Source organism: Lethenteron reissneri, unplaced genomic scaffold, assembly GCF_015708825.2.
Source record: "Lethenteron reissneri isolate LAM-NWPU_2019-01 unplaced genomic scaffold, ASM1570882v1 scaffold_1626, whole genome shotgun sequence".
NCBI lineage: Eukaryota > Metazoa > Chordata > Hyperoartia > Petromyzontiformes > Petromyzontidae > Lethenteron > Lethenteron reissneri.
Window position 1 is genome coordinate 1,331 of NW_026891362.1, and position 72,089 is coordinate 73,419.

General features: G+C 51.2%; 1 protein-coding gene and 1 non-coding gene across 2 annotated transcripts; both read right to left on the minus strand.

Moving 5' to 3' along the window:
* Positions 1-1,039: 1,039 nt before the first annotated feature.
* On the minus strand, positions 1,040-25,894 carry LOC133362804 (neurofascin-like; the record flags this gene model as incomplete). Its single annotated transcript, XM_061581746.1, has 9 exons — positions 25,860-25,894; positions 23,540-23,766; positions 21,352-21,474; positions 19,463-19,652; positions 14,494-14,678; positions 14,008-14,142; positions 13,310-13,453; positions 12,473-12,753; positions 1,040-1,168 (listed from the first exon to the last, which is right to left on the minus strand). Coding segments are annotated over exons 1-9 (1,449 nt in total), but the record flags the coding sequence as incomplete, so codon positions are not given.
* A 7,131-nt stretch (positions 25,895-33,025) lies between these two features.
* On the minus strand, positions 33,026-33,097 carry TRNAQ-CUG (transfer RNA glutamine (anticodon CUG)). Its single transcript has one exon. It is a non-coding gene; the product is annotated as a tRNA-Gln (tRNA).
* Positions 33,098-72,089: the final 38,992 nt, after the last annotated feature.

The window sequence follows — 72,089 nt, forward strand, 5'->3', positions numbered from 1 at the left end:
TCGGTCACGTTTGCGCGTGTCCTGATTGTGCCCGGCGAAAGCCGCCTAAACCCATATGTGCCGCCGATAAAGTCTATTCAGGTGTCTCGAGTTAATGAATTGGTAGCGTTGGATATTTTGGGACCCTTCCCGCCATCCGCTAAAGGTAATAAATACTTGCTGGTTGGGGTGGAGTACCTCTCCCGCTGGCTGATGGCCTGGCCCTTGCCCGACCAGTCAGCGGCGTCCATTACAGACGCCTTCCTATTTGGGTATGTTATGGACAAGGGGGCGCCTGAGAGGCTCCTCACAGACCAAGGCCGGAATTTTTCTTCTAAATTGTTGGGGGAAGTGTGTGCGGCTCTTGGAACTAAAAAGATACGGACATCTCCCTACCACCCACAAATGGATGGTATGGTCGAACGGCTAAATCGGACTTTGTCCGCCATGTTGTGTCACACAGTGAGTGAAAAACAATCAGATTGGGATTTGCATATCCCTGGGGTACTTTCGGCATACCAGATGACGCCGCATGCGGCTACAGGATATTCGCCGTTTTTCCTTATGTACGGTCACGAAAACGTGCTGCCTATGGATGTGCAGTTGGGAACTGGAGTGAGGGGACCTGCTAAGCCTCTTCCTGATTACATTCAGGACACCGTTCGCCGCGTCACTGAGCGCGGGAAGGGGCCCGCGTGGCTACGGCCAAAGCCCAGGCCCGGAACGAACGGTGCGCTCGACGCTCTAAGGGGGACTGCCCCTGGAAGGTGGGGACATGGCCTGGCTCCATTGCCCACAGGTGCGGCCAGGTACCTCTCCTAAATTACATAAACCATGGCAAGGGCCGGTTCGCCTCATCGAGGTTCCCAACCCACAGTCTGCGCGTGTTCGGTTTGGATCTCGGCGTTGGTTCGTTCACACGTCGCGCTTGAAGCCATATGTTGCCCCTCTATGGCGTCATCTCCTGATGTTGCCTTGCCGGGGTCTGTTGCTGCCGACTCACCCTTGCCTGTGTCCGTTGATCTTGCAAGAGCGCCTGTCGTGCCTGTTACAGACAGACCGGCCGTGACACTGCAGGGGACGAGGGGCTCTGCTCGGGGGGTGCCTGCCAGGACTGCGGGAACTCCGAGCCCTGCAGCCCTTCCGACCCCGATGCGAGCACAATCGCGGGACACCTCCGAGGCTGAGCCTTCGGGATACGGGACCGGGACGTTGGCGGGCCTCCAATGGCGACAGGAGGACTTCCTCCTGTCGCTCCTAAAACCCCGTCACGTTCCCGCTCTGCGGGAGGGCCGCCGACCATCCGGGACGGGCCGGCGACCCGCACACGTTCAAAATCCCTTACATTTCGTTGATTGTTAGTGTTGTGTTCTTGTTCTTACTGTTATATTTAGTGTATGCTTCGTGTCCTTTAGTGTGTCTCGGTCGTGTTCGCTCGCATTACTTGTTGGAGTTGTTGTTCAGCCGAGGTCGGCTGGATTTTTCTCTACGGGGGAGGGTGGTGTAATGCGGCATAAACGACCTTCCGGATGTGACGTCACGGGGGGAGGAGTTACGTCACGTGGGGGAGAGGGTTCAGGTCTTAAAGGGGAGAAACCAGAAGAGAAGGGAGGTTGTTGGAGACTGGAGTAGAGTAAGGCCACGCAAGGCGGAGGTTGGTGGGGTGGCGAGATCGCCACACACACACAGAGTAAGGATCGGCACCGTCGGCCAGCGGTGACCGACCCCGAGAAGCGGGGAGCAGCGGTGAGGCTGCAGCAGCAGCGGGACTGCTACGGAACAGGGGAGCAGCGGTGGGGCTGCAGTGAGGGCGGCCGGGGAGACCGCACAAGGAGATCAGCAGCGGGGCTGCTACGGAACAGAGAAAGGCTACGGGAGCGACGGCAGCCTCGGGTTGCCAAGCGGAGGGTCTCTGAAAGAGAGCCATGTGGTAAAAGTATACGAACCCGAATAAAGGACATCAAGACAGATACAGTGGTCGAGTCCTTTATTACACAACTATTACATTCTCACGACGTTTCGATTGCAACACAAGCAATCGTCATCAGGTGTGAAAACCACGGCAAGAAAATTAGAAAAAAGTGGCGTTTTTTCTTAACGTCAGCACCACGGACAGCAACTGGTGGTTGTTCAGACGGACGAATCCATCTAGTCACGTTCACGCTAACGGTGCCTTTCAGACCGCACTCCGTTACACTCATAATCAGTTAGTCACGTTCACGCTGACGGTGACTTTCAGACCGCCAGTCGCTGTCCGCGGTGCTGACGTTAAGAAAAAAAAACGCCACTTTTTTCCAATTTTCTTGCCGTGGTTTTCACACCTGATGACGATTGCTTGTGTTGCAATCGAAACGTCGTGAGAATGTAATAGTTGTATTTTGATTATTTAATTATTTCCCTTCTACGTGACTTTTCCGAAAGAACCAAGAATATGAATCCCTGCAGTCACGAAATCTTAAATCGAAAAACTATACTGACACACGACACTCGATACTACGGAATAGGGAGAGAGAGAAATGGATGGACTGGCCCAGCCACCTCTCTGCATCTGGGCGGTGGAGTGCCACTCACGTGGCCACGGTCGCCTTCCGTGTTTCTCGCGGTGGCGTGGGGGAGGTGGGGGGTTCATCCCTGCAGCGTGGTGTGGTGGGGGGGGGGGTGGTGGGGGTGGGGTGGGGGGTGGTGGAGGGTGGTGGGGGGGGGGGGGTGGGGGGTGGGGTGGGGTGGGGTGGGGGGGTGGGGGGGGGGGTGGGGGGTGGGGTGGGGGGGGGGGGGGGTGGGGGGGGGGGGGGGGGGGGGGGGGGGGTGGGGGGGGGTGGGGGGGGTGGGGGGTGTGGGGGTGGTGGGGGGGGGGGGGGGGGGTGGGGGGTGGGGGTGGGGGGTATGGTGGGTGGGGGGGGTGGTGGGGGAGGGGGGTGGGGGGGGGGGGGGGGGGGGGGGGTGGGGGGGTGGGGGGGTGGAGGTGTGGGGGGGGGTGGGGGTGGGGGGGGGTGGTGGGGGGGGGTGGTGGGGTGGTGGTGGGGGGTGGGGGGAGGGTGGGGGGTGGGGGTGGTGGGGGGGGTGGGGGGGGTGGGGGGGGGTGGGGGGTGGGTGGTGGGGGGGGGGTGGGGGGGTGGGGTGGGGGGGGGGTGGTGGGGGGGGGGGGGGGGGGTAGGCCACAGCGGCGGCTCGTCACACAGACAACCCCGCCGACATCCGCCCGACGTCGCCCGGCGCCCACGAGTGCGGCGCGGGGAGGCGAACGTGGCGACTCACGTGGGCCACCGGGGCTTGCGCCGTCGGCGGTAGAAGAGCGTGCCGCCAGGGCGAGGGACACAGCGAGGATCGCGGCCGGGACAACCCAGCTTGCCCATTCCGCGCCGCCGCCGGCTTCTCTGCGTGGCGCAACGATCCCCGTGTGACGTTAGCGTGCTGCTGTAGCACGACGACAACAACAACCACGACAACCACCGCGACAACAACCACCGCGACAACCAACAGCGCCAGCTAGGTGCACTTTGAGGCTCGTGCTGCTTGCGCCCAGGCGTTCGGATTGAGGGAGTGAGATGAGGGCAGGCAAAGACAAAGTTTGCCCGTAAAGCCCCTAGCAAGACTGTTGGGGCCAAGTGCTGTGAGCGAGTGTCGGCAACTATGAAGGACGGGAATGTGCCTCCAACTCCTCCTCTGAGCTGAGCAGCAATCACCAGATCATCAGCATACATAACGTGGTTGAGCAATAGGGAGCCGTTGCTTGACCGCAACCGGGCAACGATCATCCTCCCATTGTATAAAAATTCCTCCGGTAGAGCTATTGAAGTCTTCACAAACTACGTGGCCGAATTAGATGTTAAATGATGTGGGAGCCAAGAGGATATCCCTGTCGCACCCCAAGTTGTACAGGGAATGGCTCTGACTCCCGGCCATGTAGTTTTACCGGGCCCGCTCACCATCATGAAGGTCCTTAATGAGCGTGAGCAGAGGGTCAGAGACTCCGAAAGCACGAAGAACAACCCAGAGCCCAGGCCTACTGATGGTATTATAGGCCTTGACCAGGTCAATAAAGCAGAGATGTAGGTCTTGTTGGAATTCCCTACACCTCTGCTGTAACAGACGGACAGAAAATATGGCATCTGTGCAGGACCGCCCTTTCCGAAACCGCATTGGGGTTCCGCAAGCCTCTCCTCAGTGTGCCTAGCAGGCGATGTTGAATAATCCTTGCCAGGACCTTTCCCGGTACACTGAGGAGTGAGATACCCCTGTAGTTGTTACAGTCTGTGCGGTCCCCCTTCTTAAAGAGGGGACCACCAGGGCATCTTTCCAATCCTGCGGAACCCGTCCAGTGGTCCAGACTGTTGTTATGATGTCATGTTGGGCAGTCTGTGCACAAACGCCACCCTCCCTCAGCATTTTGCTTGGGAGATCATCTCTTCCCGGTGCCTTTCCTGTCTCAGGCTCTGGATCGCCTTCAGTACTTCCTCAACAGATGGTACCTCAGCCAACCACTCACAGGGGGTGACTTCTTATTCCAATATTTGAGGCACCGCAGCCTAAACAGGGTCATCCCCACTTTTGCCACTTTGTTTTCCAGGCTGAGGGATTTTCCCTCCCCCAGAACCTCACAGAAATGCTTAGCAAATCAGCAAACCTGTCCTGGGAATCAGAGATTGGATCACCGTTCTTTCCCCTAATGGTGTGGCGCTGCAGGTTTCATTTTTTTAATGGAATTAAAGAGCGATTTGTGATCGCGGGCCATTGTAGCAGACTACATCTCTTCAGAAACCCGTAACCATCCATCCTTGCAGCGCCTCACGGCTCTCCAAACCTCCGAGCGAAGGCTGCTGTAAGCCTCCTCATTTCTCCGACATGTGATTGCTGTAGCCAATGAAAATAGGCTGTCGCTTTTTCTCAGCCAGCCTGAACACCTTCTCTGTCAGCCAGAGTCTTTGGGGGACCGTGTACCAAAAGCAGCCATTGCAGCTGCATGAGCACAGTCCTAAACCTCGCCCATTTCCCCTCGACATCAGGAGTCAGGGACATTGCCAACCACAGCCGCAAGCGATGATTAAATTCTCGCTTGCAACTTTCATCAGCGAGCTGAGACCATGTCACTATGGGTTTGAATGGGGTCCTGGGTGGTGGGTGTATACCCACCACCAGAGTGTAAGAATGGCAGGCACATCGTACAGATGACAAGTCGATGGTCAGTGGGCAGATTAGCTCCACGGTAGGTTCTGGTGTCAAGGACATGGGCCCGCATCGACTGTTCCGTCACTATGTAGTCCAGCAGATGTTCTTGCTTGGACCAGGCATGCATCCAAGTCCATGGGCTGCACAAAAATCGAGCAGCCCCCTTGCCGTTGTTATTGAGCTGATTTGGCCCATGCCTTTCAATCACTCCAGACCAGGTGCCAGCATCATGACCAACTCGGGCACTGAAGTCACCCAACAGGATGACTCTATCCCGAGGGGCCATTTTAGCTAGCACCTGTGGCAGGAGGTCATATAAGGCATCTGACTCATGGGCCTTGCCTGCTTCCCTCCATGGATGTTCGTCTTCGGTGGGGGCATAAGTAACCACGACCACCAATTCTCGCCTCTGGTTGATGGGAAGGCGAGCCCAAAGTAGCCTGTGCTTACAGCTTCCCACAACTCACCGCCACACTCACACGCCCCCTTCATTATTTTGTTCAGAAGAAGAGCCATTCCCTGTTGTTTGGCAGCCTCCTGCCCCAAGTAGAGGACTTTCCACCCCTCATGGTGGCAGGAGCCAGAGCCGGTCGACCAGACCTCCTGAATACCACAAAGATCCAGACGGTACCGGTCCAGCTCCCTACAGAGAAGTGGTAGCCTCTCCTCTGCAATGAGCGTTCGAACATTCCACGTGGCCACAGGCAGTGGTTTTTTGTTGTTTCTGGATGAGCCCTGAGGGTAGGATTCAGTCTCCTGGCTCCGCCAAATGGGGTTTGGCCAGGAGACGTCCTAGACGCCTGCCCCCCCCCCCCCGGGGCCTCCGGCACAAGCTTAATAAAAAATTTCACTCGCAGTTTAGTGGTAGATAGTTGAAGGTGGGGGGGTTACCAGCCACTCGCACCCGTCCAGAGTCCCCATTTGGCCGCTGTGCTGGTTACCAACGCCATGAAGGGAAGGCAATCTAAAATTGCCCCTCCCCCCACGGCACTGCCCACCACAGCGTTGCCGTCCGAGGAGGTAGGGGGTTGTTTTTGTTGGACTAGGGACACACACACGCACACACACACACGCACCAACATTCAGAGATGCAAACAAACTTGTTCATGTGTCCAGTTGCCTGTTCGGACCAAAAATAGTGAGTTCAACCGGCGTCTACATTTGCAAAACGTGAAGAACCAGTGGCATCTACATCTGCAGAAACGTGAAGAACCAGTGGCATCTACATCTACAGAACGTGAAGAACCAGTGGCATCTACATCTACAGAACGTGATGAATCAGTGGCATCTACATCTACAGAAGGTGAAGAATCAGTGGCATCTACATCTACAGAACGTGAAGAATCAGTGGCATCTACATCTACAGAACGTGAAGAACCAGTGGCATCTACATCTACAGAACGTGAAGAATCGGTGGCATCTACATCTACAGAACGTGAAGAACCAGTGGCATCTACATCTGCAGAACGTGAAGAACCAGTGGCATCTACATCTACAGAACGTGAAGAACTGGTGACATCTACATCTGTAGAACGTGAAGAACGAGAGGCATCTACAGAATGTGAAGAACTGGTGACATCTACATCTGTAGAACGTGAAGAACGAGAGGCATCTACAGAACGTGAAGAACTGGTGACATCTACATCTGTAGAACGTGAAGAACGAGAGGCATCTACAGAACGTGAAGAATCAGTGGCATCTACATCTACAGAACGTGAAGAACTGGTGGCATCTACATCTGCAGAACGTGAAGAACCAGTGGCATCTACACCTGTAGAACGTGAAGAATCAGTGGCATCTACAGAACGTGAAGAACCGGTGACATCTACATCTACAGAACGTGAAGAATCAGAGACACATACATCTGCAGAATGTGAAGAACCAGTGGCATCTACATCTGCAGAACGTGAAGAACCAGTGGCATCTACATCTGCAGAACATTAAGAACCAGTGGCATCTACATCTACAGAACGTGAAGAACTGGTGACATCTACATCTACCGAACGTGAAGAACCAGTGGCATCTACATCTCCAGAACGTGAAGAACCAGTGGCATCTACATCTGCAGAACGTGAAGAACCAGTGGCATCTACATCTGCAGAACGTGAAGAACGAGAGGCATCTACATCTCCAGAACGTGAAGAACCAGTGGCATCTACATCTGCAGAACGTGAAGAACTGGTGACATCTACATCTGCAGAACGTGAAAAACCAGTGGCATCTACATCTGCAGAACGTGAAGAACCAGTGGCATCTACATCTACAGAACGTGAAGAACCAGTGGCATCTACAGAACGTGAAGAACCAGTGGCATCTACATCTGTAGAACGTGAAGAACGAGAGGCATCTACATCTGCAGAACGTGAAGAACGAGAGGCATCTACATCTGCAGAACGTGAAGAACCAGTGGCATCTACATCTGCAGAACGTGAAGAACGAGAGGCATCTACATCTGCAGAACGTGAAGAACGAGAGGCATCTACATCTGCAGAACGTGAAGAACGAGAGGCATCTACATCTGCAGAACGTGAAGAACGAGAGGCATCTACATCTGCAGAACGTGAAGAACGAGAGGCATCTACATCTGCAGAACGTGAAGAACAAGAGGCATCTACATCTGCAGAACGTGAAGAACGAGAGGCATCTACATCAAAAGAACGTGAAGAACCAGTGGCATCTACATCTACAGAACGTGAAGAACTGGTGGCATCTACATCTGCAGAACGTGAAGAACCAGTGGTATCTACGTCTGCAGAACGTGAAGAACCAGTGACATCTACATCTACAGAACATTAAGAACCAGTGGCATCTACATCTGCAGAACGTGAAGAACCAGTGACATCTACATCTACAGAACATTAAGAACCAGTGGCATCTACGTCTGCAGAACGTGAAGAAGCAGTGACATCTACATCTACAGAACATTAAGAACCAGTGGCATCTACATCTACAGAACGTGAAGAACGAGAGGCATCTACATCTACAGAACGTGAAGAACCGGTGACATCTACATCTACAGAACGTGAAGAATCAGAGACACATACATCTGCAGAATGTGAAGAACCAGTGGCATCTACATCTGCAGAACGTGAAGAACCAGTGGCATCTACATCTGCAGAACATTAAGAACCAGTGGCATCTACATCTACAGAACGTGAAGAACTGGTGACATCTACATCTACAGAACGTGAAGAACCAGTGGCATCTACATCTCCAGAACGTGAAGAACCAGTGGCATCTACATCTGCAGAACGTGAAGAACCAGTGGCATCTACATCTGCAGAACGTGAAGAACGAGAGGCATCTACATCTCCAGAACGTGAAGAACCAGTGGCATCTACATCTACAGAACGTGAAGAACCAGTGGCATCTACATCTGCAGAACGTGAAGAACTGGTGACATCTACATCTGCAGAACGTGAAGAACCAGTGGCATCTACATCTGCAGAACGTGAAGAACCAGTGGCATCTACATCTGCAGAACGTGAAGAACGAGAGGCATCTACATCTGCAGAACGTGAAGAACGAGAGGCATCTACATCTGCAGAACGTGAAGAACGAGAGGCATCTACATCTGCAGAACGTGAAGAACGAGAGGCATCTACATCTGCAGAACGTGAAGAACGAGAGGCATCTACATCTGCAGAACGTGAAGAACGAGAGGCATCTACATCTGCAGAACGTGAAGAACGAGAGGCATCTACATCAAAAGAACGTGAAGAACCAGTGGCATCTACATCTACAGAACGTGAAGAACTGGTGGCATCTACATCTGCAGAACGTGAAGAACCAGTGGTATCTACGTCTGCAGAACGTGAAGAACCAGTGACATCTACATCTACAGAACATTAAGAACCAGTGGCATCTACATCTGCAGAACGTGAAGAACCAGTGACATCTACATCTACAGAACATTAAGAACCAGTGGCATCTACGTCTGCAGAACGTGAAGAAGCAGTGACATCTACATCTACAGAACATTAAGAACCAGTGGCATCTACATCTACAGAACGTGAAGAACGAGAGGCATCTACATCTACAGAACGTGAAGAACTGGTGACATCTACATCTACAGAACGTGAAGAACTGGTGGCATCTACATCTGCAGAACGTGAAGAACCAGTGGCATCTACACCTGTAGAACGTGAAGAATCAGTGGCATCTACATCTACAGAACGTGAAGAACCGGTGACATCTACATCTACAGAACGTGAAGAATCAGAGACACATACATCTGCAGAATGTGAAGAACCAGTGGCATCTACATCTGCAGAACGTGAAGAACCAGTGGCATCTACATCTGCAGAACATTAAGAACCAGTGGCATCTACATCTACAGAACGTGAAGAACTGGTGACATCTACATCTACAGAACGTGAAGAACCAGTGGCATCTACATCTCCAGAACGTGAAGAACCAGTGGCATCTACATCTGCAGAACGTGAAGAACCAGTGGCATCTACATCTGCAGAACGTGAAGAACGAGAGGCATCTACATCTCCAGAACGTGAAGAACCAGTGGCATCTACATCTGCAGAACGTGAAGAACTGGTGACATCTACATCTGCAGAACGTGAAGAACTGGTGACATCTACATCTGCAGAACGTGAAGAACCAGTGGCATCTACATCTGCAGAACGTGAAGAACCAGTGGCATCTACATCTACAGAACGTGAAGAACCAGTGGCATCTACATCTACAGAACGTGAAGAACCAGTGGCATCTACATCTGCAGAACGTGAAGAACGAGAGGCATCTACATCTGCAGAACGTGAAGAACCAGTGGCATCTACATCTGCAGAACGTGAAGAACGAGAGGCATCTACATCTGCAGAACGTGAAGAACGAGAGGCATCTACATCTGCAGAACGTGAAGAACGAGAGGCATCTACATCTGCAGAACGTGAAGAACGAGAGGCATCTACATCTGCAGAACGTGAAGAACGAGAGGCATCTACATCTGCAGAACGTGAAGAACGAGAGGCATCTACATCTGCAGAACGTGAAGAACGAGAGGCATCTACATCAAAAGAACGTGAAGAACCAGTGGCATCTACATCTACAGAACGTGAAGAACTGGTGGCATCTACATCTGCAGAACGTGAAGAACCAGTGGCATCTACGTCTGCAGAACGTGAAGAACCAGTGACATCTACATCTACAGAACATTAAGAACCAGTGGCATCTACATCTGCAGAACGTGAAGAACCAGTGACATCTACATCTACAGAACATTAAGAACCAGTGGCATCTACGTCTGCAGAACGTGAAGAACTAGTGACATCTACAGAACATTAAGAACCAGTGGCATCTACATCTACAGAACGTGAAGAACGAGAGGCATCTACATCTACAGAACGTGAAGAACCAGTGGCATCTACATCTACAGAACATGAAGAACCAGTGGCATCTACATCTGCAGAACGTGAAGAACCAGTGGCATCTACATCTGCAGAACGTGAAGAACGAGAGGCAGAGGAAAGTACAGCAGCCGGGGACGTTATAGGTCGCCCATGCCACAACCAATGACCTTTGATCTCCATAAAAGAACTGGCCCAGATATATTTTACTGCAGTGCTGACCCCGTGGGATTGGTTTGTCTTTCATAATTAGCGGCCACGATCCATCTACTGATAAATGAACCCCCCGCCGGAGACTCCACAAGCCATCGCCATCTTTTGCACAATGATTCATCTGCCTCTATTTCAGCTGTTGGGTAAATAAAAACATTGTGGACTTTTCCCACGAATTTTTACTTCCAATTGTGTAGGAAATCCATGCAAACCTCAGGGAGAGAGACACGCAAACTACAAACACACAGCCATCGTCGGGATTCAACCCACAAACTCCTGTGTAACAGTTTAACACGTAGGCTTTCGCGACCAATGTTATTCATAATCAACGTTTTTGGGTTTAGATCGCGTTATTTATAAATGTGTCATAACCCTCCACCACCCGACACGGCCAATAAGTAAAAAAGTGTCACGTTGACAAAAGACAAATAGTTCACTGCTTTAGCCCACCGGTGTGTTGAAGCCACAACATTTACAATTTGAGTACGACGTTTTCTGTGGTAATTTTGTTCAACATCTACAACCAGACTGCTTAGAGACCTGGGAATTAAGGGCCAGAGCCAGCGTTCGGCAATCAGAGCTGTATCGGAGGCGGCAGAAGGCAGCAGTCAGTGGCTCTGGATGAAGAGGAAAGACCCCAGCTGGGCCCCAAAGTGAGAGGGCCAGGAGGTATGCAGTCAACAATGCTTGACTCAGGGAGGAGGACGCCCCTGCCATGCATAGTCCCATGGGATGTTGGCTATCAACAACAAGGCAACTCCTATGACTAATTGGGAATGGGACGCAAGCGTAGGATTGATCACCCTGTCGCTGGCCGCCTTTGGGGAGGGTGTATAGTATGAAAGGCCGAAACACCCTAGGACCCAAAGGTTCACTACTGACGATGCGCTCCCCAAATTTCACCAGGCTCACTGTTCATGAACTCTTGGAAGTGCTTGCACAAAGGATAATAACATCTCATCCTGTGTTCTTTGGAATCATAATTGCATCCAGCATCATCGGGCAATTCGCCAGAATGTGTAACAGGCGAGGCAGTTCACATTTCGGCGTCACTGCGGTCACGGCAGAAGGGGGGAGAGGGACTCACCAGCGTTGGCACTTCCGACGCCGGCTGGCGGCGTGCGTGGTGATGGTGTGCTCATGCCGTCGTAGCGGTGACGCGTACTTGTGGTGGTGGTATCGGTGGCGTTGCTGGCGGTGTTTGCGGCGACGGTTATAGTGGTGGTGGCGGCAGTGGTGGTGGCAGTGGTGGCGGCATTGGTGGCGGCAGTGGTGGTGGCAGCAGTGGTGGTGGTGGCATTGGTGGTGGTGGTGGTGGCGGCGGTGGTGGTGGCGGCAGTGGTGGTGGTGGTGGCGGCAGTGGCAGCGGTGGTGGTGGCATTGGTGGTGGTGGCAGCGGCGGTGGTGGTGGTGTTGGCGGCGGCATTGGTGGTGGTGGCAGTGGTGGTGGTGGCGGCAGTGGTGGTGGTGGTGTCGGCGGTGATGGTGGCGGCGGTGGTGGTGGTGTGGGCGGTGGTGGTGTCGGCGGTGGTGGCGGTGGTGGTGGCATTGGTGGCGGCAGTGGTGGTGGCGGCAGTGGTGATGGTTTCGGCAGTGGTGGTGGTGTCGGCGGTGGTGGTGGCGGCAGTGGTTGTGGTGTGGGCAGTGGTGGTGGCGGCAGTGGTGGCAGCATTGGTGGTGGCGGCAGTGGTGGTGGTGTGAGCAGTGGTGGTGTGAGCAGTGGTGGTGGCGGCAGTGGTGGTGGTGGTTTCGGCAGTGGTGGTTTCGGCAGTGGTGGTGGTGTCGGTGGTGGTGGTGGCGGCAGTGGTTGTGGTGTGGGCGGTGGTGGTGGCGGCAGTGGTGGCGGCATTGGTGGTGGCAGTGGTGGTGGTGTGGGCGGTGGTGGTGGCGGCATTGGTGGCGGCAGTGGTGGTGGTGGTGGCGCCCCAGAGGCCACTGCTGCTGCCGTCCGGCGTGGTGCTGGGCCACGCCAGCTCACCGCGTGGCACCGCTCCCGGCTCCGAGCTGCTGCCAGCGACTGTGGGGAGCGGTTTACCTAAGGGGGGGGGGGGGGAAGATAGCGAGTGAGGAGACAGAGCCGAATGACAAGGGAATGCCCTTTTAGCCCCCCTCTATCTGGCCAAACAAAATCTGTTGAGGCAAGCGGTGGCTGGGCACGCGGTGGCTGGGCACGCGGTGGCTGGGCACGCGGTGGCTGGGCATGCGGTGGCTGGGTATGCGGTGACTGGGCACGCGGTGGCTGGGCATGCGGTGAATGGGCACGTGGTGGCTGGGCACGCGGTGGCTGGGCATGCGGTGGCTGGGCATGCGGGCTACATGACCCAGCCAACACAGCCTGCAGGAGGAGCTCCCTGATGGGACTTTGTCCAGTTCTTTCAAGTATTTGTGAGCTCTTCACACAATCCGGCTTGGTGAAACCCGGATGGATCATCGGCAAGACTGCCTCAAGGTTTCTAACTGGCAAAGATGTTCCATTAACGGAATGGACGTTTCGCAAGCGAGAGAAGGGAGGGCACGAACGTGGTCAAGAAGACCGCTGCTGGATTGGAGGGGGCCGGCCTGGCCCCCCCTCCCGCCCCCCCCCCGCTCACCCAGCACTTGAACGATGACGTTGGCTAGGATGGTGCCGTGCCGGTTGGAGCTTTCACACTGGTACATGGCGGTGTATCCCTTGTGCAGCCCCCTGAGCGTCAGGAAGTCGCCGTCCACGCTTCGCCAGGGCACAGCGGGGGCCTCTGCTCCACCGCACAACGACACGACACTCGGCACGGTTTGGTGCGGCCTTGGCACGATTCGGAAGAATGGCAAAGTTAGTTACGACTCGGCATTATTTGGCATCGTGAATTTTTCACAATTTGGCTTAACACCATTGGAACCTCATTTGCCAGTAGAAAAATATGATAATTGTTTTTTACCCTTCTATCTGGCAACAAAACTGACACCTTTTTACAAGGAGTCATGTTTGCATTGACCACAATACCTGCAGTCGTAATGCAAACAAAAAACATAACTCTGATAATGTATGCACTGTCCTTGAAGTTGATTGGTCCACACCCAAGACAGCTTTCCTTAGAGCCTAGTCTCACATGGGTTGTGCGCCTTTTGGCGTCATCTGGTCAAACTTGGCATTATTTGGCATCGTGAATTTTTCACAATTTGGCTTAATTCGGTATGCTCTGTGATTGGTTGACTGAGCTGCGAGCATGGCCCTGTGATTGGCTGTGAGCGAGCGAGCCAAGTCAGCGAGCGGGAGGTCGGCCGCTCCCCGTTCACAGCCCCGGCGTCTCACCGTCGATCGGGACGCCGTTGATGAACCATCGGGCGACCGGTTTAGGGATTCCGTTGGCGAGGCACGCGAGCTTCACGGAGTCCCACGGGGCGTAGACATGCTTCACTCGCCCCGGAGCGATCCAGTAAGGCTTGGCTGTCGCGGCCGAGAAAACAAGGAGGGGAGGAGGGTGGTGGTGGTGGAGGAAATTTGCCACACGTGGAAACACCAAGACAAAAATGCCCCACGCAGCCTGTAACAGTAGGGACAGGTTCTGTTAGCGAGTAGCAGCACCTCTGGTGGCACACGAGGGGGTGGGTGGCCAGCACCACGCCCGGCCGCCTTTGTCTCTCCAGCAGCGAAGTTTACCGCTACACACACTGCACCGGGGTACTCGTTTGAGGCCGAGCCAACCTAGGGGAGGCCTCAGGAGCGGTTGAGATAATCGCCGCCAGGACCCGCTAACCGCCGTTCCACCGCTCCTCCCTCCGTCGCCCCGAGAGGCACCTTCCACGGTGACGGTGACGGTGTGCAGAGCTTGGCCCTCGCTGTTGCCGGCACGGCACTGGTAGACACCGGCGTCGCTCAACGATGCGTGCCGAATCACCAGCATCCGGTTGAAGTCGCCGAAGGTGACGTGGTCTTGTGGGAGCTCCCCGCTCACCTTGACCCAGCTCACCCGCGGTGTGGGGCTACGCGCACGCACGTGTATTGTTCAGTAGCGTCGTGTATCAGGCCTCGGCAAGGTAAGGTAATTGTACCATTTTTACCGGGTAAAAGGGTAAAGGTGTCGGCATGCCAAGGGGTAAGGGTAAAGGGTAGGGTAAAAAGTAGGCTCGTTGCTTTTTACCTTGTACCTTACCTGCTAAAGGGTAAAAGGTAAGGGTAGAGTGATTGTATTGTGGTAAGGTAAAAGGTAGGGTAAAGGTAGGCTCGTTGTTTTTACACTTTCACCTTGTACCTTGCCGAGGCCTATCGTGTATAGTATCTGGTGTATAGTGGAGTGACTTAAAGCGTTCGTGACTGCAGGAATTCACATTCTTTGGCTCTTTCGGGAAAGCCCCGTAGATAGACAATAATACAAATATCACGACGTTTCGATCGCAACACGAGCAATCGTCATCAGAGCCGCTGAGGGAGGTTCATCAACGGCTGCATCAGCAGCTCTCCCGCAATTTTGTTTCACTTGATGACGATTGCTCGTGTTGCGATTGAAACGTCGTAATATTTTTTATAATTTTTCTCTCTACGTGGTTTTACCGGAAGACCCAAAGAATATAGTGTAGTGTATAGTGTAGTGTATAGTAGTGTATAGTAGTATAGTGTAGTGTATAGTGTAGTGTATAGTGTAGTGTAGTGTATAGTGTAGTGTATAGTGTTGTGTATAGTAGTATAGTGTATAGTAGTGTAGTGTATAGTGTAGTGTATAGTGTAGTGCATAGTAGTGTAGTGTATAGTGTAGTGTATAGTGTAGTGTATAGTGTAGTGTATAGTGTAGTGTATAGTGTATAGTGCATGTACTTACAGCCCTTGTACGATGCACACCAGCAGCAGTGCGTCTCCCCGAAGCACCAGCTTGCTGCTCGTGTCACCCGCAGGCTCCACGATCAGCGGACGACTCGCGGTACTCTTTGGGTCTTTCGGTAAAGTCACGTAGGTGAAGAATAAAAAAAATAAAATTAAATCACGACGTTTCGATTGCAACACAAGCAATCATCATCAGGTGTGACAACCACAGCGAGAATATTTTTACTGAAGTTGGAGACATGCCGGAGTTAAGGGGTCCATGTAAGTCAGAGAGGACGGTGGGGGGGGGAGGGAATAAGGGCGGGGGGGGGGCAAAGCAGCGACACAATTTCAGCCAAAACATGATAGCGCTCAAAACAAAAGCCGCACTGCTAAACGCTGAGGATGCAATTAACTCGGTAAAAATTAACCCGTAAAAACAAAGTTTTTCACTATAAATCCTTTATATGCGTGGCGGCTAGAGTCCTCTCGTCCTCTGGCTTGAGATGGCTGCCACCTATGGGTCAGATGATTGTCTGCCACCATTAAGCAATTGGTAATTAAATATATTAAAAAATACCCTAAACAGTGTAAAATTTTGGGAAAATTTTTTCACGAAAATTAATTGTCACGCACAACGAGTCTGTGTGCAAAATGTCAGCTCGATTGGATCACGGGAAGTGGGTTAAAAAACGACCGAAAGATTTGCACGGTCCTAAGCAAGCAATCAAGCAAGCAAGCAAGTGAACTTAATATAAAGGATTTAAAATAGACTAGGACCCGGTAAATAAGATGGAACTATGAACAGTTACATTTTATCTGGTTAATAACATCTTTCCAATGATTGCTCAATTTGTATCCATCCTCTCGCTTGAAGTTATGCTTATGTTTATATATCTGGATGGCTTCATGAACAAATCTTTGATGGTAGCCAGACGGCTTGCAGAGCACTTTGTCTTGGAGAAAACAATATCATGAGAGCCCACAGCGTTGTAGCAATGGTCAGCTACGGCGGAAGAATTAGTTCTGCCGTGTTTCAGATCTGCCTTGTGCTCGCGGATACGGTCAGAGACATGACGTTTCATTTCCCCAATGTGACAATCACCACAGATGCAACTTAGTTTGTAGACTTCAGGGTATTGCAAGTCAGAAATGATATCCTTCACAGATGGGAATAGATCCCGGATTTTGTGTACTGTATTGAATCGGACCTGGATCTTGTGTTTGTTTAAGATTTTGGAAACGTTTCTAGTAACGCCTGCTATGTATGGTAACGTGATGGTTTTGATCGGCGTCTCAGGGGTTGTTTCTCCATGGTTGGAGAAACAGCTTTGCAGATAGTGCGGTCCGAGTACCCATTCATCTTGAGGGCCTGGTGGTCGTGTTCCAATTCACTGGCGAGGTGGTGTTGGTCAGAAATGCAGTGGGCCCTATGGTGTAGGGTTTTGAGGAGGGAATTCTTCCGTGCCAGATGGTGGCGGGATTCAGGCTTCAGATAGGAATCTGTGTGGGTGGCTTTCCTGTAGACAGAATGTCCCAAAGAGCCATCTTCGATGGACGAGGTGTGTATATGCGTGCGGATCCATGTATGTGTATGAGCGTGTCTGTGCGTGAATGGGTAGATAGGTAGCATAATGGTCAGCGCTACGCTGCACTACGCTGAGCCCCATTTGTCGGAAAGACAGACCTGTTCATTCAGACGCTGTCTCCCCGACAGACCTGTTCTTCACCTGAGGACGGCTGCTTGCGTTGTGGCCGAAACGTCGTGAGAATTATTTTATAATGTTTTATTTTATTATTTTATTATTTCCCTTCTACGTGACTTTACCGAAAAGAACCAAGAAGATTCCCCTCATGGCGTTACTAGACACCACGGTGGCCCAAACGGACCTCCGAACGGGTACGAGGAGGGCTGGTAACCCCTCTACCTTCAATTAATTACCACAAAACTGTGGGAAAATATCTAGCGAAGCTTGTGCCGGAGGCCTCAGGGGGACAGGTGTCTATGACGTCTCCTGGCTGAGCCCATTTGGCAGAACCAGGAGACTCAATCTTCACCTCGGGGTTCCTCCAGAATTCTCACTGCGGAGGAGAGGCTGCCACTCCTCTGGCGGGAGCTGGATTGGTACCGCCTGGATCTGCGGTATTCAGAAGGTCCGATGGACTGGCTCTGGCTCCTGCCACCACGAGGGGTGGACAGTCCTCTACTCAGGGCAGGAGACTGTCAAACAACAGGGAGTGGATCTTCTTCTGAACAAAAGAATGAAGGGGGCGTGGGAGCGTTGCAGTTAGCTGTGGGAAGCTGTAATCCCCAGGCTACTTGGAGCTCGCAATCCCATCAACCGGAGGCGAGGAGTGGTGGTCGTGGTTACTTACGCCCCCACCAAAGATGAACATCCGTGGAGGGATGCAGGCAAGGCCGATGAGTCAGATGCCTTTTATGACATCCTGTCACAGATGCTAGCTGTTGGGTGATTTGAGTGGATCATGATTCTGGCACCTGGTCTGGAGTGATTGGAAGGCATGGGCCAGATCAACTCAATAACAATGGTACCACAGCGCTTGTGCCAGACTATGTGCACGTTGAAGCCATGTGAAGTGTCGAACGACCGCTGGCAGGTGGTCACTGGGCAGACCCAGCAGGTGCCACGGTCGACTGACTGAGATGACTGGTCAATGCACCACCTGTGCCAACTTGCTGTGCTTTCACCATCCGGCGCTTCGCTCGTTGTGAGCGTCGCTCCTCCGCCCTCCGTTGTTGCTGGAGGGCGACTGCCTCCTTCACGAACCTTCTCCAGAGGCCAATCTTGACACCGCTGGTACCAGTCATTGGCAAGTCCACTCAGCTCCGCATCCTCCTGTACCACATAACTTCACCTCTTCTCTAGCCCGTGCTGCACCCGTCTAGCCCCATCTATCCGGCTGAACAAAATCCGTTCAGGCATGCGGTGGCTGGGCATACAGGCTACATGACCCAGCCAATGCAGCTTTGCCTGCCAGAGCTCATCAATGGGACTTGGTCCAGATCATTTCAGGATTTGTGAGCTCCTCACGCAATCCAGTCTGGTTATCCCAGGATGGATCAAAGGCAGGCCAGCCTAAATGTTTCTAACCGGCAAAGATGTTTCATTTAGGGGGGAGGGGGTCCACGTGTTGTAAGGATAGAGAAGGGAGGGCATGACTGTGGCCGAGAAGACCTGAAGCTTTGTGTGGAGCGACAGACAAGGAAGCTTCCATACAGCTAATTCCACCCAACTGATTCGGAGTGAGACCTCTGCTGTCAAACCGAAGTCAGTCATGAGCACACTTACCAGGTATGGGAAAGTCTCCACTCTCTCCACAAACAGAAAGATCCCCCGTATAGCCTTAACAGATTGTTGGGGCAAGTGCTGTTAGCGCACACTTATGAAGGCCGCACGGCACACGAGGGGGTGGGTAGCTAACGCCCAGCTGCCTTTGTCCCCCTAGTGGCGATGTTTACACATCGCACCAGGTACTCATTTGAGGCCGAGTCGACCTGGGGGAGGCCCAGGACCGGTTCAGATAATCTTGACCGGTGTTGGCTGTGAGTGGGAATTTAACTTTATCGCGCTCCCCACAACCACACACACACACGCACGCACACACACACACACATACACACACGCATACACACACACATACACACACATACACACACATACACACATACACACACACACATACATACACACACACACACATACACGCACACACACATACACACACACCACACACACACATACACACACACGCACACACACACACGTACACACACACACACATACACACAAACATACCACACACATACACACCACACATACACACACATATCCACACACACACACATACACACATACGCACACACACACACACATACACACACACACACATACACACATACACACACATACACACACATACATACACACACATACACACACACACACGCCGATCGCCGCGGTGCCGCCACTCACTGGGTTGAACCGTCAGTGTGAGCGGCTGCTTCTGGATGGTCCCCGCGTGCGGGAAGTGAGCGTAGCACACGTAGTCGTCCCCGTCACTCAGCAGCACGTTGGCGAAGAACAAGTCTCCGTCCAGGCCCTGGGATACTCGCCCATCCAGCGGTACTCTCTCCATGGCTGCAGCGCCAGCGGCACCCCGGGGGACAGGGAGACAGGGGGACAGGGGAGGGGATCAAGGGGATCAGAATATTTATTTAGGACTGTGGAAGGAGGAATTCGATGCAGCTCTTTGTCAAAGATGTAAACCACTAAAGCGCTTCATCATCTTCTTGGTTCTTTCGGTAAAGTCCACCACGTAGAAGGGAAGTAATAAAATAATAAAAATAAAACACAATAAAATACAATTCTCACGACGTTTCGGCCACAACGCAAGCAGCCGTCCTCAGGTGAAGACCAGGTCTGTCGAGGCGACAGCGTCTGAATGAAACACCACCATGCTAGGAGCGTATATTTAAGCTGGGTTGGAAGGGGGGGAAAGGGCGCCTTGACAAAAGAATATGCATATCAAGAGGCATTTAGCATATTTATGGGAAATGCAGGTATGTGAATAGTAGTACTTATGCCCGTGCATTATGCAGGATTAGCAGCATCAAAGAGAGGGGATATGGGAACTGCAGGAATGTGATTAGTACTACTTATGCCCGTGCATTATGCAGGATTAGCAGCATCAAAGGGAGGGGATATGGGAAATGCAGTTATGTGATTAGTACTACTTATGCCCGTGCATTATGCAGGATTAGCAGCATCAAAGAGAGGGGATATGGGAACTGCAGGAATGTGATTAGTACTACTTATGCCCGTGCATTATGCAGGATTAGCAGCATCAAAGGGAGGGGATATGGGAAATGCAGTTATGTGATTAGTACTACTTATGCCCGTGCATTGTGCAGGATTAGCAGCATCAAAGGGAGGGGATATGGGAAATGCAGGTATGTGATTAGTACTACTTATGCCCGTGCGTTATGCAGGATTAGCAGCATCAAAGGGAGGGGATATGGGAAATGCAGGTATGTGAATAGTACTACTTATGCCCGTGCGTTATGCAGGATTAGCAGCATCAAAGGGAGGGGATATGGGAAATGCAGGAATGTGATTAGTACTACTTATGCCCGTGCATTGTGCAGGATTAGCAGCATCAAAGGGAGGGGATAATGGGAAATGCAGGAATGTGATTAGTACTACTTGTGCCCGTGCATTGTGCAAGATTAGCAGCATCAAAGGGAGGGGATAATGGGAAATGCAGGTACGTGATTAGTACTACTTGTGCCTTCATCATCATCCGCCATGCAAATCATGGAAGCAGCGGCAGATGTGGAGGATGCCTGCAAAAGTGGTGCAAATGTGGTCACCCAGAAGAGACAGCGTACAATGGACAACGCCGCACTGCTTCCGGTCCACAAATAGGACGGAGACATCGCGGCAATGATGCACTCCGCTTCGCTTGCCTGGCTTGCCCACCTCATTGTGAAATTGTAGTCATTGTCTCTGCATCTACATCAGCAGTTGTACAAAAGAAGACCTCCTGCATACCAGGCGAGGTAGTCAACATCTGCTAGCCACCGTGATGATGATGAGAGAGAGACACGCAAACTACAAATATACAGCAGCAGGCGTCGTCTGGGTCGGGATCGAACCCACAACTTCCTGTGTATAAGGCGAGGTAGTCAACATCTCACAGCCACCGTGATGATGATGAGAGAGAGACACGCAAACTACAAATATACAGCAGCAGGCGTCGTCTGGGTCGGGATCGAACCCACAACTTCCTGTGCATCAGGCGAGGTAGTCAACATCTCACAGCCACCGTGGTACTCACAGCCGTCCATCCAGAAGACGATGGGAGGAGGAAAGCCTTGGGGAGGGCGGCAGCGCAGCACGGCCGGCAAGCCCTCGGTGGCCATGACGGGTTCCAGCTGTTCACGGGGCCACAGGGGAGCACCTGCAGGACACAGACAAAACCACCCATGTAGCCTTACACCTCGATTGGAAGTTTCCGTGACTGCAGGGATCCATACTCTTTGGTTCTTTCGGTAGAGTCACGTCGGTATATAATTAATAAAATCACGACGTTTCGGGCGCAACACACAAGCGTCCGTCACCAGGTGGGCAAAAGGGCTGCCGTGACAAGAGGCTATATAGGTGCTGAGTAGTTCCGACGGACGTACTCGGAGACGGAGGTAAGTTAGGGGCATCCGCCAGGGTTTATTAAAGCTGTTACAATATTACACAGCAGGGTACACAACTCCCAGGGGCGAGGGGGGTCCTACTCTGAGTCCGGGTCCCTGCCGGCTCGCTCCGGTCTCTCTCTCGTGTCGCATCGTGGGACTCTACCGACTCCACCGAGCGGAGAGAGAAGCACCTCTACGGCTACCACCGGCTTCTCCCCAGACTCACTATTCGATCCCTCTCACTATCCCTGGTTCCCTCTTCACCCTGCTCACTCTACCCGTTCCCACAGTGACCCCGCTTACGTCACGGGGTATCGCTTAAGTACCCCGGGAGACGTGACGTCATCGCACTGAACGGCACACCTGACGTCACGTCCCCATTTTACTCCTCTACATAGGTAAGAGACGGGAGAGGAGCCAAGGAGGAGAGACAGGGAGGGGTGGGGGGTAGGGGGAGTGGAGTGCCGCTAGAGGGATTAAGAAACGAGCAAGGAAATGCCGGGGGGGGGGGGGGGGGGAGGGAAGTGGGCGGGGCTGGGAGTGGGAAGCTGAAGAAACTGGAGATGCGGATATGAAGGCAACACCATGAAGCAGTGAAGGTTTGACCTGGTTAATAACATCCTTCCAATGATTGCTCAATTTGTATCCATTTTCCCGGTTGAAGTTATGTCTATGTTTAGATATCTGCATGGCTTCATGAACAAACCTTTGATCGTAGCCCGAAGGTTTTCAGAGTACCTTGGTCTCGGAAAAAACAATATCATGAGAGCCCACAGCGTTATAGCAATGGTCAGCCACGGCGGAGGAATTAGTTCTGCCGTGTTTCAGATCTGCCTTGTGCTCGCGAACACGGTCCGACACATGCCGTTTCATTTCCCAATGCAACAGCCACCACAGGTGCAACTTAGTTTGCAGACTCCAGGATAATGCATGTCAGGAATGACATCCTTCACCGATGGGATTAGATCACGGATGTTGTGTACTGTACTGAATCGGACCTGGATCTTGTGTTTGTTTAAGATCTTGGAAATATTTTTGGTAACGCCTGCTATGTATGGTAACGTGATGGTTTTGATCGGCATCTCAAGGGGTTGTTTCTCCATGGTTGGAGAAACAGCTTTGCGAATAATGCAGTCCGAGTACCCATTCATCTTGAGGGCCTGGTGGTCGTGTTCCAGCAGCCCTTTTGCCCACTTCACCAATTGTTTCTTGCTGTGGTTGTCCCACCTGGTGACGGTCGCTTGTGTTGGGCCCGAAACGTCGTGATTTATTTTATTTTATACCTACCTGACTTTACCGAAAGACCGTTGGGGTAAGTGCTGTCAGTGAGTAGTAGCACCTGTGAAGACAAAGATCCCCCCTTGTGTAGCCACCCCCTCCACTGCGTCACCGGGTGATCAGCACCACGCCCGGCCGCCTCTGTCTCCCCGGTGGCAAAGTTTACCGCACATCGCACCGGGGACTCGCTTGAGGCCGACTCAACCTTGGGGAGCCCCAGGGCCGGTTCAGTAACAGCAGTTGATTGCTGTACAATTACTACAGCCGGCAGAACGACCGCGCACTGTGTGTGTGGCGTAGCGCTTAGCGTTCTGTGTGTGTGAGTGGTGGCACAGTGGTTAGCGTTCTGTGTGTGTGTGAGTGGTGGCACAGTGGTTAGCGCTGTGTGTGTGGCACAGCAGTTAGCGTTCTGTGTGTGTGTGAGTGGTGGCACAGTGGTTAGCGCTGTGTGTGTGGCACAGTAGTTAGCGTTCTGTGTGTGTGAGTGGTGGCACAGTGGTTAGCGTTCTGTGTGGTAGTCCACGGTCCAAGAGTGGCGTCCCCCCCCCACCCACTTACGCGCCAGCCGCACGGTGATGTTTGGGGTTAGCGTTGTGCCGTCCTGGTTCTCCGCTGAGCAGCGGTAGACGCCCTCGTAGGCCTCTGCGGCTTCGCTGTCGGACTCCGCGGACGCCGCCACCACCGCCGCCATGTCCACGGTGAAGGTGCCCGAGCCATCTCCACGCCGCTTCACGTTAGGGTCGCCGTTCGGGTCAAAGCGCCGGCCGTCCTTACTCCACCGAAACCTCAAGCACAAGCGGGAGGGGGGGAGAGAGGGAGGGATGTGAGAGATGGAAGGAGGAGAGGGAGGGAGGGGTGGGGAGGAGAGGAGAGGGTGTTGTATATACAGTGAGGGGAAAACAGTATTTGATCCCCTGCTGATTTTGTACGTTTGCCACACTGACAAAGAAATGATCAGTCTATAATTTTAGTGGTAGGTTTATTTGAACAGTAAGAGACAGAATAACGACAACAAATCCAGAAAAACGCATGTCAAAAATGTTATAAATTGATGTGCATTTTAATGAGGGAAATAAGATTTTTTTTATTGTTTATTTTCGTTTCTCTTAATACAACGGTTAAAAGTTCAAAACTGAGCGACGTAGATTAAGTCGACATCATAGTCTGCCAACACACTCACCCAGATTAAAAACTACACTGCAGTCACATTGGTGGCCTTGATTGATTAATTACCTCACATTGTTTCTTGTTGTATCTTGCTATCTACGTGACTTTACCAAAAACCAAGGAATATGAATTCTAGCAGTCAAGAAAGCTGAAGTGAAATTTTAGTTAGATCTCTCGCCTCAGGACATCAAAATATAACTCGAGTAAAACAGCACAAATCCCTGGATGCTAAATCACAAATCTTGGATAAACACAAACCAAATAATAATTATGAATCTTAACTTTGGAGCTATCGTGTGTTGACCGACTCTCTGTGTCGTTTTACATAACATTTCGATACTTTGCTAGGTTATTTAATTTTAGTGTGTCTCTTTCTCCCCCTAAGCCTGCTCACTCCTTTTTGTTATACTCATTGACATGTAAATTTCGTCTCTAACCCCCTCCCTCTCGCTGCCTCCGCCCCCCTCTGTCTATTTAAGGCCACCCCACAGAGACGATCACCCCTCTCTGTACCTGTGTTGCCCGCTCTGTGTATCTTGGTGATATCTGTCTGCTTATATGTCTGTCTATAATTTTTTCTGGTTAGATTTTATGTCGCTATTTCATTATACCTGATGATGATTGCTTGTGTTGCAATCGAAACGTCGTATGCTATTATTTAATTTATTATTTTTTCTTTATACGTGACTTTACCGAAAGAACCAAAGAATAATAATTATGAAGTATTCGACCAAGAGTCAACCACAAGGATAAACAAGGCGGAACAGGTCCATCACCCATAACCAAGATAAAATGTATCCCATAGAGAGAGAGAGAGCCTCTGTGAACACTGCTGCAGACATACCTTGAGTCACTTACAGAATCAGAACTACACAAGCGGTACGGTATCAAGCCATGAGAGGTCAAATAATCTTCTTGGTTCTTTCGGTAAAGTCACGTAGAAGGAAAATAATAAAATAATAATAAAACATAATAAAATAATAAACATGAAACATAATAAAATAATAAAAATAAAACATAATAAAATAATAAATATTAAACATAATAAAATAATAATAAAACATAATAAAATAATAAACATAAAACATAATAAAATAATACAAATAAAACATAATAACATTTCGATGTAAAGCTTTCGTGACTGCAGGGATTCATCTTCTTGGTTCTTTCGGTAAAGTCACGTAGAAGGGAAATAATAAAATAATAAAAAATAATAAAAATAAAACATAATAAAATAATTCTCACGACGTTTCGGCCACAACGCATAAGTACATAAATTTGCATACTTTCGGTTAATTCGACATTTTAACATTTTCATTTAATTTTTATTATTTTTTCTTCGAGATTTGAAGCTTTCGTGACTGCAAGGATTCATACTCTTAGTTTTTTCGGTAAAGTCACGTAGGTAAAAAAAAGTGAAATTAAAATTAATAAAAATAAAAGAATAAAAATCACGGTCACAGCAAATTATCTGTATCAAGATATATCTGTATCACTTGATACAGATATATTTTGCTGTGACCGTTTCACCTGAAGACGGAAGCTTGTGTTGCCTCCGAAACGTCGTGATTCTTGTTCCTTTATTTTTATTAATTTTATTTCATTTTTTACCTACGTGACTTTACCGAAAAAACTAAGAGTATTTTATTATTTTATACAAATTTCAAAACCCGACATATACAACAACAAGGGAGGTGGGGAGGTAGCGTACTTGGGCGTTGGGTTGCCATGAGCCTCACACTCCATGACGATCTCGCCCTGCGGGTCCACTACGTAATCCTCCGGCGAATACCGGGTGATGAACGGAGGGCGAGTACCTGCCAGAGATTGATGGGTTAACAAAGCTGTGGCTGCAGCAGTGGCAATAGCAGATTCACACCAACACAGCCAATTCGCGCGGCTTAACGATTTTCAATCAACATGCTAATCTCTCACTAACATGCCAATTTGCACCTGGCAGCCCTTTGATTGGTGGAATACCAACCGCTGTCGGGTTTGCTGCCCACCACTTGCATTGCCATTGGCTGCTGATATTTGGGCGAAGCCCATTTGAAACCCTTACAAAGAGTTTGCCTTGGAAGCTAACCCTCCTTATCCTGAAGACGACCGCTTGTGTTGCGATAGAAACGTCGTAAAATTTCGATTTAAAGCTTTCGTGACTGCAGGAATTCAGCTTCTTGGTTCTTTCGGTAAAGTCACGTAGAAGGGAAATAATAAAATAATAAAAATAAAACAATTAAATAATTCTCACGACGTTTCGGCCACAACACAAGCAGCCGTCCTCAGGTGTAGAACAGGTCTGTCGAGAAGACATTCAGACTCTGTCTTCTCGACAGACCTGTTCTACACCTGAGGACGGCTGCTTGCGTTGTGGAAACGTCGTGAGAATTATTTTATTATGTTTTATGTTTATTATTTTATTATTTCCATTCTACGTGACTTTACCGAAAGAACCAAGAAGATGAAACGTCGTAGTTTAAGTTTTTTGCTATTTTCTTTGAACCTATCTACGCGACTTTACCGAAAACCCCAAAGAATATGAATTCCTGCAGTCACGAAAGCTTCAAGTCAAGATTTAGTTGATAGTCTTTAGTGGACGATTTGGTGGGTGTAGCGTTGAGAGGGGGCATCGTCTCAAGGGGGGTAGCGGTGCAGTTTGCTACTCACGGTCACGGGGCAGGGCGTCGAGGTGGTCACCCAGCACAGCCAACAACAACGACGCCAGAAGAAGGGCGGTGATGAGGAAGGCCTCCATCAGCGGGGGGGGGGGGGGACAGATGGTCAGACTGGGGGCTTCCTTCACTTGGCTAGGAGGAGGGCGTAGAAGGGAGGGAGCAGAGTAGGAGGGGGAGCAGGAGGAATTAGAAGCATTTAAACTGCAAGAGGATGAATCCGAAGCGCTATAAAGCTCTTTTTCACACATGTCCAGCTGGGACACTGGGTCAGAACATGACAACAAACACAATACAAAAACACGGTGTGAGTGCAGAGTACAGTAAGAGTAAACAAATCACTTTACAAATATTTACATATATATTAAAGGCAAAGTTGTGAATATTATGTGTCTGTTCAAAATGTTTAGCGTATTTCCCGACATGCAACGAACTGGAAATTTGCCATGTGGGTACTTTACTTTCCAGACTGTACACCATGCACACATTATTAAAAATACACTTTTGGGGGGGGGGGGGGAGCTCAATAATGCAGAGATTTTTTTGCACAGCAAGTGAACTGTGACGTCACATCTGTCACGTGACCCACGCGTGTGCAGTGTAGTGGTCAGCGCTACGCCGCGCTACGAACCCGGCGACCCGAGTTCGATTCCCGCTCACGGCCACCAGCGATGACGATTATTTAAACCGGTCCTGGGCCTCCCCTAGGTCGACTCAGCCTCAAACGAGTAACTGGTGCGGTGTGTGAACATTGCCACTGGGGAGACAAAGGCGGCCGGGCGTGGTGAATCCAAGTCCCGGGCAAAGCCGGGGGAAGTCCAGCTAGTATACTAATAAATCTAGCCAATGTTTGATGTTGCAGTATAGACAAAACACGGCACTCTAAACGCATTCTTCTAAATGCTGAGGGAAAAACCGGAGGACCCGGAGTAAATTCCATGTGACCACGGGGAGTGAGGCACGTCAACTCCAGATATACAGCAGGTAGTGTCAGTCGGTATCAAACCCACCACCTCCAGTACACCAGGTGACAACCGTGCCAGGTTACACATTCCTGCTGCGGAGGGAGCTGGTAGGAACGTTGGGTTGCTCGCTCAATGGCCTGCAGGGTCAATGGCCAGGGCAATGTGGTGTATTCCGCAAATGTGCCCGACTGTGAGGGCGGGCACAAGCCGGCGTGAGTAGGTTAAACGTTGAGTTTTATAAGGGCACCACGGGGTGACCAGCCCGTCCCCACCCAGCCCCACCCAGCCCCTCCCCACCCAGCCCCACCCTTCCCCACCCAGCCCCACCCCTACCACCCCCCACCCACCCCCTCCCCACCCAGCCCCACCCCTCCTACCCAGCCCCTCCCCACCCCCCACCCAGCCCCTCCCCACCCAGCCTCACCCCTCCCACCCCCCACCCAGCCCCTCCCCACCCAACCCCTCCCTGCACGACGGACGGACACAACAATCCCCTGTGGGCTGGTGGAACCAGTGGGTTCCTACCAGTCAAAGACCTCCTTTGCAAGGGACACTTGGATGCACGCTCATTATTGATGGTCACGTGCTCCTGCGTAGAGCAGCAGAATGTTTACATTTCACATCGGCTGCATTTCATCCAGTGGCACCGATTTTTGAAACCAGATCAATAATACGTATAACCCGTAAAAACAAATTTTTTCACTATAAATCCTTTATATGCGTGGCGGCTAGAGTCCTCTCATCCTCTGGCTTGAGATGGCTGCCACCTATGGGTCAGATGATTGTCTGCCAGTATTAAGGAATTGGTAATTAAATATTTAATTTGTTTTCCCTAAAAAGTGTAAAATTTTGGAAAAAAAATTTCACGAACATTAATTGTCTCGCACAACGAGTATGTGTGCAAAATGTCAGCTCGATTGGATCACGGGAAGTGGGTTAAAAAACGACCGAAAGATTTGCATGGTCGTAAGCAAGCAAGCACGCAAGCAAGCGAACTTAATATAAAGGATTTAAAACCCAACATTGATTATCCCCAGCAAACAGGGCAACGCTGCATCAGCCACAGCTCCAGGTTTCTCCCATCACTTAAAGAGCCCCCGAGTGAGAACACCCTCCAGGATAGAGAGAGACCAACACAGCAGCACTTGCACGTCTGCGCGAGTGCTGTGTGGTGTGAAACAATTGTCACGGGAGGAAATATCAAGTTACATTTCGATTTAAAGCTTTCGTGACTGCAGGGATTCATCTTCTTGGTTTTTTCGGTAAAGTCACGTAGAAGGGAAGTAATAAAATAATACAAATAAAACATAATAAAATAATTCTCACGACGTTTCGGCTACAACGCAAGCAGCCGTCTTCAGGTGAAGAATGAGACACTGCCAAGCTAGGAGCTTTAACAAAAGAATGTGCACATCAAGAGGGATTTAGCTTGCTAAACCCCTCTTGATGTGCACAACACAAGAATGTGCATATCAAGAGGGGTTTAGCTTGCTAAACCCCTCTTGTGCACAACACAAGAATGTGCATATCAAGAGGGATTTAGCTTGCTAAACCCCTCTTGATGTGCACAACACAAGAATGTTTAGCAAGCTAAATCCCTCTTGATGTGCACAACACAAGAATGTGCACATCAAGAGGGGTTTAGCTTGCTAAACCCCTCTTGATGTGCACAACACAAGAATGTGCATATCAAGAGGGGTTTAGCTTGCTAAACCCCTCTTGATGTGCACAACACAAGAATGTGCACATCAAGAGGGGTTTAGCTTGCTAAACCCCTCTTGATGTGCACAACACAAGAATGTGCATATCAAGAGGGGTTTAGCTTGCTAAACCCCTCTTGATGTGCACAACACAAGAATGTGCATATCAAGAGGGGTTTAGCTTGCTAAACCCCTCTTGATGTGCACAACACAAGAATGTGCACACCAAGAGGGGTTTAGCTTGCTAAACCCCTCTTGATGTGCACAACACAAGAATGTGCACATCAAGAGGGATTTAGCTTGCTAAACCCCTCTTGATGTGCACAACACAAGAATGTTTAGCAAGCTAAATCCCTCTTGATGTGCACAACACAAGAATGTGCACATCAAGAGGGGTTTAGCTTGCTAAACCCCTCTTGATGTGCACAACACAAGAATGTGCATATCAAGAGGGGTTTAGCTTGCTAAACCCCTCTTGATGTGCACAACACAAGAATGTGCACACCAAGAGGGGTTTAGCTTGCTAAACCCCTCTTGATGTGCACAACACAAGAATGTGCACATCAAGAGGGATTTAGCTTGCTAAACCCCTCTTAAGGCTCTCTTCTTCTTCCACCTCCAACCCAGCTTATATACAAGCTCCAAGCTTGGCAGTGTCTCATTCTTCACCTGAAGACGGCTGCTTGCGTTGTGGCCGAAACGTCGTGCGAATTATTTTATTGTTTTATTTTTATTATTTTATTACTACCTTCTACATGACTTTACCGAAAAAACAAGAAGAAAAATATCAAGTTGACAAGGCCTCAACACGTCACTCACCGGCGCAACGCTGCGTAGATGTCTGGGGGGGGGTCTTGAGCTCTTTTCTGTGTCCTCATGTGGTGGGGGTGGGGGTGGTGGAAATCCAACGTTTCGTGCCTCTACCACAGGCAGGCGAACGCGTGCGGCTGTGATCGCGTGGAGCCTTGGCAGAGCGCTTTTAGAAAACGTAGCGCGGATAGGAGAACACGTGAGCGCGAATCACAATCTGTAGAATTGATAAGCACCGCCCATTGACAGCACTGCCCATGGAGTGACGTAGGTAGACACGTGCTACAGGCAGCAGGAACAATGTCCCACACTGCTGCCCACCAGGGATCACGTGTCTGTCTGACTGGCTGTCGTGCATAAATAAATATATAATACACACAGCTCTTTGATTGGTGGAGACCTACTGCCGGGTACGGAGAGGGGAGGGGCCTAAGGGAGGGGGGGTCAGGGGAGGGGTCTAGGGGAGGGGCCGATAGTGAAGGGGGCTGGCTACCTGGCTACCTCAAGTCACGTGATCTTGTACACAGCAGGTAGGAACAGCAGTTCCACACCGCTGCCCACCAGGGATTATTTGTCTGTCTGTCGTGCATGGCCCCTCCCAAACACGTACGCTCTCGGATTGGTTGAAGTGCGTCACGTGACCACGAGCCAGCAGCCAACCAGAGGTGCGCCCCTCCCGGATTGGTTGAGCCAAGTTCCTACCTGCCCACTCCGAAGGAACGTGTCTTCGGTAAAGTCACGTGGGTAGAAGTAAAACAAAATCAATCACGGCGTGTCGACAGCAACACAAGCCTCGTGCTGCTGGCAGCAGACATCGCGGCAATCGCGATTTTCACCTGAACACGATCGCTTGTGTTGCTATCGAAACGTCGTGATAATGTTTCTTTATTTCTACCTACGTGACTTTACCGAAAGAACCAAAGAGTATAGATTCCTGCAGTCACAAAAGCTTCAAATCAAGAATGTTTCAGCTTCTAAGGCAGCCTGAATAGTGAGTCAACATTGAGTCCTGTCCCCCCAAAATCACTCCGCATGACAATTACTAAATCTGCAATCACTGATCTGAATGTCAACATCGTGCTGAATTACTAGATGCCACAGTTACACCTGCCCATGTCCCCTCTGCCGTTTGGCTCGATTTGCCTTCACCTTTTCTCAGTTTTCACTCGTGTCATGAAACTAGTTCATAAGGTGGTTCCTGGTGTAATGGTTAGCACTCAGGAATCTGAATACTGCAATTTGATCAAATCTTAAATTTAATAAAATCTTAAATTGATAGGTTTTTCATGAAAATCATGAGATTTGCGTTTTGATTTTGACTCAACATGATTCAGTTTCTAAGACATCCTGCTTGCTCAGTGAAAAGTGAGAGAAATTAGCTCCATTGTTATGTTCCAGGATGACACCTGCCCATATCCCTCGTGTCGTGTGTCGCAACTCTCTTTCCTGTCCCACTCGTGTCGTCGTGTTTACGAGGTGCTTCCGTTGTGTTATGGTTCGCCCTCAGGGCTCTGAATCCTGCAATTTGAGTTCCAGTCTCAGCGGGTTCATCCAAAACGTTGGCATACGTTTGCAAAACGTACAATGTTTTAATCTTGAGTTGAAGCTTTCGTGACTGCAGTATGGATTCCAATGTTTCGTTCCATCATTATGAAAATCACGAGTTTTCAGTTTTGTTTATTTTAACTTGTGATGGAAAGAGTCTTTATTATAATGGCTATTGGAAACGTGTCATAACGTGTGTTTGACCGGGGAATGGTACAGCTCAGATTCTTTAGTTTATCACGATGAGAGGAACGTTTGGGTGACTGGAACAAGCCACATGGAGGAGTCAATGAGGTCTTTCCTTAAAGAAGAATCCTTTTGATATTTGGGCCTCCCAGACAAGCACGAGTATTTACATTGAATGCAGTCACAATAATAATATTACTGTCTAAACTCTAAACCAACTAACTGCTTACATTTCTAACCGTGGCCTTTTCATTAAAATAATATTTCCCTTTTATCAAAGATCCTCTTTCAGAAGGGTACTGCTTTGGGATGTTTGAAAAATGGTAAGAAACCAGTGTATAGAGAAAACCCATGCAATACGAGGAGGGAAATACCCAAAGTTCAGCTAAATTTAGATTCAATTAATTTCTGTACTAACATCTCCATAGCACCTTCGCTTGTGCATTCAATGGATCATTACTGGACACATGCAAATACACCATGACACATGCAGCTACGTGACTTCACACGCAACTTCACCACTATACATGCAAACGCATCATTTCACATGCAGATGCGTACCCAGGAGGTGACTTGGCCTCATAACTACATTCGAGAGGACAAAGAGCTGAACATTTGATTTCGATCCAGTCAGCTTATGCAATTGAATTTTTGATTTTCTTTTTTACTAAAACTTAAAATAAGTTTCTTTGTCGGTAAAAAAAAACTTAATTCTAGATTTGAAGCTTTCGTGACTGCAAGGATTCATGCTTATAGGTTTTTCGGTAAAGTCACGTAGGTAAAAAATAAAAAAATAAAATAATAAAATAAAATAAAAAATAAATCACATTTATTTTATTTCTATTATTATTTACATTAATTCTTTTTTTTACCTACGTGACTTTACCGAAAAACCTAAGAGTATAACAAAAACTTAACTTGGAGCTTTCGTGACTGCAGGAATTACTCTTTGGTTCTTTCGGTCAAGTCACGTATAAAGAGAAAAAAATAATCATTTGTAGGTCCCACCGAGAATTGAACTCGGATCGCAGGATTCAGAGTCCTGAGTGCTAAACATTACACCACGGAACCCCCACGTAGAGCTGCCTCATTGCACAACCTCTTGGCAGCAGCTGCTGAGCCCACATTTAGAAAAGTGTTTTCTGAGAACCGAGCCATCTGCACTTGCTCCTGACACCGCATATCCTTTCTGTACTGCCATCTCCTGGCCAGTTTCACAAACATAATTCATTTTAATATCAAACACGTGAAGAGGGGCATTACTTTTCCATGAATTCATTTGAAAACGTTAACTCAAAATTTTTGTTATTTTATTGAGTTTTATTTTGAGTTATTTTTATGGAACTCTCCATTTAAAACGCTACTAAAAATGTTTACACCTGGCACAATCACAGGGGCTACCAACAGAAAGCGCACATGACATGAGTGCACACTCATCAAGAAATCAACGCACTCACCATTGGCTCCATCCCTAGGGTGCTATTCAGAAAAATATTCAATTAGTCCAACGTGAGATGATTTTCTCTTTGCAACCCTTGAATCTTGAGTTCAAGTTTCAGCGTGACCTCTTGGTTTTATATTTTACGCTATGTTCAAAAAAAGGTTGGATTTTTAATTTAAATCTAGTTAAGTCTTGCTGGATCGTGATAAAGTGTCACTCTTTTCGTCTTGATAATTGGTTTTTTACCCTTTTATCTGGCAACAAAACTGACACCTTTTTTACGAGGAGTCATGTTTGCATAGACCACAATACCTGCAGTCATAATGCAAACAAAAAACACAACTCTGATAATGTATGTGCACTGTCCTTGAAGTTGATTGGTCCACACCCGAGACAGCTTTCCTTAGAGCCTAGTCTCACATGTGGGTTGCACCAGATGACGCCAAAAGGCGTCTTCTCGAATTAGTTCAACGCAGTAAGCCCCCTTTTGACGTGCTAATATATTCCTGACCAGGAGATGGCAGTAGAGCAATGGGTTACATCTAAATGTGTTGAGCTTTTGAGTCTTACTCCCTCCGATCTTGGGTTTTCTCCAGGCTCTCTGGTGTCCTCTCACTTGCCAAACAACAACAACAACACGATTGGTCACAACATTCATTTGCTAGGGGGGGGGGGGGGTCTTAGTTCAAACTTTGGTGGTGCCTGAGAATAGTAATGTTTCACAGCTGGAGTTCGACATTGCTCTGTAAAGTTTCATCAATAACCGCAATTACTTTTTCTGATTAGAACCTTTGGCGGATTAATTACTAGCATTGGTTCGTCCTCAAGCACTCGTCAAAGAATCAGGATGTAAACGTTTGCTACACTTAGGCTGAGCAACTTCTGCCAAAAGTTTGTGGTGTCAGTGGTGTCGTGGTTAGCACTCAGGGCTTTGATTCCTGTACCCTGGTAGCTGAAATTGCAATGAAACCGGCGGTAATTTATTTTATTAACATAATGTAGCTCGAGACACTGCCGAACAGAGATCGCATTGCATGGCGATGCGCTGTGATGGTCCTGTGATGTAATGGTTTGCACTCAAGACTAAATCATGCGATCTGAGTTCAACCCCCGGCTAACTTCGACTGAGTTTTGCAACTCTTCATTTCACAGTTTCTTCATCAATAAAATCGTGAGTTAAGATTTTAACGGTGTAGAATTCTAGAAGCATCCAGCAGCATCCCACTACACCGAGGCGGCGGCCGTAGAACCGCGAATCCCGACGTCGTTCTGTTCGCCAAAAGCCGCGTTGTGTTCGATTCGCGTCGTCAAAAAAGTGTGTTCCCTAATACGCGAATCGCCGCGTTGTATCCGATTCGCGGTGTGAACACACGCGCCATAGGAGGACAGACTTCTCCATTTACCAGCAATGACCCCCCCCCCCCCCGGTTTAATGAGCGTCCTGGTCGCCCCCTCTAAGTGTAGCAGTGCGGAATGCGCACGGTGACATATTGCCGACGTGGTGGTTGTGGTGAAGTTGGTGGTGGTGGTGTTGTTCAGAAACTCACTCAGACACACACACACACAGAGACACACACACACAGAGACACACACACACAGACACACGTACACAGATACACATACACAGATACACACACACAGAGAGACACACAGAGACACACAGACATACACACAGATACACACACAGACACACACACAGATACACACACAGATACACACACAGACACACACACAGATACACACGCAGATACACACACACACAGACATACACAGACACATACACAGATACACACACAGACATACACAGATACACACACAGATAAACACACAGACACACACACAGATACACACAGATACACACACAGACATACACAGACACACACACAGATACACACACACACAGATACACACACAGACACACACACAGATACACACACAGACACACAAATACACACACAGACACACACACAGATACACACACAGACACATACACAGATACACACACAGATACACACACACACACAGAGACACATACACACACAGAGACACACACAGATACACACACAGACACACACACAGATACACACACAGACACACACACAGATACACACACAGATATACACACACACACAGACATACACAGACACACACACAGATACACACACAGACATACACACAGATACACACACAGACACACACACAGATACACACACAGACATACACACAGATACACACACACAGATACACACACAGACACACACACAGATACACACACAGACATACACACAGATACACACACAGACACACACACAGATACACACACAGACATACACACAGATACACACACACAGATACACACACAGACACACACACAGATACACACACAGACACACACACAGACACACACAGATACACACAGACATACACAGACACATACACAGATACACACACAGACACACACACAGATACACACACAGACACACACACAGATACACACACACACAGACACACACACAGACACACACACAGATACACACACAGACACACACACAGACACACGGATACATACACAGACCTTCTGCAGTGATTGGAGCTCTCTGATTGGTCAAAGCCAACGCCTTACAGCCAATCAGGTTAGGTCCTTCTTACCCACGTGATGCGGGATTTGTTTTCCCGCTAATTTTATTTGGCTCCTCCTTCTCGCCCCTCCCCGCTCCGCCTTTGAGCCAATCAGATTAGGTTCCCCCTACCCACGTGACGCCCCTCCCCGCTCCGCCTCGGAGCCAATCAGATTAGGTTCCCCCTACCCACGTGACGCCCCTCCCCGCTCCGCCTCGGAGCCAATCAGATTAGGTTCCCCCTACCCACGTGACGCCCCTCCCCGCTCCGCCTCGGAGCCAATCAGATTAGGTTCCCCCTACCCACGTGACGCCCCTCCCCGCTCCGCCTCGGAGCCAATCAGATTAGGTTCCCCCTACCCACGTGACGCCCCTCCCCGCTCCACCTCGGAGCCAATCAGATTAGGTTCCCCCTACCCACGTGACGCCCCTCCCCGCTCCACCTCGGAGCCAATCAGATTTGTTTCCCGCCTACCCACGTGGTGCCAGCCGCCATCTTGAGAGTGGTGAGGGCGATTTTTGATGTTTTTGTTTCAATTTCGGTGTCGAAATTAACGATGATGACGACCCCCCAGAGGCACGAGATCGCCTCTCGTGAGGGAAAACACGAGGTAAGCAATGTCCTCCAATGTCCAGCCCGTGATTTGCAGATGGTTTACAGCTGCAGTGTTGAGTCTATGGTGTAATGCTGAGTCTATGGTGCAGTGTTGAGTCTATGGGTAGTGTTGAGTCTATGTGCAGTGTTGAGTCTATGGGCAGTGCTGAGTATATGGTGCAGTGTTGAGTCTATGTGCAGTGTTGAGTCTATGGGGCAGTGTTGAGTCTATGGTGCAGTGTTGAGTCTATGGGGGCAGTGTTGAGTCTATGTGCAGTGTTGAGTCTATGTGCAGTGTTGAGTCTATGGTGCAGTGTTGAGTCTATGGGGGCAGTGTTGAGTCTATGTGCAGTGTTGAGTCTATGGGGGCAGTGTTGAGTCTATGGGCAGTGTTGAGTCTATGGTGCAGTGTTGAGTCTATGTGCAGTGTTGAGTCTATGGTGCAGTGTTGAGTCTATGGGGGCAGTGTTGAGTCTATGTGCAGTGTTGAGTCTATGTGCAGTGTTGAGTCTATGTGCAGTGTTGAGTCTATGTGCAGTGTTGAGTCTATGGGGGCAGTGTTGAGTCTATGGGCAGTGTTGAGTCTATGGTGCAGTGTTGAGTCTATGTGCAGTGTTGAGTCTATGGTGCAGTGTTGAGTCTATGGGGGCAGTGTTGAGTCTATGTGCAGTGTTGAGTCTATGGGGGCAGTGTTGAGTCTATGGGCAGTGTTGAGTCTATGGGTAGCAGTGTTGAGTCTATGGTGCAGTGTTGAGTCTATGGTGCAGTGTTGAGTCTATGGTGCAGTGTTGAGTCTATGGTGCAGTGTTGAGTCTATGGGGGCAGTGTTGAGTCTATGGTGCAGTGCTGAGTCTATGGTCATTCCATTGACAAAATACAAACGCTTGAATTTGTGAATAGTTTACCTCATGAGGGGCATGAGATGTGCCAGTATTCGTTGAGATGACTGTTTTCTTTTTCAGCGAGTACTTTAATGCTTAAAATGGACATCGTGGCTGGAATAAAATTGCATCTGTGCTTTGTAGAATTGCACCTTCTATGCGTTTGCTTCTGTGACCTCGCGTAGGGGTCAAATCTACAGAGCACGCTGCAAATTATCGATCCGAGACCCGCAACAAGAGAGGAATTGCGGGGAAGTTCAAGTTCATTTCAAGTTCATGTATTAGGTATAGAGCCCTGTGAGCCATTCGGCTCTTGAATCGGGTGCAACCGCAACAAACAAGAAACAAAAACATGAACAAAAAACATCTTAAAGTGAATATGTGACTGAGTGCAAACAGAAAATCCAAGAAAAAACAGCAAAATATTGCAGAAAAAAACACCGTACACCAACGCTGTGTGCAAAAACCCCAGTGGGATGCAAGTCAAACAACAACAACAACCACAAGACAACTTAGATTAAGGCCATCAGTCTAACTCTGTACATCAACAAACAAACATGGCCAAACCAAAAAAACTTTTCGAAATCACCAAAATAAAGCCATGAAAGTAATGCAACAGCAAGAAGTGGAAGACAATGATGGGGAATTTCTGATGAAGATCATTATCTGGATGATGATGGTGAAGATAAGTTAGTGGCTGGGATAAAAATACCGATTGTGTCATTTTGACTTAAAACTCTCGTGATTGCAGGAATAAAATATTCTTTGGTTCTTTCGGTAAAGTTACGTGGAAAGAAAAATAAAGTGAATAAAAGTATTAAAAAAAGCTTTAAAATCTCGAATGTCGACTGTAGCCTGGTTCTTAAGCTGGGTGAGTGTACTGACAGTCTATAATGTAGACTGTAGTGTAGAGTATACATTATGGACTGCCAGTACACTCACCCAGCTTAGTAACCAGGCTACAGTCTACATTATAGACTGTCAGTACACTCACCCAGCTTACTAACCAGGCTACAGTCTACATTATAGACTGTCAGTACACTCACCCAGCTTAATAACCAGGCTACAGTCTACATTATAGACTGCCAGTACACTCACCCAGCTTAATAAACAGGATACAGTCTACATTATAGACTGGCAGTACACTAACCCAGCTTAATAACCAGGCTACAGTCTACATTTTTAAGCTGAGTGTACTGGCAGTCTATAATGTAGACTGCAGCCTGGTTATTAAGCTGGGTGAGTGTACTGACAGTCTATAATGTAGACTGTAGCCTGGTTATTAAGCTGGGTGATAGTAGGGGGTTGTTTTGCCGGACACCACCACCATTACCACTACTCCCTCCACTACCACCACCATTACACCACCACTTCTACCACCACCACTTCCACCATTACCACCACCACTACTACCACCACTACCATCACTACCAACAATTTGATACTCATGATGATCCTGCTGTTGTGAGTGACTCATGCAGCCACCTATGGCTGCAGGGTTTGGAGGCACATGTTTACGTCGTTTATTGTGAAAATTCGGTCACAGATCACTGTTACATTGCTTTTATGGCTTTATTTTGGTGATTTCGAAAAGTGTATTTGTTTGGCCATGTTTGTTGTAGTACGGAGTTAAACTGATGGCCTTAATCTAAGTTGTCTAGTGGTGGTTGTTGTTGTTTGACTTGCATCCCACTGGGATTTTTGCACACAGCGTTGGTGTACAGTGCTTTTTCTGAAATATTGTGCTGTTTTTTCCTGGATTTTCTGTTTGCACTCAGTCACATATTCACTTTAAGATGTTTTCTTGTTCATGTTTTTGTCTTTTGTTTGTTGCGGTTGCACCAGATTCAAGGGCTGACAAAACAACACTCCCACTACCATCACCACTACCACCAATATCACCACCACTACTACTACCACGGGAGATAGGATGTTTGTGTGCTGAATGCTGGAATCTGACCCCACGTCCTCCCCCCCCCTCTCCAGCGGCTCCCCGGATGGCCTCCCCCAGCCCTGACCCCGGCCACGGCCGCCACCGCCCCCTCCGAGAGGACTCGCTCCTCCCGTCTCGTCCGCGTAGCGCCCAAGCGCTACACGGACGACGAGTCTCACGCGGCGCCCTTCAAGGTCGCCCGCCCCGTCGACGGCGCCGCTGGCGGTGACGCCGCGGGGCCCGGGCCCACGCCGGGGCCCCCTCCCCGCCCCCCCCACCCCCCCCGCCCCCCCCGCAGTCGTCGGCGTCGTCGTCGTCGCCCCGTGACGTTCCCGGCGGCTCCCGAGGGGGGGCGCCGCCGGGAGACTCCGCTGGTGCCCCCCCGGTCAACGCCGACGTCGACGACGCCGCTGGGAATCGCCCCGGAGCGCGGAGACGGTGGCGGAGAGTCGGGGCCAGCAGGCGAGGAGGTGGTGGAGGAGGGGGTGGAGGAGGGGGTGGAAGAGGAGGAGGTGGAGGAGGTGGAGGAGGAGGCGGTGGAGGAGGCGGTGGAGGAGGTGGTAGACAAGGCGGTGGAGGAGGCGGTGGAGGAGATGGTGAACAAGGCAGTGGAGGAGGAGGTGGTGGACAAGGCGGTGGAGGAGGTGGTGGAGGAGGTGGTGGAGGAGGCGGTGGAGGTGGTGGAGGAGGTGGTGGAGGAGGTGGTGGACAAGGCGGTGGAGGAGGTGGTGGAGGAGGTGGTGGACAAGGCGGTGGAGGAGGCGACGGAGGAGGTGGTGGACAAGGCGGAGGAGGAGGTGGTGGAGGAGGTGGTGGAGGAGGTGGTGGAGGAGGTGATGGAGGTGGTGGACAAGGCGGTGGAGGAGGTGGTGGAGAAGGTGGTGGAGGAGGCGTTGGAGAAGGTGGTGGAGAAGGTGGTGGAGGAGGTGGTGGAGGAGGTGGTGGACAAGGTGGTGGAGGAGGTGGTGGAGATGGTGGAGGAGGTGATGGAGGAGGTGGTGGAGAAGGCGGTAGAGGAGGCGATGGAGGAGGTGGTGGACAAGGCGGAGGAGGAGGTGGTGGAGGAGGTGGTGGAGGAGGTGGTGGAGAAGGCGGAGGAGAAGGCGGAGGAGGAGGTGGTGGAGGAGGTGGTGGAGGAGGTGGTGGAGGAGGTGGTGGAGGAGGTGGTGGAGAAGGTGGTGGAGAAGGCGGTGGAGGAGGTGGTGGAGGTGATGGAGGAGGTGGTGGAGGAAGCGGTGGAGAAGGCGGTGGAGGAGGTGATGGAGGAGGTGGTGGAGGAGGCGGTGGAGAAGGTGGTGGAGGAGGTGGTGGAGGAGGTGATGGAGGAGGTGGTGGACAAGGCGGTGGAGAAGGTGGTGGAGAAGGTGGTGGAGGTGGTGGACAAGGCGCTGGAGGAGGTGGTGGAGGAGGTGGTGGACAAGGCGGTGGAGGAGGCGATGGAGGAGGTGGTGGAGAAGGTGGTGGAGGAGGTGGTGGAGGAGGCGATGGAGGAGGTGGTGGACAAGGCGGAGGAGGAGGTGGTGGAGGAGGTGGTGGAGGAGGTGGTGGAGGAGGTGGTGGAGGAGGTGATGGAGGTGGTGGACAAGGCGGTGGAGGAGGCGATGGAGGAGGTGGTGGAGAAGGTGGTGGAGGAGGTGGTGGAGGAGGCGATGGAGGAGGTGGTGGACAAGGTGGAGGAGGAGGTGGTGGAGGAGGTGGTGGAGGAGGTGGTGGAGGAGGTGATGGAGGTGGTGGACAAGGCGGTGGAGGAGGTGATGGAGGAGGTGGTGGAGAAGGCGGTGGAGGAGGTGGTGGATGAGGTGGAGGAGGAGGTGAAGGAGGTGGAGGAGGCAGAGAGACGCAGGGAGGCCGCTGTTCGACCGCGTGCGGAATGGGAGAGACAGATCAGCTTTTGGTGGCGGGGCCAGGGCAGGAGGGGGAGCGGAAGGGGTGGAGGAGGCGGAGCGAGAGGAGGACAGGAAGAGGTGGACGAGGTGGACGAGGTGATGGAAGAGGAGGAGGAGGTTTTGGCCGAGTGCTCGCCGCTAAGGAAGCGGCAGGAGGCGGTGGCGGTGGCGGATTGCCCGGCGGAACCAAATCCCGATCCCGCTCCGGGCTCCTCTACCTGCCGCTCTCCTCCGTCTCCTCCATCTCCTCCGATGCCGGCGGGGCCGCCGCTCACAGACAAGCAGCGCCGGGCCCTGCGTGAGGCGGCATTGCACTTGTCCTCGCTGCTGGACGAGCCGCCAGCGCCCAGCGAGAAGCGCCGGGCTCGTCGTGGTGCCCTGACGACACGTCGACGGCGACGACGACTGCAGCAACAATATCAGCGGCAGAGAGCATCGTCATCGCCGCTGTCCGGCTGTTTGTCGTTGTCGGAGGACACGTCGTCGTCGTCGTCGTCTTCGTGGTCAACGTCAACAACGGCTACTGCCGTGTCGCCGGAGGTGGTGGTGGTGGAGGGTGACGAGGCGAAGGAGCGGAGGGACGACGACGAGGAGGAGGAGGAGGTGGTGGTGGAGGGTGACGAGGCGAAGGAGCGGAGGGACGACGACGATGAGGAGGAGGTGGAGGAGGTGGTGGAGGGTGACGAGGCGAAGGAGCGGAGGGACGACGACGACGACGAGGAGGTGGGGGCTACGGGGTGCGTTCGCAGGCTGGTGCTGAAGTTCCACGCCAGCCGCCTCCAGCCGAGCGTCGACAGAGCGGGAGACGAGGAGGAGGAGGCGGACAATGAAGAGGAGGAGGAGGAGGAGAGGGAGATGAGGAAGAGGAGGAGGAATAGGAGGACGAGGAGGAGACTACAGAGATCACGCAGTGCAGCCGATGGCGGCGACTGCAAGTCGGGCGAAGAGGCGGAGGAGGAGGGTGAGGAGGAGGGTGACAAGAGGGCGGAGGAGGAGTGCCGGATTCTGAAGCAGATAGACGCCATCATGGCTGAGATACGCCAGCTGGAGAGGAAGCGCAGGGTGAGGGTGAGGAGGAAGAGATGAGGTGTAGGGTGGTGAGGAGGGTGAGGAGACTCCAGGGGTGAGGGCGTTGGGAGTGGCTCACTCGCTCACCGATGGGACTTTGTCCAGATCTTTCAAGGATTTGTGAGCTCCTCACACAATCCAAGACTTCTCCACAAATGTGGCTGTCGCCTGATGAAGCTGGTTGTAGTTACTGGCGACACGTCACGGTACTCAGAGTGTAGATGTCGTGGCGTCCTCTCACCGCCTCTCCTCACATTGCTAAGCTCCGCCTCGAGCCACGCCTCCTCGTGGAACCTTCCGGATGGTTCCCGCACACAGCAGCCACGAGCTCCACCCGTTGCCTTTGGCCCAGATGGAGCCCTTCCTTCTCATTGGATATTAGTGACCCCGCAGTGACTGTACAATTAGCCCTCGTGTTCTTAGGTTTTTTCGGTAAAGTCACGTAGGTAAAATAAAATAAAATAAAAATCAGCTATAAGTTTATAGGTGATTTTTATTTTATTTTTATTTTACTTTTATTAATTGTAATTTATTATTTGTAATAATAAAAAGTAAAATAAAATAAAAATCAGCTATAAGTTTATAGGTGATTTTTATTTTATTTTACTTTTATTAATTGTAATTTATTATTTGTAATAATAAAAAGTAAAATTAAATAAAAATCAGCTATAAATTTATAGGTGATTTTTATTTTATTTTTTATTTTACTTTTATTAATTGTAAAAAAATGTTTATTAATTAAAAAAAAATTTTACCTACGTGACTTTACCGAAAAAACCTAAGAACATGAATCCTTGCAGTCACAAAAGCTTCAAATCTAGAATCAATTAGCCCTCATCGTCCCTAGACGGCGCTCTCTCATTACAGATGCAATGCCAGGCGATGCGATTGCAAGTGCCAAATCATTCTGCATTCGGATTTCAGCAAGGAGTCAGTTTGTCAGAAGTGTTTCTCTTCCACCTGGAGCATCGAGAAAAATATTCCACCTTGTCCCCTTCTGATGTGGCCCATGATGTCATGTTTTTCGTTGGTCGTCGATTAACAGCGGTTTTCTTGATTCTACGTATCTTCGTAGCTCTTCAACGTTGTAGTTTTTTTCTCTCGTAAGGTCTGTATTAAGTAGATCAGGCTCATTCCGCTCTGGAGGTTGTACGCCTAACTGAAGCAGTGTCTAGTTATTGATGGCTAGACATTTATCTTCCAACAATATTGGCACCTCGTTAAAAACCTCCGGACAAAATTTCAAATGGAGCTTTGTGTTGTCTCTGCAGGCTTTTGCGACTATATCATCACTCACGGTTCCTCGATAGTTCTCCCACAGGCTGCTCGGGTTGGATGGGTTGCAGGTCGATAAGATGGCGAAAAGGCTTCTTATTTGCTCTGGAAAAGATGTTAACGCTGTTTCTGATAATGTAGTATCCCAGTTGTGATCATCTATTAAACTAAGCTTTTGGCAAGCTTCTCTATAAGTCTGACATACTTTTCGATTTAAAGCTTTCGTGACTGCAGGGATTCATCTTCTTGGTTCTTTCGGTAAAGTCATCACGTAGAAGGGAAATAATAAAATAATAAAAATAAAACGGAATTCAATAATTGTCACGACGTTTCGGCCACAACGCAAGCAGCCGTCCTCAGGTGAAGAACAGGTCTGTCGGGAAGACAGCGTCTGAATGAAACAGCACCAGGCTTGGAGCGTCTATTTAAGCTGCCGGGTTGGAGGGGGAAGAGCGCCTTGACATACGTCACCGTTTACAGTTTTTAGAGCTGCGAAAGAAGTTGGTCCTCGAACTGTGTGAAGTAGCATTCTGAGACAAGAAACATTCACCGTTGTTTGGGTGAACTGTGTAGACGTGTCCCAAGGCTTCGCTTGCAAACGCATCCTGTCCTGGAACTGGTACTCCATTTTTGCAGAAGACTTTGCTTGACGAATTCCAAGTGTAATATTGGGGAATCTCAGGATACAGCAATGTGCTCGCAGATGGGTCTTGTAGACAGAATTGAAAGAAGGCTGTCAAAGGATTTGTGTTTGGTGGTTCAGCGGCAACTAACCGGGCGTCGTCAGTTGTGAAGTCGGCTCTCTGGCCGTTCTCTAAATGAACAGTGAGGCGAACAACGGTGGGGTGGCGGTCGTGATTAGGAAAACTGAAAATCCGCCAAACTGCTTCATTACTACTGATGCACCTTCCCAACTGGTACCGAGAAACCTCGTCACGGCTGTTTTCACTAGCGACTCCAAAAACAGCCATGTCGCTTCCCTTGTTGACATACTTGCAAATGTATTTGATGGATTTCACCGAGTTACAGTATTTCACATTAATGTGCGCCTGAAACATTTTACAAAGAAGGGGAGACTATGGAACAACCCACCTGCTCACTTCGATATCCGTGTTGCCTCTAATCTTCAGTCTTGCTTCGTATCCACCATCTGCCGGAGCTCGCCTTCTACAGCGAGGATATCCATCGTCTCCAGTTTGTGTGTCTTTAATCAATTGCCTCGGATATTTCTTGCTGCACTTTCTGACCTTCGTACATGCTGCATTGACATTAAGGTTTCCACATGGCCCATGAATCATGTTTGCGGTCACTGCTGCAAGCAGATTTGGGTCTTCCTCTGGATTTGAAAACTCGGGAGATAAAACATCGATTTGGATTGGATGCATTTTTTCTTTCAGCCAGGTTAGAATACGAGCATGTGGGAGTCCTCGTTTCTGCCACTCAATTTAGTACATCCAGCATCTTATTGTTGGTTATAGGGCGAATGCCTCCAACTGACCAGTAGCATCCTTCACGAGCCTCCTCCACAGAGGCCGATCTTGACACTGCTGGTACCAGTCACCGGCAAGTCCACTCAGCTCCACATCTTCCTGTACCACATCTCTTCTCTAGCCCGTGCCGCGCCCATTTCGCCCCCTCGATCCGGCCGAACAAAAGCTGTTTAGGCATGCGGTGGCTGGGCATACGGGCTACATGGCCCAGCCAACGCAATCTTGCCTGCCGGAGGAGCTCACCGATGGGACTTTATCCAGATCTTTCAAGGATTTTTGAGCTCACACAATCCAGCCTGGTTAAACCCAGGCAGGCCAGCCTAAATGTTTCTAACGTTTCGCAAGCGTGGAAAAGGGAGGGAATTACCATGGCCAAGAAGGCCTGAAGCTTCGTGCGGAGCGACAGACCAAGTAGCTTCCACACAGTGTTACGCAACCGATGAAAAGATCATGCTGCTTGACTGATGCGAGACCTCTGCTGTCAAACCGGAACCGGTCATGAGCACACTGCCCAGGTAAGGGAAACTCTCCACTCTGGACCGTGTACCCAAAGCAGCCATTGCAGCTGCATGAGCCATAGTCCTAAACCTCGTCCATTTCCGCTCGACATCTGAAGGAGTGGGGGACGATGGCAACCCCAGCCGCAAGCGATGATGAAATTCTCGCAACATCCATCAGCTCGCTGAGACCATGGGTGGGTATGTGGGTGGGTGGGAGAGTCATGGTGGTGATATGTTAACTACTTCGCCTGGTATTCAAGAGGTTGTGGGTTCGAACCCGACCTTGATGCCTGTATATGTCCCTCCGCATTAAGAGGCGTTGGCTGCTATCAATGTGTAAGGTGAGGGTACACCTGGGTGGTTGAATGGTCACACCTCGTTTATAATTATTGGCTCTACCGGTCCAGGCCCATAACCAATGGGGAGAGGAGTAGGGGCGTGGCCCTGACGTAATGGGAAGGTGACACGTGGAAGGAGATGATTGGATCTGCTGGCTTTAGCCACAGCCAATGGGGGGACGAGTCAGGGGCGTGGTCCTGGGACCGTAGGATGTAATCTGGAAGATTCCAGGGAGGTGACCCAGGACTGGCTGAAAGGCACCACGTGACCCAGGGATTAAAAGGGGTGGAGACCGGCAACACATGGTCAGAACTGGAACGAAGGGAGACGCGACGCAGGAACGGGGGTCCAGAGCCTGCCACAGTCTCTCTATCCCTCCCTCTCACGCTGTCTGTCAACAGCGTGACGGAGTCAGATAGCAGAGGAGTCCGTATGATGGGAGCTGTGGAAGAAAGATAATAAACAAACCTGATTACACAATTTTTCAATTTAAAGCTTTCGTGACTGCAGGGATTCATCTTCTTGGTTCTTTCAGTAAAGTCACATAGAATGGAAATAAAATAATAAAAATAAAACATAATTAAATCATTCTCACGATGTTTCGGCCACAACGCAAGCAGACTCCTGTCTACTCGACAGACCTGCTCTCCACCTGAGGACGGCTGTTTGCGTTGTGGCCGAAACGTCGTGAGAATTATTTTATTGATTTTTATTATTTTATTATTTCCATTCTACGTGACTTTACCGAAATAACCAAGAAGCTGATTCCAGAAGTTGCTTTCCGCGACCTTTATTACAGTAGCATCACGGGACAAGAAGTCGCAGCTTCTCGAGACGCTGGCCTTCCTCAAGAGATGCCGCGATAACAAGGTCATACCCATCGCTTTCACACTCACATCTGAAGAACTTGTATCTTGGAATCCCTGCCTCACTTGATACAGTAAATCTGGCTGTGACGGTCCCACCTGATGACGGAGACTTGTGTTGCCTCCGAAACGTCATTTATTATTTAATTTTTTATTAATTTTTATTTCATTTTTTACCTCCATGGTGACTTTACCGAAAAAACTAAGAGTATCACAGGACTCCTAATTTTTCCACGAGATTATAACCACGGCCTCTTACCATCGAAGGGGAACTGTGGTGCCACAGCGACGGGGCCGCTCTGCCGAGCCAGGGAGCCGCCCGGCTTCCCCCACCGCACTTCCCCCCATCACCCCCCCCCCACATAAGCACGCACCCGCACCCACGTAGGGCCTCGTGGTCGGGTCACCTACCCTGAGTTTTCACCCGAGGGCCCCCTCGGGGGGTTACCCCACGGTTTCTCAGGGCCAGGGAATTGGACAGGACCCTTCCCAGGCCAAGTAACACTGCGGCGCCGTGGGCGGATTTGAGATCGCACGACCACGGCGAGCTCAGAGAGCCCCGCAGTTAGAAACGCATACAAACACAAGTCAGCAAGGCGGATAGCTGGGATCAGGACCCGGGGCTACTGATTGGTCAAAAGGTCAAAAGCCGGCGGGATCGCAAAAGGGCGGGAAATCCTAGGCTCAGGATTGGTCGAGAGACCAAGGCGGTCGGGACGGGGGCGCCTAGCCTTTGATGTGAATAGTATAAAAGACAGAGGGCAGAGTAGGGGAGTCTCTCTTCTTCTGGAGTGTTGACACGGAGTCAGCGACGAAGGAGTCATCGGGCGAGCCGCTAGATTGTCTGCAGGACGATCTGAGCGCCGCAAGGTCACCAAGGACTACAGACGGTATCGTATTACGCGCCTTACAACACCTCGGAGCGGAGAGTAGGATCCGTAGGAGAAGGGTTAGTTCGGGCTAAGGACGAGAGGAAAGCGGTTTAACAGAGAGCGCAGCATAGAATAGGGCTGCACGCCACCAGAGTGTGGGTTAGAAGCGCCTTGCTGGCCCGCACACACACACGGGTGGCTCGGTTGGTTAACAAGGGCTAATAAAATCTCGAGCGTAGTAATAAAACCGTGTTGTTGGGTATTTTTGCACGTGGTATTAGCGTGCGCTGCATTCGCGGGTGTGTGGTCGTTGTATGCGTAAAGGCCGTGGTCTCTGTACGATTGTGCGGGTACGGAGGTGTGTGTGTTGACGCCCGGGGAGCGCACAGTGTATTTGTATAAACGCGCGGCCGCGCAAGAGGGGGGTTTTACGTGCTCTCGCTCGAGCGTGGGCGTCGCTCGCGTGTGTGCACGCCGCGCTCGGTAAAACCCGCAAGCCGCACACGGTGAACCCGCGAGCCGCGGCGCCGGAGCGCGCTGTGATCGCACGGCCGGGGGGAGCGCTTTTGTGTGTTTGCGTGCCTACGCAGCCGTGTGAGAGGAGAATCGTCCTTGTACGATACTTGTGTTGATGTACGCGCGCGAGTGCGGGAGGGGACGAGTCGTTGTGTCGGCGTGTGCCCCGCTCGCGTGTGCGAAACCGCTGTGCGCATTGAAGCTGTTAGCTTTGTGCGATCGTGCGCGTGCTCGTTACTTGCGTAAGTGCGGCGCGGTGGTGGGCCCCTGACCCCCAACCCCACGGCTCGAGCGCGTAATCGGCTGCGCATTGTTGTACTGTTTATCTCGCGCACACGGCGGCGGCAACTTGAGTCGTTGTGTCGGCGTGTGCCCCGCTTGCGTGTGCTCGTTACTTGCGTAAGTGCGGCGCGGCGGTGGGCCCCTGACCCCCAACCCCGCGGCTCGAGCGCGTAATCGGCTGCGCATTGTTGTGCTGTTTATCTCGCGCGCACGGCGGCGGCAACTTGAGTCGTTGTGTCGGCGTGTGCCCCGCTTGCGTGTACTCGTTACTTGCGTAAGTGCGGCGCGGTGGTGGGCCCCTGACCCCCCAACCCCGCGGCTCGAGCACGTAATCGGCTGCGCATTGCTGTACTGTTTGTCTCGCGCGCACGGCGGCGGCAACTTGCGCTCCGCGGCCAACATCAGCGCAGGGGGAGCATGCACACACGATCCGCAGCACTCACGGGGGTACAGGATAAGGAGCAGATGGGGGACGAAAGTCCGGACCCCACCAGACAGCAAGGGAGTAATGATACGGAGGGGACGATGGAGACAGGGGCGAGCAGCCTCCACAGAACCACGGTGGATAGATGGGTTCGATATCGACTCTGACGATGTCTGCTGCTGTAGATTTGGAGTTTGTGTCTCTCACCATCATCACGGTGGCTAGGAGATGTTACCTCGCCTGGTGTACAGGAGGTCATGGGTTCGATCTCGACCCTGACGACGCCTGCTGCTGTATATTTGAAGATTGTGTCTCTCATCATCATCATGGTGGCTAGGAGATGTTGACTACCTCGCCTGGTCTACAGGAGGTCGTGGGTTCCATCTCGAGCCTGACGATGCCTGCTGCTGTATATTTGGGGTTTGCGTCTCTCTCTCATCATCATCATGGTGGCTAGGAGATGTTGACTACCTCGCCTGGTCTACAGGAGGTCGTGGGTTTGATCCCGACCCTAACGATGCCTGCTGCTGTATATTTGAAGTTTGCGTGTTCTCTCTCTCTCATCATCATCATGGTGGCTATGAGATGTTGACTACCTCGCCTGGTCTACAGGAGGTTGTGGGTTCCATCTCGACCCTGACGATGCCTGCTGCTGTATGTTTGGAAAAAAATACTCCGTGTCACGTGGGAGGGGAGAAACTGAAATCTGATTGGCTCCAAGGCGGAGAGATTTATTTTTTAGGGAAAAACTTTTTTTTACCGTACGACGAATTACAAAACTCACCGTCAACAATAAACACTAATGTTATTGGTTATGTAAATTTAAAAAACGCGTTACAAAAAATGACCCAAATGGTATTCCGTAGTTAAGATTCTTTCCCGACTCAATCTATCAGAATCGATCCGCGTCTTAATCGTCAAATCGATTCTCTCCATTCTTTGCAGCCATTAACAAACGATTCTTAGATTCGATAATCGATTGCGCCGCACAGCGGCTGAATCGTATCGCCCTTTATCCCACACGATCGACACGTGGTGGTTTTTTGTTGATTATTTTTGATTAATTTTGAAGCTATCTACGCGATTTTACCGAAAGCTTTAAACAAACCTCTATCATGGTTATATTTCGTTGTCTGCGCTCATTGTCGTGTTTCTTAGCTTCCCCGCCGCTTTGCCAGATGGCTTCTCACATTTAGTCGCCATTCGTCGAATGAGAAATGGACAAGAATGCAGCAGGGACGTGTCCAGCCTCCGCTGAGAGACTGCGAGACATCAATGCTGGTCAGCACGGTAGAACCACGCTGGCTGGGAGATGTTGAATACCTCGCCCGGTCTACAGGATGTCCTGGGTTAGATCATGTCCCTAAGAGATGTTGACTACCTCGCCTGGTCTACAGGATGTCGTGGGTTCGATACCGACCCTCACACTGCCTGCTGCTGTATTTGTGTGTGGCTGAGAGATGTTGACTACCTCGCCTGGTCTACAGGAGGTCGTGGGTTCGATACCGACCCTGACACTGCCTGCTGCTGTGTTTGTGTGTGGCTGGGAGATGTTGACTACCTCGCCTGGTCTACAGGAGGTCGTGGGTTCGATACCGACCCTGTAGAGATGTTGACTACCTCGCCTGGTCTACAGGAGGTCATGGGTTCGATACCGACCCTCACACTGCCTGCTGCTGCTGCTGTATATTTGGAGTTTGCGTGTTTCTCTCCCCGTGGTTGCGTGGATATTAATCATTGAACGAACGCGATTTCTTGCCATGTAACAATTACAGCTCAGGTTCTGTTGACGATTCAAACTGGGGGAGCCAGGGTCTGGCCAGGGGATGCGGAGCACTTGCAGCGGCACATCGGTCAAGGTGAGTGCCGTCGGCTCGCGGAGAATAACGCAACAGGATGTTGACTACCTCGCCCGGTACGCAGGAGGTCGTGGGTTTTGATTCCGACCCTGACACTTGCTGCTGTATATTTGGACTTGGCGTCTCTCTCCCCGTGGTCACGTGGATGTTTTCTCTGGGTCCTCCGGGTTTTTCTCTCTACGTTTAGAATCGACATCAGCGACGCGTTTGAGAGTGTTTGTGCTGCTGCTATGAATGTCCGCGTGATGATGATGATATTTGTGATGGCCAGGGTCGCTTCTAAAGAAGGGCTAAACAGCAGCTCAGTGGAGGGGGGGGGCCTTACACCTCGTTAAATAAACACATTTGTTTTAAGTTTTTAGTTTGTTGCGTGAGGCCTGACACCGTTAGTTAAGACCTCGTTGTCAAGACAAATCGCGTTGTTACGTTCCTGGTACGAGTGAGCATAGTGGGGGGTGGGCTTTGTCACGTCATCCACCATGTGCATTGAGGCCCTTTATAGACTGCTTTGTGACATCATCCACCACGTGGATTGGGGCCCTTTTACATAAAATACAGAAATGTATGTCTTTCACAACACAAACACAAACCCTCCATTGTATAATTGAACCTTCAGGTCAACGCCGACTCAAAGCCACGTGCGGGCACAATGCGCCTGGACAACGAGGCTCCCCCCGCTCGCCGCCCATGCCGCCCGTTCGTGCCTTGGCAGGAGACGACAAGACGGCGAGCGGCCCCGGTGGCGTTGAGCGGCACGCGCGCCAGGAGCGCGGGAAGCGCTTCCGCCGGCACGTCCACCCGGTGAGGCGCTCCCAGACGCACACGGGCGAGAAGCCGTACTCGTGCCAGGTGTGCGGCAAGGGGTTTACCGAGGGCTCCGCCTTGAAGAGGCACGCTAGGACTCACACGGGCGAGAAGCCGCACGTGTGCTCCGAGTGCGGCAAGGGGTTCACGCAGGCCTTCAACCTGCGCGTGCACGCGTGGACTCACACGGGCGAGTGGCCGTACGCTAGCTCCCGAGTGCGGGAAAGGGTTCGCTCGGCACGGCCACCTCCGGCGGCATTCTGCGGCCCATGGGGAGAAGTCAGTCGTGGGAGGAGTCTAGGGTCTCCCCCCCCCCCCCCCCCATCGTTTCGTGGTGCACTCCGGGACGCGCACTGCAAGCATCGTGGAAACAAAGACGCTTTGAGAACTATGTACGCAGAGTTGTCCTTGACAGCCGATTGGCCTACACCCAGAGACGGCGATCCTTCACGGCCCTGTCTCTGCGCCGGAGTTAGGAGACCAGAGAACGGCGCCGGGTCAAGGACAAGCGGCGCGAGGGGCTCCAGGGTCCTGAGCTGGCTGGTCTTGGGTCTTGAGATGCGACTGGTCCCGATCGGCTGGGGAGGTCCCCTTTTATGCTCCTTTGCCCATCGTATTATAACGCTGTACATTACACATAGGGTGGTGACCAGCGACCTACTCTAGCTAACACACACACTTCTCTAACTCTCAGCTACTCCAGCGTGACCCAGCCAGGCGGTCCGCTGACTGGAGGCCTCGACTCTTCTTGGCGTCTTCACGATGCATCTTCATTCTCGGCACGGGCAGCCTCGAACCTCGTGAGGAGGCTGCCTCCCTTCTAGAACCCTCTCGAAGCCCCCCCCCCCCCCCCTGCTGTCCACGTGCCCCCCGCGGTGCCCCCCTGGGCCCCCGGCCCCCACTGGGATCCGGTCACGTGTCCAGCCGGGGTCACGGAGAGTGCCACGACCTCACACCACCCCCGTGGCCTCCCGAGTCCAGAACCGGCCCTGACGTCATTCCCGCCTCCAGCCGGGATGACGTCATGTGTGTGTGTAGACCCACGTGGTAGTGACGTCACGTGTGCGTGTGCACACAGTAGTGATGCTGCAATCACGACTCTCCCCCGTGTAAAAAAAACAGCCGTTCCGGCTGTGACAATACAGAGAAAAAAACAGTGTGCCTCCAATAAAATTGTAAACCGAGGTCTTTTCATATGTTTATGGTTGCTTTACATGATGACATGTCACCTATCCTGTTCATGTACCACTTAAAAAATCAGCAAAAAGGTTATATAAGTGAAATGTATTATGAAATACAAGGCAAAAAATGATAATGTATCTATCTATAAGTAGAGTAAAACCTTGGATTGCGAGCGTAATTCGTTCCGGAAACGTGTTCATAATCCAAAGCGCTCGTACATCAAAGCGAATTTCCCCGTAAGAAATAATGGAAACTCAGATGATTCGTTCCGCAACCCCAAAAATACTGTATTCAGATAAAAATGATTAATACAAAATACCTTTTTACATTTTTATTATTTAAATTTAATATAAAGTAATCAAATGTATTAATTACATTTCATCGTGGCTGGTGTGAGGGAGACGAAAGAGAGGAGAGGGAGGAGGGTTATTGCGTAGGACGACTTTCACTTGCAGTGCAGTTGTTGTAGGAAGAACGACGCTGAAGCCAGTCGTGTGGGGGCTGATGCCGAACTCTTTATTTAAGGGCTTGCGTCTAACTCGGGGAAGGGGTTAACACAGAGTTAGTAACTAATCTCCCCAGGGGAAGGGTACTGGGAGCTCCCTACACCCTAACAGGCTATCAGGCTAATATTCTTAGGTTTTTACGGTATAGTCCCAATCAATTATCTCACCCCCCGCTTCGCCACTCGCCCCCAGGCCCCCAGCCTCACGTGACCTTGTTATTCCCGCCAGAGCGGCGCCGGTCATTAACTACTCACCCTCCTGACCAATCACCGGCCTGCGTCCTCGGTTACCCCTAACACCTGTCGCCCATCTTAACGACGTCTCCCTCACGCCCGACAACAACAACCCCGTCCTCAGATACCCCCCACTGTACACTGCTCGCTTGCATAGCAACAGAACAACAGAACGCGTGGCGCGTCATATTTCAAGTCCTACACTAGTATACTCTCTTGTTCTGCTTTCTTCCGTGTGGCAGCAGTTGCTATGCTTGCTTATTCTTGTATGCGGGCCTTTTCAATTAGCATGGCTTCCTCTTCAGCCATGTAGGTGTAGTGAGTTCCAGGGAGACTGACGACAGAGTCGAGGCACACTCTTTTATTCAACTCAAGGGCAGTAACAATATTTGAAGGGGTAACGGCCCCTTCACCCGTACTAGGTGGGAAAACACCCCTAGCACTATTTCCCCTGTCCTATTCCCAGTCCTCCTCGAATAGTGCTATGGGATGCTATCTGCTCAGGCCCAGGTAAAGCACGGATCCCGGCACCCAGCTAAGCCGGCCTTGCTCTTACAAGAGCAGAGGTCCAGAAGCTCTTGGGGCCGCGCCACTGGCTTGCCCTGCTCGGCCCTGACAAGGGCAGCGAGACAGGGGAGTCCCAGGGCCTATTCTGCCTGTCTTCAGACTTCACTGGTAAAGCTTCTTCCACACTGGCCCCAGGCTCTCTGGCTCCCCGCCTTTTATAGGAATCCCCTCCGAGGGGTGGAGTTATGGGGGATCACAGCGCCCCCATGGCCCCCCAGGGTTAACGGATGCGGATGTGGATGTAGACACCCGTGTGTGGGTGCAGACACCCTTGTGTTTTCTGTCCGCCCTTCTCCCTGTAATAACCCCTACATAGGCAATATGGGCGCTTGCTGCTTCTGCTGCTGCACATGCCTGAGCTGCTGCTATACTAGTAGATGATATCTGTGAGTGTGCTGAGCCTTTAGATCTTGTGGTGGACTTGGATGAGACAGAGTGCTGAGATCGTGTCTCTCTTAACCCCTCCACGCGGTGCATTGCGTCTTGTATCACTGCCTTCACATTATCGAGCAGTTCAAGGAAGTGCTCTTGCGTGCGCACTCCCTCGATGCCCTCATCTGTTCTCACCTTCATCAGGAGGGAGATGTATTTATTTGCCAACAGCTTGTAGCTTGAGCTGCTCACCTTCACTCGCTGGATGGCCCGTCGAATTGAGGCCACTGTGTCTGAGGCGTTTTGAGCTTCAGATAAATCTGCTTCAACCCGGTCCCATGCTCTTTGTATCCTGGCATCAAGGTCTTGCTTCTCAGCATCATAGCTTCCAAGGCACGCTATGTCAGCCTGACCTCTCTTTGGGGCATTGAACTCCCTTGGTCCTCTTGAGGCAGGATGGGAAGTCCTGGATTGCTTAGATAATTCTAGATTTGAAGCTTTCGTGACTGCAATGATTCATATTCTTAGGTTTTTTCGGTAAAGTCACGTAGGTCAAAAAACATTAAAAAGTAAAATAAAATAAAAATCACGACGTTTCGGAGGCAACATAAGCTTCCGTCTTCAGGTGGTACCGTCACAGCCACGACAGCTGTATCAAGTAAATGAGAGATTGCAGAAGCCACCACTCCGTTTATATAATGGTTGGAGGAGGTGGTGGAGCAAGAGCCGCATACTTTTGTAATAAAGGACTCGACCACGAAGTCTGGCTTGGTGTCCTTAAATCGGTTCTTCCTCGCAACCCACACGGCTGTCCTTCTATAAGCCTTCCGCACTGATACTGATACTGCTGTTAACCCCGTCACGCCAACAGTTCCTCTGTTGTCTCCCGTTGTTCTCGTAACCGTCCAGCAGCCTCGCCGCTGTCACCCTCACGCAGCTCCCACTGGCTGCACTCGCTGCTGTTTCTCTCCTCGTCGCTCTCGTAGCCTCTCACACACACAGCCTCGCCGGCTGTGTTCACCGCAGCTCCTCAACCACTCTCTCTCCAGCCGCCACACTACTGTCTTCTCTCGCAGCTCCGCTGGCTGCTCCCTTAGCTGGCCACCGCTGGCCGCCGGTGCCACTCTTCCTGGCTTCGCCCAACGTGGCCTTACTCTTGTCCAGTCTCTCACTCTCTCCCCTCCTCTTCCGGTCTCATCCCTTAAGAACCTTAACCTTGCTCCCACGTCACCTAACTCCACCTCTCCGTGACGTCACATCCGGGAGGTCGCCCGCGCCCGCATTACACCACCCTCCCCCGTGGAGAAAAACCCAGCCGACCTCGGCTGAACAATACCAACAGTAATGCGGGCGAAACCGACCCTAACACACCAAAGGACACCATGCAATATAACAGTAAGAACAATCAACACAACACAATAATCAAGTAACGTAGCAGAAGCAAGCAATAAATACACAGTAAAAGCAATAACGCAACGTAACAATCAACGAAACACAAGGGATTTAGAACGTGTGCGGGTCGCCGGCCTGTCCCGGACGGTCGGCGGCCCATCCGCGGAACGGGAACGTGATGGAGTTTGAGGAGTGACAGGGTGAAATCCCCCTGTCGCTGTTGGAAGTCCACCAACGTCCCGTGTCCCTGAAGGATCAGTCTCGGGCGTGTCCCGCGGATGTGTCTGCAGCGGGGTCGGAAGGGCTGCAGGGCTCGAAGTTCCCGCAGATCTGGCAGGCACCCTCTGAGCAGGGCGCCTCGTCCCCTCTGGTGTCAAGGCCGGCCTGCCTGAAACAGGTATGACAGGCGCTCTAGCAAGATCAATGGACGCAGGCGGGGAAGAGTCGGCAGCAACAGACCCCGGCAAGGCAACATTGGGAGATGAAGCATCATGTAGGGGAGCAACATACGGTTTCAAGCGCGACGTGTGAACAAACCAGCGGCGAGAACCAATCTGAACACGCGCCGACTGAGGGTTAGGAACCTCAATGAGGCGGACAGGCCCTTGCCAAGGTTTGTGAAATTTGGGAGAGGTACCCGGCCGCACCTGCGGACAATGGAGCCAGGCCAGGTCCCCAACCTTCCAGGGGCATTCCCCCTTGTAACGCCGCGCATACCTCTCGTTCCGGGCCTGGGCTTTGGCCGTAGCCACGCGGGCACTCTCCCGCGCCTCCGAGACCCGGCGAACAGTGTCCCGAATGTAGTCAGGGAGTGGTTTACAAGGTCCCTTCACACCGGTTCCCAGCTGCACATCCATCGGCGGCACGTTTTCCCGACCATACATAAGGTAAAACGGCGAATAACCCGTAGCCGCATGAGGAGTCATCCTGTACGCCGAAAGCACCCCCGGGATGTGCAGGTCCCAATCCGATTGTTGTTCACTCACCGTATGGCACAGCATGGCAGACAATGTCCGGTTTAGCCGCTCAACCATACCATCCGTTTGCGGATGGTATGGGGATGTCCGGACCTTCTTAGTCCCTAGGCCCGTGCATACTTCCGCCAATAATTTAGAAGAAAAATTTCGGCCCTGGTCCGTGAGGAGTCTCTCCGGCGCACCCTTATCCATGACGTATCCGAACAAAAAGGCGTCGGTAATAGCCAAGGCCGATTGGTCGGGCAACGGCCAGGCCATCGGCCAACGGGAGAGGTACTCAACCCCGACCAGCAAATATTTATTACCCCTCGCCGATGGTGGGAAGGGTCCCAAAATGTCCAGTGCCACCAATTCATTAACCCGCGACACCTGAATTGACTGTAAAGGCGGCACATAAGGATGTTTAGGTGGCTTACGTCGGGCACAATCAGGGCACGCGCGGACGTGCCCCACGACATCCGTCGCCATGCCATGCCAAAAATAATGACGTTGCAACGTCAACAAGGTCTTCTGCACACCCAGATGTAATAGCGTGTCACAATGGAGAGTTCTGATCAACTCGTATCGCAGGGACGCAGGCACCACCAGACGCCAGCGCTCCTGGAGACCTTCCCTCCACATGAGCAGACCATCTCGGATCGCGGTTTCCGGCGCACCCTCCGTAACCGGACCCCCAATCTCGACTTTAGATCGCTTCCGCAAGGACACCAACGAATCATCCATCATCTGCTCCCGTATCCAAACAGACCGCGGCAGATTCAAAATCCCATCAGTCGGGCCCGGTTTCACAGGAGCATCCGGCTCCTCAACAGCCAACACCAGCGGCTGAGGGGGGGATAGGCTGGGCGTACATCTATGCGTCCCCGACGCACATTTGCAAGGGGAGCGCTGCGGCAATCTGGAAAGTGCGTCTGCGTTCGCATGGCGCACCCCTTTGCGATGTTGAATTTGAAATGAAAATTCCTGTAGCGTGTCCAACCAACGCGCCAGCTGGCCGGAAGGTTGGTCCATTTTAAGGGCATATTGCAAGGCCGCGTGATCCGTACGTACGATAAAGGAACGGCCGTACAGGTACGGTCGAAACTGACGTAGGAAAAAAACAACGGCTAGGAGTTCCCTGCGAGTGACACAGTAGCGGGTTTCCGCGGGCGACAAGACCCGGCTACCATACGCAATGACGCGCTCTGCGCCCCCTTTAGACTGAGATAACACCGCGCCAATACCCGTGTCACTCGCGTCTGTATCAAGGATAAACGGTTGATCGAAATCAGGATAATCTAATGTTGGGGCCGTAGCCAACAGATTGCGCAGACTCTGAAAGGCCGCCTCTTCTGGCGGTCCCCACACAAACTTACGTCCCTTACCCGTAAGGAGGTGCAAGGGCCTCGCGATGGTCGCAAAATTCGGTACAAATCTTCGGTAATACGAGGCAAATCCCAGAAAGCGACGTACATCCCCCACGGTGGCCGGAGTTGGCCAATCTCGGACGCACGCCGTTTTTTCCGGGTCCGTAGACACCCTCCCAGCGCTGACGATGTGCCCCAAATAACAGACGGACCGTTGCAGTAGGTGACATTTCTTTGGTTTGAATTTGAGGTTCGCGGAGCGCATCCTCGCGAACACCGTCTCCAACCACCTTAAATGTTCATCAAATGTGCGGCTGAAGACAATAATATCATCCAAATATATGAGACATGTCTCCCACTGCAACCCCGTCAAAACGAGCTCCATGAGCCTTTGAAATGTGGCAGGGGCCGCATTCAGCCCCATCGGAAGGCAGTTAAATTGAAATAACCCCTGCGGCGTACGGAATGCGGTCTTCTCCCGTGAGGGCTCGTCAAGGGGAAGCTGCCAAAATCTCGAAGAGAGGTCCAGTGTAGAGAAGAACTTAGCCCCCGACAATGCGTCGAGGGAGTCGTCCATACGCGGCAGGGGATACGCATCTGCCACCGATATTTTATTCAATTTTCGAAAGTCAACACAGAATCGCAATTTGCCATCCTTTTTCTTAACCAAAACCACAGGCGCGCCCCATGGGCTGTTTGATGGCGATATAATATCCGCAGCCAACATGTCTTCCACTGCCCCCCAAACGTGATCTCGCTCGGCGGGACTCATTCGGTGCGAATTCAACCGAATAGGGGCAGCGTCGCCTGTATCAATGTGATGGTGAAGCAACGAGGTGCGTCCCAAATCCAAATCATTGGAGCTGAACACATCCGAAAACGTCAGTAATAATTTGTGAAGCGCACCCCGTTGATCCACAGACAGGGAAGAATTTCCGTCACATAAGCTAGCAATCCAGCGATCATCCGAAGCCACAGGCTCGGAAACACCAGCAACCACTTCCTTGCTATGCGAGCAATCGTGAGCCGTAAATGCCGTAGTGGCATGTGCCACAACCGTGCCAGCCGGGACGCGAACATTTTCAGTACCCGCGTTGAGCACCTGCAAAAACGGCAATTGGTCTGGCCGGACGATAGTCTGTGCCCCAACCAGCGCCAACCCGGCCGTTATCGAGGCTGAAGGTGACAACAAGACCCCAACCGCTCCTAGCTGACTAGGCAGGGGCTTCCGATACCGCAAGGGAATAAGCATCTGTGAGCCAGGTGGGATGTCAACAGATGTCACGGATAGCGCCTGCACTTGTACGGCCGAAGCAGGTCGCCCCCAGGGCGACGGCAGAAACGAAATTTGACGGCCACCCGGCAGTTCAATACAATTCTCATTAATTTTAATCAAAATAGGCATCTTAGCCAGGAAATCAGTGCCCAATAAACAAGGAACTGCCAAGGATCTTGAAATCAACACAACGCCCGAGGCCGACACATCCCCGATAGAAATTGTAGCGTCCACCTGGCCCACGATGCCCATACTACCCCCGTTCGCAGCGACGCACGACCCGTAAACCGGACGCACGGCCCCGGGTGAGATGCCCAACAGATGAAAAATGACATCCGATATTATAGTGGCGGACGCTCCGGAATCGACCAAAATGCGCACGTCCACCCCTTGTATAGACCCCGGCACGGTGGACGAACCCGTAGCGGCCGCGACAACCCTCCGTGCCAATTTGCGCCACGGCGTCACAGAGCGACAAGGCCCCGTCGAAGGTCTCTCTTTAACAACAACACTAGGACCGCACAACGAAGGTGATGGGTGAGGTGTAAAGCCTTGCCGGGTGTCTGGTGCGTGCCGACTTGCCTGGTTCGGTGGTTCCTTGGTCGGCTTGGCCGTTGATGAGGCCTCCTGTTGCGGCGGACCCGGGATGCGGGCCCAGCAGTCCTTCGCGTAGTGGCCCCTCCGTCCGCAGCGGAAACAATCGGCGTCGTTGCGCCGAAGCGCAGGCCTTGCATCCCGCCGGCCTCGTACCGGTGGTGCAGCGCGAGAGGCCGGCCCACCGCGGCCTGACCATGGCCCAGATGCGGCCGTCAGCTCCTGAGGGCCCCCCCCATCCGGCACGTATACCGACTTCGTAGGGTCCCAACCCAGAGCGCCACCCTCTGCGACGGGCCCCCCTGTCCACGCCGCGACTTGTTTCCACCGTCGGAGGTTGAATTGTGCATCCAGACATTTTGCCGCCGCCCGGGAAGTGAGCTTCTCATGCCCACACACCGGCATGGGAATCCCAAGATCCCGCGACAGCTCGAGCATCTTGCCCAAGATGAGAGGCTCGAGCAGGTCAGGTGTTGTTTCTGGATACGCGGCCATAGCCAAATCAAGCACCGCACCCCTGTATGCTACGGGCGATTCCTCGGGCGCTCGTTGTCGTTGAGCAAATCGCCGATGCGCGTCGTCAGGTGGCTCGTAGGCGTCGGCCATTTCTTGAAAAACTCCATATAATGTCTTCTTCTTTTCGGCCTTAATGGAACGAAAAAATCGAACAGATTCATCGTCCAGAAGAGTCGGCAACACTTCTAAGGCCTCAGCATCGGTCCATCTCGCAGAACGGACCGCCGCCAAAAATCTACAGGCGAAAGCGCTCCAGTCTCCCCCAATGGCGAATTCTTTGACCGTGGTGAGATGGCGACTCCGACTTCTCTTTACTCCGCCCTCCGCCGATGGCTCCTCCGGTGGCAAATTCAAAATGGCGTCGAACCGCGGCGTGGTCAAGATGGCGGTTTCCCGCCGCGGAACGCGCAAGATGGCGGCCTCCTGCCGCGTGGCCAATGGCGCCGGGAGCGAAGATACCGTGGCGGCTTGTGGAGCACTCTCCGCTCTCTCCGTCACCGTCCTCGGGGTGACGAGATGACACAATTGGCCCAGGACGTCCTTGAGAGTCTCCAGTTGCTCCGCCATCTGCAGCCATCGCGGATCAGCGTCTGAAGTTGTCGGCGGCCCCGACACTGCGGCTACATCTTCAACCCCAGTCCCCGCACTCGTTTCAGCAGGGCTCTCCTCCACCACCCCGGCAGGATCCATGTTTGGAGGGAAATCGTCGTCTTCGGACGAAGAAGCCGATGCTGGCGCTGGAACATTTTTCTTTCTCACTTGTTTCGACATGCCGTTGCACTTCCGACACCAATGTAATAAAGGACTCGACCACGAAGTCTGGCTTGGTGTCCTTTATTCGGTTATTCCTCGCAACCCACACGGCTGTCCTTCTATAAGCCTTCCGCACTGATACTGATACTGCTGTTAACCCCGTCACGCCAACAGTTCCTCTGTTGTCTCCCGTTGTTCTCGTAACCGTCCAGCAGCCTCGCCGCTGTCACCCTCACGCAGCTCCCACTGGCTGCACTCGCTGCTGTTTCTCTCCTCGTCGCTCTCGTAGCCTCTCACACACAGCCTCGCCGGCTGTGTTCACCGCAGCTCCTCAACCACTCTCTCTCCAGCCGCCACACTACTGTCTTCTCTCGCAGCTCCGCTGGCTGCTCCCTTAGCTGGCCACCGCTGGCCGCCGGTGCCACTCTTCCTGGCTTCGCCCAACGTGGCCTTACTCTTGTCCAGTCTCTCACTCTCTCCCCTCCTCTTCCGGTCTCATCCCTTAAGAACCTTAACCTTGCTCCCACGTCACCTAACTCCACCTCTCCGTGACGTCACATCCGGGAGGTCGCCCGCGCCCGCATTACACTTTTATTAATATGGTAAGATGAGGCTTAAGACTAAGAATAGACTGCATAACAAAGGCTGAGCCTTTGTTATGGAGAGGTGCGGTTTGTGACTCAACCTGTAACAGGGAGACCACCACTAGACATGGTAAAACTGTGATGGTTGTCAAATAAGATTGGCAAATAAGTATAGTTAAATCTTTTTTGCATGGTTAATCACATCTTTCCAATGATTACTCAGTTTGTAACCGTCATCACGGTTGAAATTATGTCTGTGTTTGTATATTTGTATGGCTTCGTGTACAAACTTTTGATGGTAGCCAGGAGGTTTGCAGAGAACCTTGGTCTCGGAAAATACAATTTCATGAGAGCCCACCGAGTTGTAGCAATGATCGGCAATGGCCGAAGAATCAGTTCTGCCGTGTTTCAGATCTGACTTGTGCTCGCGGACACGATCAGAAACATGACGTTTCGTTTCTCCAATGTAGCAATCACTACAAATGCAACTCAATTTGTAGACTCCAGGATACTGTAAGTCAGGAACGACATTCTTCACAGATGGAATCAAATCACGGATTTTATGCACTGTACTGAATCGGACTTGGATCTTATGTTTGTTTAGAATTTTGGAGATCTTTTTGGTCACGCCTGCTATGTATGGCAACGTGATAGTTTTGGTCGGAGTTTCATGTGGCTGTTTCTGTATGGTGGGAGAAACAGCTTGGCGGATAGTGCGATCAGAGTATCCGTTCATCCTGAGGGCCCGATGTACATATTTTAATTCACCGGCCAGGTGGTGTTGGTCAGAAATGCCATGGGCTCTGTGGTATAGCGTTTTGATGAGAGAATTCTTTTGAGATGGGTGGTGGTGGGAATCCGGTTTCAAGTAGGAATCTGTGTGGGTGGCTTTCCTGTAGACAGAATGTCCCAAGGATCCGTCAGGCCTCCTCTCAAACAGAATATCCAAGAATGGTAGTTTACCGTCTTTCTCCACTTCCATGGTGAATCTGATGGATGGGTGTCTATAATTGATGTGGTCCAAGAAGTGGTTCAATGCTGGGAGGCCATGTGGCCAGATGACGAAAGTGTCGTCCACATACCTCTTCCACAAGGAAGGACGCAGGGTGGATGTCTGGATGGCGTCTGATTCAAACTTTTCCATGAACATGTTGGCTATAACTGGTGACAAGGGGGAGCCCATAGGGGTACCCTCATTCTGTTTGTAGAAGGTGCCATTCCAGGTAAAATAAGTGTTGGTGAGGCAATGCCTAACCAGCGCAGGTACATCAGAATTCAATCCATGTTGGACTAAATCCTCAATTATTGTTAGGGTGTCCGGTACTGGGACTTTGGTGAACAAAGATACTAGATCAAAGCTGACGAGGATGTCATCAGGAGATAGTACCATGTCCTTAACCATAGAGACTAATTGGGTTGAGTTGAGTACTGCCGAAGAGGTCTTGCCTGTGAAGGGGAGCAGAGTATCTGATAGAAAATGGGCTAGTTTGTACGTAGGAGAGTTTATCGTCGACACGATGGGTCCTAGCGGGGTGCCTTCTTTATGGATTTTGGGAAGACCATAGAGTCTGGGAGGTCTAGCCGCCGATGGTTTTAGAGAGGGACGTTTGCTTGGTTCGATTAGGGAAGTTGAACTCGTGATGATACTGTTGGTTTTTGTCGTTAGGTTTTTAGTGGGATCGTTTTTAATTTTGGAGTAACTCCCATCATTAAGAAGGTCCAGGATTTTGTTGTTGTATGAATCTTTATCCATGATGACCGTGGCATTGCCCTTGTCTGCCGAGAGGATGACTATATCATCTCTCTTTTTTAGGTCCGCGAGTTCAGAGCGTTCGTTTTTGCTGATGTTACTAATGGGTTTCTTAGCATTCTTAAGAATAGTAGCTATTTCAGCTCTTGCTACATCCGCATGGATGTGTCCTATGCCTCTGAGGGCTACATCAATCTGAGAAATCATATCCTCTACTGGTATATATTTAGGGGTGACGGCGAAATTTAGTCCTTTGGCCAGTACCGTTTTTAGATTGTCAGAAATTGGGATGTTACTCTGATTAATCACGGTCTTGTTAACATCCAGCTTTGCGATGTGTGGCTCTGGTTTCTTCTTAGATAGGAGGTTTAATTTAGAAATCAGGTTAGCTTTGCATTTGGCTGACATTGAGTCAGCAGAAGCAGAAGTCATGTAATCAACGTGGTTCCAATCGGAAGGTGACATTTTTTGTGTTAACATTAAATGTGTTTGTAAGAGAGTCTTGTCTACATTATCGAGTTCAGATCGGAGTAACCTTATTCTCTCCGAGATTAGTGATAGGCTAGCTTTAAATAAGATCTGTTTAGAGTTCGGTGAGGACACAGCAGCGGATGTGAGTGTGAAAGCGATGGGTATTACCTTGTTATCTCGGCATCTCTTGAGGAAGGCCAGCGTCTCAAGAAGCTGTGACTTCTTGTCTCGTCTGTTAAAAACTCTAACAGATAGGTGGAATTCCTCCCCGTAGAGGGCATTAATTCTAGATGTGAAGCTTTCGTGACTGCAATGATTCATATTCTTAGGTTTTTTCGGTAAAGTCACGTAGGTCAAAAAACATTAAAAAGTAAAATAAAATAAAAATCACGACGTTTCGGAGGCAACACAAGCTTCCGTCTTCAGGTGGTACCGTCACAGCCACGACAGCTGTATAACGTAAATGAGAGATTGCAGAAGCCACCACTCCGTTTATACAGGGTGACCCAAAAAAAACGGGCCCCAACTCTAATTAGGCCCCGTTTCTTAGTGTTTTGTCCGAATGAAATGAAACTTTGGTCATAACTAGTTTATTATATTCAAAACATCAAAACACTAGGGTCTTTGGCCTTTTTTTCTCCGTTCTACAGCATGTGTTCTAGATTGCCTCCATTTAGCTCCGTGCATTTCTTGAGGCGCAGCACGAAGTTGTCCATGACGTTCTTACAGACTGAATTGGTAATGGCTCTCATCTCCTCCCTGATGGCTTCCTTGAGTTCCGTGATGGTTCTGGGTTTCCCTGCGTAGACTCTGTCCTTAAGATAGCCCCAAAGAAAAAAATCTGGGGGGCTTAGGTCCGGGCTATGGGGTGCCCACTCAAAATCAGTCTTGAGACTGATCACTCGGCCTCCGAAGTTCTCTTTCAGCCAATCTCGGGACAGGTTTGAGGTGTGAGAACTTGCTCCGTCTTGCTGGAACCAGAACTTGCTCATGAGCGACGGGTAGAGGGTCTGGAGCTCACTCTTGAAGGTTTTGAGGACCTCCACATACCGCTCCTTGGTGACTGTCACTGCTGCGCCAGATTCTTCGATGAAGATAGGTCCGATGATGCCTCTGGCCGAGATTGCAGCCCACACCGTGCACTTAGGAGAGTGCAAGGGCTTGGTGGCTACTTCATTGGGTCTGGAGGACCCCCAGAAGACATTTGTCTTGGAGTTCGCCTTTCCGGCAAGATGGAAGTGGGCTTCATCTGAGGTCCAAAGGAGGTTAAGGAAACTTGGTGTCTCCTCGATCTTCTCGAGCATCTTGACTGCCATAGCGCTCCTCTGCTTCTTGTCTGAGGCTGTAAGGGTCTGCAGCGTCTGTATTCTGTATGGGTAAGCCCTGATATCGTTCACCAGCACTCTCCTGCAAGTCTCACGGGACATACCGAGGGACTGACTTCGCTTACGCACAGAGCGTTTCGGACTCTGCTGGAGAGACTCTCTCACACTTTCGACCAGCTCGGCTGTTCGCTTCTTGGGACGTCCCGAGTGGCTTGGACGGTTCTCACTGGCAGCGTTGAGGTTCTCCATGGTCCCATACTTCTCGAAGTGGTCCAACCAGTTCTGAATTCTGCTTTTGGATGGAGCCTTTTCACATTCGAACTGACGCATGAAACTGTCCTGGGTTTTCTTAAACGAGCCTGTCTTGTAGTAAAATTTAACACAGTGTATTCTTTGTCCCAGCTCCCACTGGGGTATTGGTTTACTCACGGTCGTTGATTCTGCCATGTCCTGTAAAATAAGGGCAATCGGTGAATAAATAAAGGAGATATCACATAAAGTGTACACGGGGCCCGTTTTTTTTGGGTCACCCTGTATAATGGTTGGAGGAGGTGGTGGAGCAAGAGCCGCATACTTTTATTAATATGGTAAGGTGAGGCTTAAGACTACCTAAGAATATGCTACCGTTCCACCCCACAGGTGGCAATAGGGCGAAGGCCGAAAGTCTAACAACAACAACAACCGCCATTCTCCACTAAGTGGCGGTGACGTCACCACGACGCTTGTGCCAGGCCATGTGCACCTTGAGGCCACGTGAAGTGTCGAACGCCCGCTGGCAGGAGGTCACGGGGCAGACCCATATTTATGTTTAATTCGTAGTTTCGTGGTAATAAATTGAGGGTTGAGGGGTTACCAGGCCCTCGCACCCATTCAGAGCCCCCGTTTAGCCACTGTGGTGTTCACAGACGCCATGAGGGGAGAGGGCCAACGCACAAGACCGAAAGTCTAACACCCACCGACACACACCACTTAACATTCCGGACGTCTCCCTACGTTCCAGGTCGAGAAGTCGCACTTCAGGGTCGACCCATGTGTAGTGCTCGAACCGACACGACAGCTTCTTGTCTTTCCTCGTTACTTTATGTTTCGCTCAACACTCCTCCATCCAACATCGCTCAACGCTCCACAGTTCTCCACGCTCTCCGCCGGCCTCACTTGCTCCCCATCACTCCTCCGTCGACTCTCCTTTCCACTCTCTCCGCTAGGCCTCGGCAAGGTAAGGTAATTTACCCTTTTTACCGGGTAGAAGGGTAAAGGTAAAGGGTAAAGGTGTCGACATGCCAAGGGGTAAGGTAAAGGGTAGGGTAAAGGTAGCTCGGAAGAATTACCCGGTAGGGTAAAGGTAGCGCGAAGTATTACTCGGTAAATACGGTGCCTTGTTTACCGCTAAAAGCTCCGTGGCGCAGTCCGTGGCCTCCATTTAATAAGTTATATAAATTGGAATAATCGAGAGTATTCTATATGAATAAAGCGCTCTACCCAGCATTTACCGTTATAAACCTTGTTGATGTGTAGTTCCCTAGTAATTACCCTGTAATCGGGTAATTTGAATGAGGTAAGGGTAAAGGTAGGCTCGTTGTTTTTACCTTTTAACTTTTACCTTACCTTGCCGAGGCCTACTCTCCGCCACAGTTCGTCTGCTCTTCATCAGCTCCGCCGTCCCACTCCGTCGTAGCTACATCAGCTTCTCTTCCCACGCTCCAGCCGCTTCCTACTGGCTTCGTCGTCTCACTGCTACTCTACACTTCTCCACTGCTACCCTACGCGTCTCCACTGCTACCCTACGCTTCTCCACTGCTACCCTACGCTTCTCCACTGCTACCCTACGCGTCTCCACTGCTACCCTACGCGTCTCCACTGCTACCCTACGCTTCTCCACTGCTACCCTACGCTTCTCCACTGCTACCCTACGCTTCTCCACTGCTACCCTACGCTTCTCCACTGCTACCCTACACTGTTACTAGCTCTGCTGCTCCGACTCTTCCATCCTCTGTCTCCTCCCAGGCACGAACTCCCGTCTCCTCCGAAAACCCCTGTCTTTATCCCCGAGCCAATTAATTCCCAATTAATCAGGGGCATCCCCCGCGACGCCACTCGCCCCCAGCCCCCGCTGCCACGTGGCATGTTTTTCCAGTCAATGTGGCGCCACTCTGCGACAACAACACCCTCTCGGCCAATCAGCGTCCTGCGTATTTAATTATTCCCTGCCACCTGCTACCATCCTCAGACATCACGTCACCTCCTTTGGAACAACAACAACAATGACCAGCCAATCAGCGCCCTGTGTCCTCATTTGCTCCCACTGTACGCCGCGTGCGCTCACACCGACTTCAGCGTGTGACGCGTATCTCAAGCACTACACATGTAAAAATACGTGCAATCGACATGGCACAGAAAAAAAAATGCCTGCTCTCGCCCAGAAATAGTTGACACGTGCAACCGCCACATTTCCGAGGCCACCCGTGTACGTACAAAATGGCGGCCGGATGCACGACCCGCGTCCCCACGGCTTCCCGCGTGCGCCCAAAATGGCGGCCCAGCGCATGAACATCGCTGTGGTTTTCAGGCCTCCTGCTGCTCCTTCTGGTAGCAGGCCCCCTTGTTGCCCGGGATGGGAAGGATCCCCGGCCCCTGCTTCCTCTTCTCTTGGCTCTTTTCCGCGGGGATTCTTCTTCGTAGCCATTGTAAATCCCACCGCTGCCACCAGATGTAAAGGAGAGCTGACACAATATTGCAGGGGGTTCGTCTTTTAATCCTTTTCTCCCATCCACACCTGTCCCCAGCCGTCCCAATCTCGTTCCCGCCAAAGGCCCCTTCTTCCCCCCGTTCTCCCCTTATATCTCCTCGATTACCCCTCCCACTAACCCTCCTATTGGTGGGAATCCTTCCCCTGACACCCCTACACTGTTACTAGCTCTGCTGCTTCGACTCTTCCATCCTCTGTCTCCTCCCAGGCGCGAACTCCCATCTCCTCCGACAACCCCTCTCGGCCATTTCGCTGAACACTCCTCCATCCAACATCGCTCAACGCTCCTCCCGCTAACACCGATCCACAGTTCTCCACGCTCTCCGCTCGCTCGCCGCGTTCCGCCAGCCTCACTCGCTCTGCTTCACTCCTCCATCGACTCTCCTCTCCACTCTCTCCGCTAGGCCTCCGAATTACCCGGTAGCTCGGAAGAATTACCCGGTAGGGTAAAGGAAGCGCGAAGTATTACCCGTTAAATACGGTGCCTTGTTTACCGCTAGAAGCTCCGTGGCGCAGTCCGTGGCCTCCATTTAATAAGTAATATTTTTTTTTTTTACTTTTTTAAAAACACGCTTTTATTAAATGTACTCGTAATGGCAGAAAGTGGCCCCGAAGTTTGCCATAACGTCAGGGACCGTGGAGATTTACAGCCAACGTCAGTTGAGCGTGGACAATTAGACCCAAGCCGAAACATAACATCTACTAAAGAATGTTAAGAAATATATATTTGTTTAATGATAGAATATAGTATTGTCATCAGTATGATACAAGTATACGAAGTTTGCAGTCGATACCACATTAGGAAGTGGGTTAAAATTGAGTTACAAGATTTGAGGATACAACGACAACAACAACAGACAGAGTGAGTTCAAAGAAAGCGTGTAAAATTGGAATCATCAAGAGTATTCTATATTAATAAAGCACTCTACCTTATAGCATTTACCGTTATAAACCTTACTAGCTGTACTACCCAGCTTCGCCCGGGACTTGTATCCACCACGCCCGGCCGCCTTTGTCTCCCCTGTGGCGATGTTAATACGCCACACCAGTTACTCGTTTTGAGGCTGAGTCCCTCCCTCACCACTCTCCCTCCCTCACCACTCTCCCTCCCTCACCACTCTCCCTCCCTCACCACTCTCCCTCCCTCCCCACTCTCCCTCCCTCACCACTCTCCCTCTCTCACCACTCTCCCTCCCTCACCACTCTCCCTCCCTCAGCATCTCCCTCCCTCACCACTCTCCCTCCCTCACCACTCTCCCTCCCTCACCACTCTCCCTCCCTCACCACTCTCCCTCCCTCACCACTCTCCCTCCCTCAGCACTCTCCCTCCCTCACCACTCTCCCTCCCTCACCACTCTCCCTCCCTCACCACTCTCCCTCCCTCACCACTCTCCCTCCCTCACCACTCTCCCTCCCTCACCACTCTCCCTCCCTCACCACTCTCCCTCCCTCACCACTCTGTAGAGGACGTGAAACTTTGATGAATTTACCTCAGAGTCGCGTGGTGGGTGTCGAGGCCTAGCACCGTGCAGAGCCTCCGGCCTCGCCTGATTTTCCCACCTGGCTGTGGCTGGGTACGGGTGCCGTTCCCCCCCCCCCCCCCCCGCGCTACAATAATACTGTCTAATCGCTATAATTTTATAATCTACCGACCCTATAATAGTAATTGCACACATTGTGGTGGGGGGGAAGTGAAGAGGACGTGAAACTTTGATGAATTTACCTCAGAGTCGCGTGTTAATGCGTGCGCCTATTTTTAACGGGAATTAAAAATGGCGTCCACCCCGCGGCGAAGGCGTCGCTACCCGTTGCCAGGGGCAACCGCCGTCCAATGAAAGCGGCGAAGGCGTCGCTACCCGTTGCCAGGGGCAACCGCCGTCCAATGAAACTGCGTATGGTCCGGCGACACACAGACACACACACAGACAGACAGACAGATTCGCGATTTTATATATATAGATGTGTAGTTCCCTAGTAATTACCCTGTAATCGGGTAATTTGAATGGGGTAAGGGTAAAGGTAGGCCCGTTGTTTTTACCTTTTAACTTTTACCTTACCTTGCCGAGGCCTAGCTCGAAGGCAATCCCCGCACACACGCATATCTCCGCGGTTCTCCCCGCACTTGCATCCCAGTACAGTAGAACCTCTGGTCACGACCATAATTCGTTCCATAACTTTGGTCGCAACCAGATTTGGTCGTGACTCGAACCTAATTTCCCCATTGGATTGTATGTGTAGGACTCGTACTGACGCGACAGCCTCTTTGTCTTTCTTGGTTCTTTATCAACGCGTATAGTTCACATCTCCTTCGGCATCGCGCAATGTCCCTCCGTTCTTTTCAACGCACAACTCCCCATCAACGTCACTCAATGTTTCTCCGTTCGCTCGCTCCGCTGGCTTCGCTCGCTCTCCCTCTGCTCCTCTCCTCCAGCGACCTCCCTCTCTGCTCTCTCTCTCTCTCCAGCCCGGTCGCTCTTTGTTCTCCCTGCCGTCTCACTCCGTCGTAGCTTCTCCACCAAGGTCTGTTACTCCGCTGCTATCCTATTGTTGCACACTAGAAATGAAGGACGTGGGCAGGTGCTTCAAATTGAGGGCAAGCAAATGTATTTATTGTGGTTAATATTAATCTTGTGAAGAACAGCACCGTCACTCTGTAAAATGCAACATCACGTGTGTTACAACCAGCATTGTTCCCGAGTCGCCATTAACCATGTGACTGGTGTATCCGCGCGGTCAATCAATAACCCTGCCAGCCACCTACAGGCCCGACTCAGACATTACATGCTGCTGTGCACACATGCATTGATGCACTGCACAGCACATCAGGGCTTTCACAGAACCACACTTTACTCCGTTTCTGCACAAGAACATACTTAAAAGAGTGATCCATTCCTAATGTGCCACACTCTCTCCCACAGAATGAGTGTCGTCTCGACGCTCCACCTTTCTCCTTGCAAACATTTTGCAGTCTTTTTCCTTAAACTGGTCATGAAAGGAGTTTATGAAATCGTGAACACAATTTCTCTAGGGATCATATCCCTTCCAAGAAAGCGCCACTCCAGAAGCTCTCTATTTCGGGGTGAGCTCCAACTCTTTGTGCACGAAGAGATAGGAGCCCAAGCATTGTATTATGCTTTTGGAATTACCAGACAATCTGGAATTATTAAACCATGCTTCACATTTTACTGACCAGAAATGGTTAGGATTCTTTTCCTAGTACCTGTCAAGATAAAATCCTTTACAGCTTGTCAATGCCATGTGGAATTTACCTCTTAGGTACTTACTTATCGGCCTACCAACATACATGAAACCTTTTCCTCACCATTTTTTTTCTTAGACAATGACCCCTTATTAACATACTAGCGGTTAGTACCCGGCGTTGCCCGGGCAAAAAAGGCAGACACACATGTAGTTACATACGCAAATCGACTGACACGGATACATAGAGTTACACGCACAAATGGACTCACACATACATACATAGACTCAACAACAACAACCGCCATTCGCCACTAAGTCGCGGTGACGTCACGACAACGCTTGTGCCAGGCTATGTGCACCTTGAGGCCACGTGAAGTGTCGAATGCTCGCTGGCCGGAGGTGATGGGGCAAATCCAGATGGCACAGGTCGACTGACTGAGACGACTGGTTGATGCACCACCTATGGCTCCTACTGTGGCAACTTTCTGTGCTTTAGCCATGCGGCGCTCCGCTCCTTGTTGTGAGCATCGCTCCTCCGCCCTCTGTTGTTGTTGGAGGGTGACTGCCTTCAACTGCCCAGTAGCGTCCTTCAGGAGCCTTCTCCAGAGGCCCATCTTGACACG